This window comes from Papaver somniferum, chromosome 10, assembly GCF_003573695.1.
Source record: "Papaver somniferum cultivar HN1 chromosome 10, ASM357369v1, whole genome shotgun sequence".
Lineage (NCBI taxonomy): Eukaryota > Viridiplantae > Streptophyta > Magnoliopsida > Ranunculales > Papaveraceae > Papaver > Papaver somniferum.
Genome location: NC_039367.1, coordinates 82,726,190 through 82,798,278, shown reverse-complemented (window position 1 = coordinate 82,798,278; position 72,089 = coordinate 82,726,190). Strand labels below are relative to the sequence as shown.

Genomic DNA, 72,089 nt, shown 5'->3' with positions numbered 1-72,089 from the left:
CATCCTATCTTCCATCAATATTTGCATAATGACACAATAGGCTTCAAACTTTTGTAATGTCAAAAGTTCATTCATTTTTTTATCAATACATACATATCGACATACGAAAGACTTAAATTTTGACAAGGTATGGGACAATCATAGTTCACGGACGCAAACACACATATCCCATAACAAATTGCAATATATAAAACCATAAAGATTAATACTTCAAAAATCATCTTCCAAACATTTTTTTTAGAATTTAAACAAATAATCCTAAAAACATGAAGATGAAAACGTTAGCATAGCTATGTGTAATCACAATAATGGCTATTCCAAACTCTAGTTATTCTTCTAAACAAACAGAAAATAAAGTTCTCAATAGAAGATTTACTAGGCAAATAAAATCAACAAGCTAAAGAACAAAAACTGACTCCTATGCAAAGTAGTCGAAATCGTTCCTCGGTCCTACTCGGTTTGTGAGCTTGGAGCGAGGAGCAATAAGTTTGGACTTGGAAATCGTTAAAAATCGGTCTAATAATCGGAATCTATTTATTAAAGAATTATATTTTGTTGCTCATAGGTCATGATTTGCACCCAATTAAAATTAAAATCTTAACACTATCGTGTAATTAAGTGTGTAATATTGTTATAATGAACGCATTTATATGTATTTAGAGGTTTTTTTATTTTATAACTCCTATTTGAGGGGTCACAAAAAATTTCTTTTCTGATTTTAGTGCATGCAAGGCCAATTAGGAAAAATCGTTAGCTCGTTTTACTCAAAAATCAATTTAAATTCGCAAGATCTTTCGCCTTAATCGCTAAAAATCGAAAATGGCTTGGAATCGGAAATCGCCTCGGTCATATATCCTGTAGCAATTACTCGGTGAGTAATCGGCCTTGGAGAGCGAATTTAACTACACTGATCCTATGCTAAAGTCGAACACGAACTGACGTCAAATAGACAATTCGGGATCCTCACGAGCCTTGAGGTATTTGAGCTTGTGACTGACAACATCTACTGCTTCTTCAGAGAATATATCCTCATTGAGAAGATCTTTAACATGTGTGTTTATGAGACCAAGGTCAGAAGTAACCTTTTTCAACTCAGTTCTTAACACATCAAGACTCTTCAAAGTATCAACGAGCTGCAGTTTTGCTTCCTCAAAATATTTAAGAAAATCATGAACCACTTTAGCAGAAACCATATCCTCATTCTCAACATTCTGATGTGTATAGGCATAGTAACATGAGGCATTAGGATGATCATCTTCTACTAGGGTTCTTTTCTTCCTTCCCTTGGATTCGAAACCAAAACCTTTGTCAGGTTGCAAAACCGCCAGAGTTGGAAGAAGACATTCTTGACAGACCAAAAAAAATCCCAGAGTATGCGTACGAGACTCAAGGGTTTTGGTATTTAAAAGGTTTTCTAGGGAAGAAATATTTTAGGGTTTTTAAACAGTTGACTCGTATCAGAACATGGGTATCCATGTGAACTCGACCCAAAAAAAAGTTTTTAAGACTATAAAATTTTGCTACATGAAAATTCATAAATGGCTCAATAAATTACATAACTTCAGAGAAGCAATTTAGAGCACAAGAGTAGCAGACAACATAGTTGCAAAGAAAACTTCTTTAATAAAAAGAGAACAACAAGGAACGTCATTAGACATAAACAATACTTAAGCAAACTTGTCTGCGAACAATAGTTTAGCTATGGACGATAAGAAAATAACTCAACTAAACAGAAGCAATTTTGCCAACAGTATACCTGATTATTGACACATCTTACTCAACAGGATTTTTATGAGTAAGTTCTTTAACCCTTATGATTAATTAGCACAAGTATGAGCTCTGAGCTCATTAAAAGAATTGTGTTTACGATCGAGTCTCTTTTTCCTTTCAAATCTAGGAAGGAATCCTTTTTGATGTGAGAAATTATCATAAAACTTACTGTCATCAAAATACGAGACATAGTTTGAGTCCTTACCAGAAGATTTTTGTCTTGAGAGGATAGACAACCTGTTGATGGTTTCTTTATAACCTTTAATCATTTCCTTCAGGTTATCATTAACATCATCACTTTTGCTCTTTTCTCCTGGAATTTTGTTCTCACCTAAGGTAACGTTATCTTCTCTGTTAACATAAGACAAGACTTGATCTTTCCTTAGACGATTTTTGTTAAGACGACTGTTCTGTTTTTGAGTGTTCGAGGAACTCATTGAACTGACCTTCTTGGTATCATACACATGACGAGTACGAAAACCAATTGGTTTAGACATACGAATGTCAGTTACACCTTTGAAAATTAAATCTAAGGTGTGTTGAAGTTGAACGAAGGAATTTTTATTCAACCTAGAGTTTCCTTTTTTTTAACAAAACCTTTTGCCTCACAAAAGAGACATACTTTCTGATCACAAGGGTGATTAGATAGTACAGTCTTAACAGTCTCGTTAGGAGATTTCTTCCTTCAATGTGATGTGGAACTTCCTTGATTAGAGAAGACGGCTAACACATTTTTCTGATTGGAAGGGATCCTGATCTTACTTCTGGAGCTGGAACTTCTTCAGTCATAGCAGAAGTACTTGGTATATTAGACTTCTTAGAGCATCCTTGAATTGAGAGTTTACTCAAGAGATGTTCAATTTCCAAAGCATCCTTTTTAAGGCTTGCCTCGAGAAGCATACGTGAAGAGTGATCTTCAGTATTTTCTTTGAAATTACAGTCTCTTACTGCACCAAGGAGAACATTGACATGGTTTTTCAACCGATTAAATCTACCAGCTTGGATTCTAACAAGATTTAGAATCAACTCACTCTCTTCAGCTGTTTCCCTTTATTTAATAGAGATAGACTCTTTTGAAGGGTAATCGGGATAACGCATGTCAGCGTCTGTCTGTCTTGTTTGAACACAAGGTTCGTTTATATTTGAGATTGAAGAATCTTTCTCTTTAATAGAAATAGTCGAGATAAAACTTTTGTTTCTGGTGACACGTTTATCAGAGATAGTACTCTTGTCCATAGAGTCATATCGCTACAACCACAGACTTGTAAGGTCTTTAAATGTGTTTGCCTGCTCTGATACCAATTGAAAAAGCGGGGGTACAACAACCACCCCCAATATTTCGATTATCAATCTGTATGGAATAACTCCAATATACTTTCAAGAGAATCAACTAGAATCAATCTTAATAAAGTATATCAAAGAGTTGTGTCTCTGTTTCTCGATTCAATTCTTACTCAAGCAAATAGAAATCTGCGAGTCTAATTGAATACAAGAGAAATCACTTGAAACGTACCAAAGACCAATGTTCAAGGATCAATCAATTTCGATCAACAACCAAAGGTATGATTTCCAAATTGATTGATTCAAACGCACAACCTGTGATAATTTCAATTATAAAGATAAACAATATGATGCGAAAAAGAAATAACACATACACCAGAAGTTTGTTAACGAGGAAACCGCAAATGCAGAAAAACCCCAGACCTAGTCCAGATTGAACACACACTGTATTAAGCCGCTACAGACACTATCCTACTACAAACTAACTTCAGTCTGGACTGTAGTTGAACCCCAATCAATCTCACACTGATCCAAGGTACAGTTGCGCTCCTTACGTCTCTGATCCCAACAGGATACTACGCACTTGATTCCCTTAGTTGATCTCACCCACAACTAAGAGTTCCTACGACCCAAAGTCGGAGACTTTAATAAACAAATCTGTATCACACAGAAAAAGTCTACGGTAATAGATAAATCTGTCTCCCACATAAATACCTACGAGTTTTGTTCCGTCTTTTGATAAATCAAGGTGAACATGAACCAATTGATAACCCAGACTTATATTCCCGAAGAACAACCTAGTATTATCAATCACCTCACAATAATCTTAATCGACGCAACGAAACAAGATATTGTGGAATCACAAACATTGAGAAGAAGATGTTTGTGATTACTTTTATATCTTGCCTATCGGAGATATCAATCTCAAGCCAATCGTTACGATTATACTCAATATGATAGAAATAGCAAGATCAGATCACACAACTACAAGAAAGTAGTATCGGTCTTGCTTCACAATCCCAATGAAGTCTTCAAGTCGTTAACCTACAGGGTATCAATAGAAACCTAAGGTTAAAGGAGAATCGACTCTAGCTTATACAACTAGTATCACACAGGAGGTGTGGGGATTAGGTTTCCCAGTTGGTAGAGTTCTCCCTTATATAGTCTTTCAAATCAGGGTTTGCAATCAATGTTAGCTTAGTAACAAAGCATTCAATATTCACCGCTAGATGAAAACCTGATTAGATTCAAGCTAATATCTTTCAACCGTTAGACCGAAAACTTAGCTTGTTACACACAAATGAAATGCACGTTTTAGGTTTGTGTAACCGTACCCAGACATGTACATCCGTTGGTTCAACATTAGTTAACCAAAAGGTTAGCCATATGATCACTTTCATATTAACCATATTCTTCTTTACCATAACTAGTTCAAATGACTCAAATGAACTAGTTAGAGAGTTCTTCAATTGCTTAGATCTTATAGAAGTATACAAGACACAATCGAAGCAAAAACGATTTGATTCACTCGAATCGATTCATGAACTTTATAGCCACGGTTTGTAAACTTGCATTCCTTAGTTAATATAAGTATAAGTTCACGAATAATCATTTTCAGAAAATAACCAACCTAAGTACGCGGACTAGGTACGCGGACTTAAGTACCCGGAATAAGTTTGTAAATAGTTCACAAACTCCAGGAGATTTTCTCGGGAAGAGAACCTCCAACAGTAGGCGGACTGGGTTCGCGGACTCTGTTCCGGTTTTCCTGAGCAGTAAAGTACGCATACTTTGGTTCAAGGAAGAAGGACTTATACATGTATGTGTTTCCACACAATGCTTATATCCAACAACGTTTATATAATCTAAACTCTCATTTAAATCATTGAAACATTCTTAGAGGACGTTATATAGTTGTTATTCACAAACCATTTTTCGTCAAAGCCGTTTTCAAGTAATTGAAACATAACATGACTTTCGTCACTAGGTAAAGATGAACTTGGCCAAAGCGAAAGCTTAACAACACATATTTCGAGAAATAGATAAGCGAGATAAACTCGGCTCGAAATAGCAAATGTGTATAATCAAAGTCTATATAGAAAAACGACTTTTGTATCAAGATAGGAGATAGAGTAGATAGACTTTTGAGTGATAGATACGTTCAAGTTTCCACATACCTTTTAGTTGATGAAGTTCCACCAGTTCCTTGAGTATTTCTTCGTCTTATATGATGATCGCCATGGAGTTCTTGATATCAACTACACTTTCTATCTTAGTCCGAGATTTAGCTATAGTAGACTAGAAATCAAGACTTATAGTTTTGATCACTAACATTGACAAACATGCTTGAGATAGCAACGCATGCGAGTTCGACCGAGCAGTGCTCTAATATCTGGGTCAAGTTTCGACGTTGCTCGAAGTCGATCCACATCCTTCCTGTTCGGTAAGAGACCCTTTTGGGGTAAAGGTTGTTAGGAACCTGGTAGATTCCTTCTATAAAGGCCATTTAAGAGAACTACGGTCGGGTTTGATTCCTATTGAGGATATGTAGGCAGCCAATGATGGTTCAATCGACATTGGAAGATGGAGGTGATTTTGTCTATTGATCGTCTCATGGATGAATGTATGATCCTAGGTGGAGAATTGTTGGTAGGTTGGTCAAGGAGATTAGATTAGGAAATCTAATTGTTTTAGGAAACCCTATACTTGTAGGAAAAGTAATCCTTGTTAAGGAATGTGTCTAGTCCTATTGATATATATATAAATAGCCATAGAGAGAACCTAGTAAAAATGCACTAGAAATTCTCTTCTTCTCTTCAAAAGCTTTGTATATTGCTCCTCCTATACGGTTATATATAAAATTGCTTATCCCTTCCCAAGGATTCAACCTCGTTAAATACTTGTTCTTCTTATATGTGTGTGATTGTGTTCTTGGCAATATTGGAGTATCATTGTAGATGTGCAGACTTGACGCTTCCGCAGGTTTTGACACAACAAAAGTCTTATCACACTTAAAAACTCCTGTAATTTTTCAAATTTAGTGCTCACGCCCACATGATGTATAAATGAAATTTAGTTCTATACTCATGTATAATCATTTGGTTGATTTCCGAATATTCAGAATCTACGATTAAGTTTTGATTTTGAATCACTCTTCTAACTAAATACTCAATTATAATTTTGTGTACTTCCAATATTTCAAGTTAGATTTAAATTTTTAGACTTCAATCCATATCTGTTTGATTTGTATTTTTATCATAGTTGTTGTATGATAGTCAAGGTTGAATTAATTTGGTTTTTCACGTGAAACTGTAATCTCTATATAATTTTGTTTTCTTTTCTTTTCATTCACTATTAATGTGATCTTTTATGTGTAGAGTTACTATTATAGGAATGACAGCCAAGTCAAGTTTTAGTCAAATGTACTAGTCAAGCAACCAAGTCAATTATATAATGTTTTTGTATTAATATGGTCTAAAACAGTTTGGTCTGTAATTTTTGGAATTATCTTTTGGAATACAACTCTATTTATTTTCCTCTATACTCTGATTTTTCTCATGGTATCAGATAGGTTAAGATCCAAAACCCTAGAAATTTATAACACACGATTTTTCAATCAAGGATAAAATCTTTTGTTAATAACCTTTTTTGGTTGATTTCAACATCAATTCAAACATCTTTTCATCAATCTTATCGAATTTTTTTCAAGATCATTCAACTTCTTGGTTTTCAGAGATTAGTTCGTCGATCTGGTTATATTAGTCTACGTTCGAAGAAATAAAAACATCAACAAAAATAATAACAACAATCACATAGATTCAACAATGTCTTCCGCTGCCGAACCTACAGATAATAGTAATTCAAAAAAAAAAAATCTCCCTTTCACCAATATTACCAATTTTATCTCATTGAAGTTAGATAATACTACAAATTTTCTTCTATTGGGTGATCAATTTGAATCGATTTCATTCACAACTGATTTATATGGTCATGTTACTGGTGAAACACAAGAACAGAGGAAAGAATTATGATTAATAGTGTTCTTAGTATGAATCCCAGATGGGTTTATTGGAGAAAGATGGATAGGTTTGTAGTTAGTTGTCTAAAAGCTACTTTTACTACAACTATATTTGGTAATTTCTTGAATCTAGTTTTAGAACTCAATATCTAGCTCGCGGGAATATGTTAAGAGCACAATTATTTAGTATGAGGAAAGGAATTTGAGTGTCTTAGTGTATCTGCAGAAGATTAAAACTATTGCAGATTCATTAGCTGTTATTGGTGAAAAAGTTAGTTCACCTGATCTACTAATGCATGTTTTGAATGGATTAGGAAGGGAGTATGACAATTTTTCAATTTCATCACAGAATAGGGAAATGAAAAAGCGGGGGTATAACAACCACACCCAATAATTCGTTCGGAAATCTGTATGGACTAACTCCAATATAATTCTGATGCACCAGCTTATAAAGCGATCTCAACCAAGAAATATATCAAAGAGTTGTATCTCAATTTACCAAAGACCAATGCCCAAGTGCCAATCAATTCCTATCCAACAATCAAGGTCGGATTTACCAATTGATTGAACTACGCATAACCTGTGATATTTCAATTATATAAACAAATATAATGCGGAAAAGAAATAACACAGACACCAGAAGTTTTATTAATGAGGAAACCGTAAATGCAGAAAACCCCCGGGACCTAATCCATATTTGAACACCACACTGTATTAAGATGCTACAAATACTAGCCTACTACAAGTTAACTTTGGACTGGAATGTAGTTGAGCCCTAACCAAGTCTCACACCGATTAAGGTACAGTCGCGTTCCTTACGCCTCTTGAATCCCAGCAGGACCCATGCGCACTTGATTCCCTTAGATGATCTCATCCACAACTAAGAGTTTCTACGACCCAAAGTCGGGGACTTATAAACAAATCTGTCTTCCACAAATAAGTCTATTCTGATAGATAAATATGTCTCCCACAGAAGTACCTACAAAGTTTTTGTTCCGTATTTTGATAAATCAAGGTGAACAGGAACCAATTGATAATCCGGTCTTATACTCCCGAAGAGCAACCTAGAAATATGAAGCACCCCACAATAACTTAACTATATGGTAGTTGAAGAAATTATTGCGGAATCATAAAGAATGAGATGAAGAGATTTGTGATTACTTTTTATATCTTACCTATCAGAGATAAATCTCGAAAAAAATCTTAGAGAAGATAGTACTCAATACGATAGAACAAGTACGATCAGAATACGCAACTACAGAGAAAATAGTTGGATCTGGCTTCACGAATCCCAAATGAAGTCTTCAAGTCGTTAACCTATAATGGTTTTGAAAAAACCTAGGTTAAAGGAGAATCGACTCTAGTCGCAACTAGGACACAGAATAGTGTCGGGATTAGGTTTTCCAGTTGCTATAGTTCTCCCTTATATAGTCTTTCAAATCAGGGTTCGCTTTCAATCAAAAATAATATAGCTTAGTAACAAAGCATTCAATATTCGTCGTTATATGAAAACCTGATTTAAGATTCAAGCTAAGTCTGCTTAAAATCAAAGCAATATCTCTCCACCGTTAGATGGTCTTAGCTTGTTACAGACAAATGAAATATACCTTCATTTAGATATGGGTAACAGTACCTAAACGTGTATATTGAGTTGGCTCAATAACAGTTAATCGAAGTTACCATATGAACACTTTTGTCTTAACCAAATTCGTCTAACACATCTAGATAAACTATGATGATCAATCAATCATGAAAGATAATCAAATGAATCTAATTGTGTTTCACATAGAGTTGTTTTATTGTTCACTATCTCATAGAAATATATATGAACCAAGTTGAAACAAAATCGGATTGATTCGTAATCATACAAAGTACTTATATAAGAATCAATTCATGAACATTAAGCCACGGTTTACAAAGATTGCATTCCTTAATTCATAGATGTATTTGTTCATGAGTATGAAAAACATACTTAACCGATTTTAGAACTTTAACCACTAAGTTTGCAAACTGGTACGCAAACTATAGGTTTCGAACTTTGGTCTTGTCCAGCCTTTTGCATATGTGTATGCAAACAACATTCCCGGACCTAACTCAGGTAGAACCGTTCGCATACCGATATGCAAACAAGGTTCCCGGACTTAACAGTTAAAAGCGTTCGCATACTAATTATACAAACAAGGTTCCCGAACCTAAATCATACCAAAACAGTTTGCATACTAGGTACGCATAGTGTGGTTTATCCAGACAAAGGTTTTTGTTCTAAACTCCCATTTCAATCATTGAAACATCCTTAGAAGACGAAAATAACTGTCTCACACAAACTATTAGCTTATAAGTAATTTTCAAGTGATTGAATGATCAACACGAAACTTTCCGAATCGACATCAAATGATTGTCTCACACAAATCATGTAAGATGTTTTAAGGCAATTTTCACATGATCATATTTTGACATATTATTTAGTTTCCAACAAATAAATTATTTCCAACTAAACTCATCAAGAATATGATGAACGCAGCTAAAGCAAAAAGCTTCCAACACATATTTAGAGAAATAGATAACCGAGTTAAACTCAGCTCAAAATATCAAATGTGTATAATATAAAAGTCTATATAGATATACGACTTAGTCTCATTAGGAGATATAATACAATATACTTCTGAGTGATAGATAAGTTTTAGTCTCCACATACCTTTTGTTGATGAAGTTCCTCCAAGCTCTCCTCAGTAGATCTTAGTCTTCAATCGACGAACGCCGTGAAGTCTAAATCTCAACTACACATTCTATCCTAATTCGAGACATAGCTATAAGTAGACTAGAAATCAAGGATTATAGTTTTGATCAACCAAACTTGACAAACAAGCTTGAGATAGCAACGCTTGCGAGTTCAACCGAGCAATTCTCTAACAGGAAACCCCATTTACTTTTGGTGAGTTGAAGGCAAGGTTACTAACACATGATTAATGGTTATCTGATAAAGAACAAGATAGTGTTACAAATTTTGATACTCAACATCCTTCTGGTTTTTATGCAAGAAATGGGAATTCAGGTGATGGAAGCGGCTATACAAATAAAAGGGTCAAATTTTACAAATTTTGATACTCATCTCTCACAGTGTATGTCTCCATTGTTTTTGAATTTTGTCTTGTTTTTCAAGACTTGTTATTATGATGGGACATTGTATCGGTATGGGTCCAAGGCCGTTAAGGATCTATAAATCCTACTGTACGCGCACCCTTCCTTCTCCTTCTTCATATCGTCCGTGAACGTGAGGATTTGTTTTATGGGTTTCCTTACCAGCACCATGGAAGCTTAAATTTGATCCAAGGAAGAGCAAAGTGGGTAATCATCTACAAGGGAGTCAGTCAAGTAAGATTATAATCTTGTTTCTTCTTCTCTCAAGATACTATTTTAAGTTATTATAGGAAGATCTAATGGAGATAATGAGAGGAAAAGATTTTCTAAGGGTGTTTTGCATCCACTCTCATAAGTAAGATTATACCAAGTGACCAAGACTCTATTAGAATTGTATTTGTCAATGATTCTAGTAGTAAGACTTTTGAAAAGATTTCTTCTAGTCAATTCATCATAGAAAAGAAATTGGTAAAGGAAAGTGGTCATAAAAAAGATTTAGCTTGTTTTGAAAAGTATAATCTTGGTAACATCTTCAATAGTCTTAGTGAAGGATTGATACTCTTACAAGGATCTTTTATGCTAACATCCATGATGTTAATCTTGATAAACTGGTATCCAAAACTATGATAAACTGGAAAAAGATTATTGTTGATAGAGAGTTAATCTCAAAGATTACTTTTGTCTTCCTAGACCAAAGGGAGAAAAACCATCTTGTGAAACCATTTTTTATGGTCTTAGTCGCAAGAATTTTGATTGGATATAAGGGAAATTTCCTACCCAAGATCTTAGTATTTCTTTGAGGATCTTCAGAAAACTTGGCATTTCTAATCTTTGTCCCTCCACGATCGAGAACTCTCGGTGGAGTCGTGATTTTGCGGAGTTGGTCTATTTCCTTGAATAGGTGCTTAAGGTCGTGATATTTTTTGGATTTATTATTCTTCAAATGGTCTCAATGACGTCATCCATCAAGAAGTTAGGCTTTCCATGCTTGATTGGGCAAATATGTCACGTACATTTCGTTGCTCCATTGGCAACTATATTGGAACTCCCAAACCGGTTCTTCCAAGTATTATCAAACATATGAAGATGAATTTCTACAAAATACAAAGATGTGATACTCTTGACGGTTCTTGTGATCATACCACCTTGGGTCTTCTTCAACATCTTCACAAGGGTGTGTGTAATGTCAATTCCAAGGTAAAATGTGTGCAAGAACAATTATGTATGATTGCTACAAAATTTCCCGAAATCATGTAAGAAATGGATAAAATCCAAGCCTCTTGGATGGATTCCGATGATGATGAAGATGATGCTTAGGTCATTTGTCTCATATAATCTTAATGTCTAGGAAACTTCTTATGAGAATTTATTCTTATGTTTAAGAAGGATAACTAGGGTTTGGTATAACAAATATTGTGATTACACATAGCTATTTCCAACGATTTTCATCTTGCAATGTTTTTAGATTTATCTATTTAAATTCTAAGTTATTTGTAAGATGATCATGCAGTATTTAATCTTATTGATTTTATATATTGCAAATGTCTTATGAGATATACATGCGTTTCCGTTCGTGAACTATGCTATTGTCTCATATATGCTCAAAAGTTAATTTTATTATGACTTTATGCAAATATTGATAAAAGATAGAATGAACTTTTTGAGAAAATTCCGCAGTATTGATCTTTCCCTGATCCACTATTATGTGAAAGTACTGTATTTACTCCATAAGTTTTCTTATGTTGAGTGATTTCCGACTAAATTAATCAATAAATTCTTCTTGTGGTTAATTTACTCGAGCTTACTGGATACAAATCCATGTGATTTGTTAACGTCCAAAGAAATCCTTCTGTTCGCGTAAAAGTAAGGCCGCTCATGTTGTTTATTTGGAAATGACGTCAAATGGGGTAGAGTTCTTAAATGAACTTGTGCTTAATTGCCATATCTTTGTGGGGAGAGCAGTTGTGGAATTTGAAGGAGTTAACTTGTATCTTAATAAACTCCTTGATGAATACACTAAGTTTCGACTATGTGAAATCATCGAAACAAAGTTGATATGTTTTCCTTTTAGTCATGAATTATCTTTTGAGAATTCATTATGATCCCATAGTTCTCGTACCTTTTTCAATTTATATTGACAAAAAGGGGGAGAATTATTTGGTAGTTCACACTACATACATATGGTTTACAGATCATTATGTAAGGGGGAGTGGTTTTCATTATAAGATGGAAGTATTGACTAAGGGGGAGTGATACATATCACCATAATATTATTTCAAAGTTGTGATGCAATTGACTTTGATTCTATATAATAATACTATGACACTGAATAACAATGATTGAGAACCTTCGTTTTTATATTGTTATTGCTACGGATCTTCAACAACAATAATGCTAAGTTGAACACATTCAGAATCGATGGAGAATTTGAAGTAACGAAGAATTCAAGGAAGTTGAATAGCCAAGGAAATCAAGCATGATGGATTAGAAGCTACAAAGTTTATTTATTTTGTAATCCATATGTATTGATAGTTTTTTCATTAAAATTGACAAAGGGGGAGATTGTTAGAGCACTGCTCGGTCGAACTCGCAAGCGTTGTTATGTCAAGCTTGTTTGTCAAGTTTAGTTAATCAAAACTATATACTTGATTTCTAGTCTACTTATAGCTATGTCTCGGATTAGGATAGAAATGTGTAGTTGAGCTTTAGACTTCACGGCGTTCACCAGTTGAAGAAGAAGATCTATTGAAGAGCTTGGAGGAACTTCATCAACAAAAGGTATGTGGAGACTAAAACCTATTTATCACTCAGAAGTCTATTCTATTCTACCTTCTGAAGAGACTAACTCGTATAGATATATAGACTTTTACATTATACACAATTGAAATTTTGAGCCGAGTTTATCTCGTTTATATATTTCTCGAAATACGTGTTGGAAGCTTTTAACTTTAGCTTAAACTTTGTCATCTACTTGACGAGATTAGTTGGAGACAATTTATTTGTTGGAAACTAAATATTAAGTCAAGATGATCATGTGAAAATTACCTTGAAAATCTTACATGATTTGTGTGAGACAGTCATTTGATGTTAACTTGGGAAGTTTCGTATTGATCGATTAATCACTTGAAAAATTACTTGAAGCTACTGGTATGTGTAAGATTACCATTGTTGTTCTCTAAGGATGTTCCAATGACTACTACTAATGTCTGAATATAACACAGGTTGTATACTTTTTATGCTAACTGTGATGCTCTAGTTCAGGTCCGTAACTCTTGTTTGCGAACTATGTTTGCGAACGGATTTACCTGTGAAAGGTACGGAACTGTAGTTCGCATACTCTGTTTTCGAACGGCTAGAGTAGACAAGGCTAAGTTAGGAAATATGGTTCGCGTACTCTGTTTTCGAACGACACGACAAGGCCAAAGTCTGGAACTGTGGTTCGCGTACCCTGTTTGTGATCATAGTGGTAATTAAGGTTCTAAAATAGGTAAGTATGCTTTTCATACTCATGAACTCAGGTTCGTTTGCGAACTAAATACCCTGGAACAATAATGAAATAAGGTATGTGGACTTGTTTTGTAAACCATGGCATTATGTTCATGAATTGCTTCTTGTATAGTACTTTGTACAATTACAAACCAAACAGATTTTGTTTCAAATGGTGTATATATATATATATTTATGAGATGATGAACATTTGAACAACTCTCTTGAAACACATTTAGATTCATTTGATTATCTATCATGATTGATTGATCATCATATTTGATCTAGAAGTGTTAGATGAATATGGCTAGGTTATCAGTGTTAATATGGCTAACTTTGGTTAACTGTTATTGAGCCAACAAGGTATACACGTTTGGGTACGGTTCATCCATATCTAAATATAGGTATATTTCATTTGTGTGTATCAAGGTAATACCATCCTATGGTGTAGATTGATTGCTTAGTTTCTAAGCAGACTTAGCATGAATCTTAAATCAGGAGTTCATCTAACGGTGAATATCAATTTCTTTGTTACTAAGCTATTTTATCTTTGATTGTAAGCAAACCTGATTTGAAAGACTATATAAGGGAGAACTCTAGCATCTGAGAAACCTAATCCCGACACTCTCTTGTGTCCTAGTTGCAAACTAGAGTTGATTCTCCTTTAACCTAGGTTTTCCAAAACTATTATTAGGTTAAAGACTTGAAGACTTCATTTGGAATTTGTGAAGCTAGATCCAACTATTTTCTCTGTAGTTGCGTATTCTGATCTTACTTTTTCTATCGTATCGAGTTTTATCTTCTCTAAGATTTACTCGAGATTTATCTCCGATAGGTAAGATATAAAAAGTAATCACAACAGTTTTTCGTTTCAGACTCTTGCGATTCCGCAGTAACTTCTTCTGTTAATCAATTAGGTTATTGTGAGGTGACTAATATTTCTAGGCTGCTCTTCGGGAGTATAAGACCGAATTATTAGTTGAGTTTCCTATTCACCTTGATTTATCTAAAGACAGAAACAAAACCAGAATAGAATTATCTGAGGGAAACAAATTTGTTTATAAGTCTTCGACATTGGGTCGTAGCAACTCTTAATTGTGGTGAGATCAGCTAAGGGAATCACGTGCGCAGAGTCCTGTTGGGATTCAAGAGGCGTAAGGAACACGACTATACGTTAATCGGTGTGAGACATGGTTAGGGCTCAACTACATTCCATTCCGAAGTTAACTTGTAGTAGGCTAGAGTCTTTAGCGACTTAATACAGTGTGGTGTTCAAATATGGAATAAGTCTCAGGGTTTTTCTGCATTTGCGGTTTCCTCGTTAACAAAACTACTGGTGTTTGTGTTATTTCTTTTCCGCATTATATTTGTTTATATAATTGAAATATCACAGGTTGTGTGTAGATCAATTACAATTGATAAATCCAACCTTGTTTGTTGGACAAAACTTGATTGACACTCGGTCATTGATCTTTGGTACCATCCGAGTTATTCTCATATGAATCAGTCTCACGGATTTCTATCTAGTTGATTTAATGATTGTATTGAGAAAGAGATAAAGCTCTTTGATATCTTTATTGATTGAGTCTCACTTTTAAGTTGGTGCTCTCGGAATTATATAGGAGTTTAGTCCATATAGATTGTCGAACGAAATATTGGTTGTGGTTGTTATATCCCGCGTTTTCACAGTCGCAGGCGAAAATATACTTATCGGAGTAGTTGCGTAGTAATCAATCATAACCAAGACAGGATTATCACGTTTACCTCTTGCCTGCACCAATTTTGGTAGATTATCTTATGGTATAGCTCGCATTCAAAACTTATGATGCTCATCCTAAATTTTATATATTGCAACTTTTCTACCTGATTTGGAACATTTTACTAATGAAGAGAAAGCTTGAAGTAAGAGTACTGGCAATTGCTAAATGATCGAAAACCGTGGTAAAAAATTGGGCTCGAAAAAAATATGGGAAATTACGTTTCCGCCGCCAAGCATTTGACAACTACGTAGAATACACTTGGATTTGGTGCACCGATACAATGTTGAACTTCAACTAAATGGAAAAGCTAAGTGTTTGAAGTTACATTGCCAAAATTAAGAGCTTGAAATGAATCACCGATACTAGTATTTAACCACAGAGAAATACTTCGTTATAATAATGTGAAGTACTGTTGTTCAAGAAAAACAAGACATTATTTGAGAACATTCAGCATAATGAAACTCAATTCAAAAGTAGAATATTGAACCTGGTATATGAAGGAAGTTATAGGATGAACGGTACAAAGTGGAATCAAAATTATGATTCTACTATTCTGCAATTTTTCAACATTAGAAACAGATGCACCAAATTTAACTCAATTGTAGAGTGTCAGTGGAATGCACCAGATGAAGGTTATGTTATGTTTTGTTGTGATGGTGCAGCTATTGGTAATCCTGGTAATGCAGGTTTTGGGATCATAGCAAGAGACCAATTTTTTCAGGTACTAGGAACAATTTCAGGAGGTATTGGTATAGCCACTAACTACATTGCAGAGGTGCTTGCAGTTGTATGTGCAATAGAGTGGGCAGTAAGATTATGTTGTTATAAAATTGTCATCTGCTCAGATTCCAAGTCAGTGGTGGAAGACTTTAAGAGAGGAAAAATTCCATGGTTCATTCATGCAAGATGGGTGAAAGCTTGTCAATCCTTAACTGAAATCACATATATCCATTGCTATAGGGAAATAAACTTTTCTGCGGATGCTCCGGCCAAGAAAGGGGCAAGACTGAACTTGGGAGAAGTAATACATGATGAAGGAAGGCCTGCCTTTCTAGTACAAATAGAAATTCCAGATAGGAAATATTACAGATTCTGCTAATTTTGATTTTTAGGAGGCTTGTTTTTTCTTTTTTCTATTTCAGTTGATCCAATTTAGTGATGCTTAAAATCCTTGTAATAACTTTTGTTATTCTCATTAATAAAAATTGTGACTTAGCAAAAAAAAAGAAGTACTCTTGTTCCTTGGTCATCTCCTGGTGACTACATTGATAACGTGAAAAAGTTTGTGTTGTCTTAATCAACTCAAATACATCGTGTTTTAATTTTCCGGCTGTTAGAGCACTGCTCGGTCAAACTCGCAAGCGTTGCTATCTCAAGCTTGTTTGCCAAGTTTAGGTGATCAAAACTATAAGTCTTGATTTCCAGTCTACTTATAACTATGTCTCGGATTAGGATAAAATGTGTAGTTGAGCTTTAGACTTCACGACGTTCATCGATTGGAGATGAAGATCTACTGAGGAGAGATTAGAGGAACTTCATCAACAAAAGGTATATGGAGACTAAAACTTATCTATCACTCAGAAGTCTATTATATTCTACCTCATAACGAGACTAAGTCGTATAGCTATATAGACTTTTACATTATACACATTTGATATTTGGAGTTGAGTTTAACTCGGTTATCTATTACTCAAAATATGTATTGGAAGCTTTTTGTTTTAGCTACGTTCATCATAATTCCTGACGAGTTTAGTTGGAAAAAATTTATTTGTTGGAAACTAAATAATAAGTCAAAAGATGATCATGTGAAAATTTCCTTGAAACATCTTACATGATTTGTGTTAGACAATCATTTTATGTCGACTCGGAAAGGTTTAGTATTGATCATTCGATCACTTGAAAATTAATTATAAGCTAATAGTTTGTGTGAGAAAGTTGTTGTCGTCTTCTAAGGATGTTTCAATGATTGAAATGGGAGTTTTGAACAATTAACCTTTGTCTGGATATAACACAGTATGCAAACTGTCGTGGTATGATTCAGTTCCATAAACCAAGTTTGCATACCAGTATGCGAACGTTTTCAACTGTTAAAGTCCGGGAACCAAGTTTGCATACCAGTATGTGAACGTAACTACCTGAATTGTGGTCCAGGACAGCAGTATGCGTACCCGTTCGCAAACAGCTCGACAAGACCAAAGTCCGGAACTTAAGTTTGCGTACCCGTTTGGAAACTTAGTGTTTAAAGATCTAAAATCGGTTAAGTATGATTTCATACTCATGAACAAATAAATTAATAAATTAAGGAATGCAATCTTTGCAAACCATGGCTTAATTTTCATAAGTTGATTTCGGTATAAGTACTTTGTACGATTACGAATCAATTCGATTTTATTTCAATTGTATCTTGTATACTTCTATGAGATATAAACAATTGAACAACTCTATGAGTAACACAATTAGATTAATTTGATTATCTTTCATGATTGATTGATCATAATATTTGATCTAGAAGTGTTAGATGAATGTGGTTAATACAAAAGTGTTCATATGACTAACTTCAATTAACTATTGTTGAGCCAACTCAATATACACGTTTAGGTACGGTTACCCATACCTAAGTGAAGGTATATTTCATTTGTGTGTAACAAGCTAAGACCATCTAAAGGTGGAGATATATTGCTTTGGTTTTAAGAAAACTCAAATATTGATTGCTTTGTTTCATCTAACGGTGAACATTGATTGATTTGTTTCTAAGCTATCAAACCCTGATTTGAAGACTATATAAGGGAGAACTCTAGCAACTGGAAAACCTAATCCCCACACTTCTGTGTGATACTAGTTGCGACTAGAGTCGATTCTCCTTTAACCAAGGTTTTTCCTAAAACCATTATAGGTTAACGACTTGAAGACTTCATTGGAATTCTGAATCCAGACCCAACTACTTTCTCTGTATTTGCGTGTTCTGATCTTACTTGTTCTATCGTATTGAGTACTATATTCTCTATATTTGCTCGAGATTTATCTCCAATAGGTAAGATGTAAAAAGTAATCACAAAGCTCTTCGTCTCAATCTTTGTGATTCCACAATAACTTCATCTACTACCATATAGTTAAGTTATTGTGAGGTGATTGATATTTCTAGGCTGTTCTTCGGGAATATAAGACCGAATTATCATTTGGTTCATGTTCACCTTGATTTATCAAAAGACGGAACAAAAATTCATAGGTACTTTTGTGGGAGACGGATTTATCTATCAGAATAAACTTATATGTGGGAGACAGATTTGTTTATAAAGTCTTCGACTTTGGGTCGTAGAAACTCTTAGTTGTGGGTGAGATCATATAGGGGAATCAAGTGCGTAAAGTCCTACTAGGATTCAGAGACGTAAGGAACGCGATTGTACCTTAATCGGTGTGAGACTTGGTTAAGGCTCAACTATATTCCAGTTTGAAGTTAACTTGTAGTAGGATAGTGTCTGTAGCGGCTTAATACAATGTGGTGTTCAAAACTGGACTAGGTCCCGGGGTTTTTCTGCATTTGCGGTTTCCTCGTTAACAAAACTTATGGTGTCTGTGTTATTTCTTTTCCGTATTATATTTGTTTATATAATTAAAATATCACAGGTTGTGCGTAGTTCAATCAATTGGTTGGTTGTTGATGTAAATTGGTTGACACTTGAACATTGGTATTTGGTACCGTTCAAGTTATTCTTATACCAATCAATTCACAAATTCCATCCTGTTGATTTGATGATTGATTTGAGAAAGAGATACAACTCTTGGACATATTTTCTTGGTTGAGTCTGACTGTCTAGTTCATTCTCTTGGCATTATATTGGAGTTAGTCCATACAGATTACCGAACGAAATATTGGGTGTGGCTGTTAGACCATCGCTTTTTCACCAGCCTATACTACTTTGTATCCGTTAGATCATAGCTCGGCTGAACTCACCAAGCGTTGGTATGTCAAGTTGGTTGTCATATTTTAGTATCAAAACTCATCTAGAGTCGCTTGATTAAATACTAGAGTAAACTTCGTTTAGGTTAGACTAGAAAGTCTAGGAATGTTGAGACATACAAGTATTACTCCGAAGACCTGAAGAATGAGAAGAAGTAACGACTACAACGACGACATCATCCTCCCACTTGAGGTTAGTAATAGTGACTTGATCTTGTTTCCATTCCTAACGTATATTTCAAGTCGTGCTATATTGAAAACATAACATGCAAAGTTGTATATATTGTATATAATACTCTAGTGATGTGACTTGGTCATAATAGTATGATCAAAGTGTCAAGGAAAACATATTACGAAGTATGAACGCTTATCTTTTGGAACTTCGTAAGTACGATATCGACATAACTATTGTATATAGTTATTTAATTATGTGTGCATTATATATGAACGATTTCACCCTAGGAAACAATGTTTTATAGAATTCGTTTTAAGGAAGTACATTTATGAACTTGTTTCGTAATCGAAAAGGAAATCATGATTGGTCTTGCTATTCTTTGAATATCTTTTGGATGACTTTGGTAGAACCTATCTTAACTTGTTGATATTTATGGTATAACCGGTCATAGCCTATATAATACAGTTTGTTGCAATCGGTCATAAACTTCATTGTAAATCTAGTTATAACCGATCACGAACTATATTGGAATGCAAGTTGTAACCGGTCATTAGTTACTTTGGGAACCAAGGTATAACCGGTCACAAGATGAATTGGGAACTTAGTTGTAATCGATCACAAGATACCTTTGGGAAGCAAGGTGTAACCAATCACAAGCAAACTCAGAAAGTAAGGTATAATCGATCACAAGCTACCTCTGGGAAGCAAGGTGTAACAGGTCACTACCTGGTTTGGGAAATATGGTATAACCGATCACAACTTACATTGTGAGGTTGGTACAACCGATTCCAAGAAGCAAAACCGAGTTTCCAATACTCACATATCGCTGTAAGTTTTGTGTGGAGCTTTGAATTAGGGTTTGCTAAGAAACTTCTAGATGTCGACATATTTGAACATGTACATAACTCTTATCATTTATTGTTCAAAGATATTCCTTGGTACTCAAGGTGATCCCTGGTCCGAAAAATTGAAAAACACTTAATTATGATTTTCATCATATATGCTTTAATTACCAGCAATTATAGCATATCCTCAGGAAAATATTATTAGTTAATGTGCTAGACTAATAACAGAAGTTTTCAATGAGAGTTTACGGAAATATAGGTTTGGCATTTAAGTGGAAATAGGAAAACCAAAATTAGGTACTTTAATGCATATCTTGAGAATATTTTCGGTTTTGGAATTTCATTGTTGTCCAAACAACCTTGGCGTATAAATACTTGAGTTTGCATTTCTTGCAAACTATCCCAAGAGCCAGGCAAACTTCATTTCTTGTTGTTTCTGGTAGAGCCGTCTATTCAGATAGGAAAGTATCCTAATTAGGTGAAATCTCTTACGACCGCTCTTTTAAAGACTTCTGTAGGATCAAGAAGCTCCACGAATATCGTTGGTGGGAAACCAGATAATTGCAGTATTATTAGTTTTTGATTATTGATTTGATTGACTAATGGTTTTTGAAACTTTGATTGCACCTAGTTTGTTTATTCTTGAGAATCTTCTCTTCTGATATAAGATTCACTCAGACTAGATCAAAGTATTGACGAGATCTTTAGAACCATCTTCGGATATAAAGAAATCTTATGATAATTCATTGGTAACAGACTCTGTTCTGTGCGTGATTGATCACAAGAGGATTCAAGTGTTCTTGTGCAGGTATTTGAAGGCAATAGAAGATTTGAAGACGAAGAAGAATTCTTATTAGTTTCCATATCTTGTGGATTTAGTGCACAAACCTTGATCGACTGGGATCCAACTAGAATCGGTTTATCTTTGATAAACTTGATTGATTAGTTGCGTGAGATCAACAACTCTCTATAGTTTTTCTTTGAGATCTATATCGATTGAGTGCGAATCTAGAAATTGATTATTTCGGTAATCAACATTTAGATTGATCTAACCAGACAAAGGAGTTTATTAGATTAAACATAAGAGCCTTTGTCAACGACTCATCAAATATCTTTAGCAAGATTGATTAGAGTAGTTACCAAACAGATTCTTCCTTTGTTGTTTGGAATACGATCCAAAAGATTTGTTATTCACGTGCGTGACTCTAGAAGTCGAAGGCGCAGAGATACTGAGGGAACTAAGTAGTTAGGGGTAGTCTGCTTGTTCTCAACTATACAAAGTTGGTATTAGATTTTGTATAACGGCTTAATTCTTAGAGTATTCAAAACTGGACTAGGTCCCGGAGTTTTTCTGTATTTGCGGTTTCCTCGTTAACAAAATCTTGATATGCCATTTTCTTTACATTTCCACATTATAATTGTTTTATTATAATTAAAGTAAATTTCACTTGTACGTTAATTCCGTAACACTTGATATTGATCTTATAGAGTTTCGGTTATTACCGACCCTGTTATCAAGTGCACACTTTGTTGTCGTATCTTGTCGATCTTGTATCCATAGTCAATCACACAAGTAACCCTGTTATTGTATGATCTCGAATCCATAGATGATCACACGAAGTATGAACCGAATTTGTTATATTTTCTCGACTCAGTCCATAGACGCTCACATTCGGTAAATGACTTATAGGGGGATAAATTAAAAGATTGTGGTGTATTTGGGTACCCTTGTCTTTTCAGTATCTCAACAATTTAAATTTTTTGGGCTGACCTCCGTTTAAGCTAGATCTTAAGTTTGATTTCATATTAATGAAAATTAGCATACCAGAGATTCACCAAACTTTACACCTTCACCAGCATGTATGTCAAATATCTATATCATCTAGAGTATCCACTACGCCGGACATGCAAGAGCGCATCCAAATCCTAAAATCCCTTGCACCGAAGGCGCAAGTGAGGTTGAGACCAGGCCGAACACTTGGTGATACCCTAGTTTATATTATAAGGGACACTGGTATTTTTCTATGTAGAAACTCAAATAGTCATAAAAATAATATAAATGGTCCTGTTGACCTGGTCAAATGTCTGTTTGGTCCCTTTTTATGTTTTTATTACTATTTGGTCCAAATATTACTGTTTGGTCATAGGGTGGACATTACTCACTAAATTCAATGCCTATAATACCCTTATGTATCCGTATATATAGAAAAATCAGTAGCGAATAAATCATTTTCAAATTTACTTTCTCTCTCATGTCTACTTTCTTTCCGCTCTCGATTACTGAAGATGATGAAAACGACGAAGATTTGTAACGGAGATTTATGAGGTTTCTTCTCTGTTGCTGCTGTTGAGGATTGCGTCGAAGATTGATCCACTGATGTCGAAGATGAACTCATGTTGCTGTAGAAGATTGATCTGCTGTCGAAGATGCTGAAGACTTAGTTAGGTTTTGTGTCGATGATTGATTTGCTGCTTTCAAAGATAACTCATGTTGCTGTCGGAAATTCATCTGCTGCTGTCGAAGATTGATATGCTACTGTTGAAGATTTAATTAGGTTTTTCTTTTTCTCTGTTGCTCTTTTTCTTTGTCGATGTTGAATCTCGATTTGAATTAGGTTTTTTTTATTGTGTGTTCATGTTGAAGAATTTTTTATTGCGTGTTCATGTTGAATAATGAACTCAGTTACCAGATTTCGATTAATTTTAATTAGATGTTCATTTGAAAGATCAACTATGATTTTTTTGTTCTTAACAATGAAGATTTAATTAGGTTTTGTGTGTTCATTTTAAAGAATGAACTCGGTTTTTTTTGTCATAATAATGAACTCTAATTAGGTTTTGTCGTATGTTCATTTGAAAGAATGAACTCTGTTTTTGTTCATAATAATGAAGTTTTGTTGTATGTTCATTTTAAAGAATAAACTCTATTCTAGTTTTGTTTGATTAGGTGTTCAATTGAAAGAATGAACTCTGTTTTTGTTCATGATAATGAACTTTGATTAGGTTTTGTTGTGTGTTCATTTGAAAGAATAAACTATTTTTTGTTCAGAATAAATTTTTTATTATGTGTTCATATTTAAGAATGAATTCCTCTTTTGCTATGCACTTTTTAAAGTTATTTTTGAAGTTCAAAGTTTCATCAAACTGGATGAACTCAAATCTACAAAAGTATTACCAACACGTGATAGTTCATCAAACATAATGAACTCCCACAAGAAGCTCAGAGTTCATCAAAGAGCGTGAACTCAAATCTACATAATCATCACCAACGCCTGATAGTTCATCAAATAGAATGAACTCATGTATGAAAATAAGCAGGAAGCTCATAGTTCATTAGAGAGCATGAACTCAAATAATTATGGGAATAGAAGAGTTACGAAAATTAACGCTAGAACATTACTGAAGGGTATTTTGGTCTATTTAATATTTTTAAATAATTATAGACCAAACAGAAAATATTTTTTTGTCGTTGGACCAAACTGTTGAGGTCCCGGATATTAATGGACCAAACGATAATCTATATGGATATCTACGCTTTGGACACATAAACAACAGTTATGATTGAGACATATGCTTTTTACTCAATGGAAGTTGCTCTACATTTTAAAAACATAAATAACGGTCGTGGTTGAGGTACGAAATCGGCTAAAACAATGTTTTTATCTTTTAACGCGTCTGCGCTTCACCTACCAAGCAGTAACTCGAACAAGCCCTAAAAATACATGTAACATATGTGACCGAAAATCCCCTTTTCTTCAACCATTTATTGCGCGACAGTGAATATAAGGAACACTGAAGTAGCCAACTGAAATAGAGATGATTCCCCGTGAGATGTCGAGAGACTGAGATGAAAGTGGCTGCAATTGAAGGATTTCTACGTTTTCTTTAGGCTATACAAATCCGATTTTTGGTTGATTCGCTATTCTATTCTTCAAAAACCGATTGCTTTTCTTATTTTCTCTAGCACGAAGATCCCGTACGATTCCATTTTCTTATTTCAATATCATAGAGATATTAAAGGTTTTCACCTTCTTCTTTTTTTTGATTGTGTTTGATGGAATTCCTGAATTAGTTTCCTTTAAGATTATTAATTTTTAATTTTTATGAAACTCTTATTTATTTAATTCTTCATGTTTTTGCAGTTGATGATTCAATGTATGTAATTGAGTGCTTTGGTTGAATTCTTCTTTGGAAATAACTACATCTAGATAGTTATTTGATTCCGTATGTAGTTATAACCTTTGTTTGGTCATTCAGGTATACCGAAGGAATCATAATTTTGAGGTGTTGTTTTAGGTTTGAATGTTGTACCGGGTAATCATATGCTTGATCTTTATTATGTCCCAGGTTATTTGCTCACATAGTAAGGATATGTCATACATAGCTACTTACATATTATTTGTAATACGATGATATTCGTTGGTATAGTATTTCCCAAGGTAGATAATTCACAACATGAGCGTTTGCAAATTTTGGCCGCTATATTTCCGTTAACACCGAGCTCTGCAATGGGAAGGATTCTCTGATGCCATGATTCAACAATGGCATCTAAACTCCTATATAGCTCTATACAATGTCCCTTTGTTTTTTTTTAGATAAGAGAAGATTTTATTTCAGAACGAACAAATTACATAGATAAGTCTTTTCCTAAATCTCCCTTAAGGAAATTTGGAGGAACTAAGTATCAAAGGTCATTACCATTGGCTCTCTCATGTTTTGCCAAGGTATCTGCTACTGAGTTTGCCTCTTTTTTTTATTTTTAGATAAGAGAAAATTTTATTTCAGAACGAACAAATTACATAGATAAGTCTTTTCCTAAATCTCCCTTAAGGAAATTTGGAGGAGCTAAGTACCAAAGATCATTACCATTGGCTCTCTCATGTTTTGCCAAGGTATCTGCTACTGAGTTTGCCTCTCTTTTAACAAAAGAACAAGGCCAATTCTCAAAGATTTTTAACAGAAAAATACATTCCTGAACTACACTATTTGTGGCCCTAGCTACATTTTTATTATCAGCCTCTAAAATTAAATTCTTTATTCCTTGCTCCATAGCTTCACCATGTTCTCCACTGACTACTTGGATCATTTCTCCTTAGGCCCCTTCAAATTTCCCTGCACAATTCATCAATATTAGACGACCTCCACTTGGTATATTTTCATCTATAAAGTACACATCAAAATTTATTTTGACAAAATTATTGCAAGGAGGATTCCATATGATCACTCCAGAGAGTCTGTTTATATCAATTGTTTGTTGCTGAGTTGGTGTAATTAAAGACTCGCAGTCATTTATGTTGATTTAAAATAAATTCACCATGTCTAAATTGTTTATTATGAAGACATTGGAACATCTAAGTTTCCATGTATACCAGATGATGTAGGAAATTAACAAACCTGATTCTTCTTTGCATATTTTCATCATAGAAATTAGGGGACATGAACACTTGATGAAGCCAGTCTAACAGATTAACATTACTCATAGACACATGAAAGTTTGATCATTGAATTTAGACTTCTCATACATCCTATGTGAGACTAATAATCTCAACACAAAAGGATGGAAAATAGCAAAAATGGGGATGGAAAACAGGAAATTCCTAATTTAATTACAGTGCAATAGAGTTTTGAGTCTAGCGGAACAACACCTAGCTCGAGGAATATTGTTGGCAAAAGAGAAAATTTACGATAGCACCCTATACATTTCCAACATCCCACAACTATTTCATGTTTCAGTTTCGAGATTCTTAATTATAAAGAGATCTACTAAAGAAAATTGATTGTGATTAAATGTCTCAACATTACTTGGTAATTTATTTTATATATTTTTTTGTCTTGGCAAAACCGTGATCGTGAAAACCAATTTGGCAATGTCGACTCGAAACCTGGTATGGCTAATAGCAACTCCGATGATCCAGATTTTCACTGTATGCATCGGCTTTGTGAAATTGTGCTCAAGTATCCAAATATATTATCCTTCCGTCTATTTATTACTATTATTATTCATGCATATCAGACCTAATATTGAATCCTTGTAACCTCATCACAGTTCACAAGCATAAGCACTTAATAGGAAAACGCAATTAATCGCAATTAATAGATGTGACTAGTTCGCATTGCTCCATCAAACTGTGGTCCATTAGTTTATTGTATTAAGGCTCTTGATTAAAGAGAGTAGTGGTCCAACAACAATATAAAATATCTCATATCATAAACTTTGATGATCATCAATTGGGAACATAAACTTTTTTCTTCGTTCGATTAGAAAATTGTTACAAATAAAGATTTGACTAATAAGCTCTAATTAAAGGCTACAGCTAGCTAACAACATCAGCAACACTACTACTATTACTAGTCTAGTAGTACTAGTCTACTACTAAGCTAAGATCAACAAGGCAAGTTGATTTTGATACCGAAGTTAAAAGTTAGGGACAAAACCTAAAGATAAACAGAATCAAACTAAAGTTAATTAAAGAACCTAATTTTAATTATTATTCATATTTAACCCTGAAAATAGAGATGAGACAATCTAACGGCCGTTAACAAGAGGGTTAGCGCCGAGTTCCTTGAATGGACTTGGTGGTAAACTATTTCTCCCGTTGACTAGAGGGCTAACTGAGATTTGTTTGCACGGACTTGGGGGCAAGCTACTTCTTCCTGATGCAACAAGCCGTTGAACAAACTTGTCTATTCTTTGCCCGTTGGTCTCTGTCAGTAACCGTTTCCCTCCAAATGGCAATGATTCGACTCCTCTTTCTCTCAATAAATCTTCCGTTACTGTCTCCATTTTCTCGGTCATAATACCGTGTGCCTGAGTAACAGTAAAAAAAAACTTAGTAAACCAGTCGAAACCTTACTACTGTATACTGAGAACAAGACAGTGCTTGCGCAGTGGCTGAGTTTTTTTTTTTTTTTTTTAATAACATTGAGATTTGAGATAAACGTAATAAAGAGTAACTCAACCAAACCACCAAAATTAAATAACTCTAGTGAATGGATATATTTAATGACTGATCTAAATCTGAAATAAAAATTCATAAAGAAATTAAGAAAATATTTACCTGGATACGGACGTAATCTGATTGATTCCAACAAAATGCATTTCCAAGCATTTGATCAACAGTTTCAGAAACCCCATCAAGAACAATATCAACGAGTGCAGGTACTGAACATTCTCCGTTACTACCAACTTTCTCTTTTAACGGATTACTCAACGGGCCATTACCTAACGATAAAACATACAAGTCTTCAACTCCATTAACAGACGGGAAATCCCGTTTATTGTGTAAAACATGAGTAACAGCAGCAGAAGTTGGATTATTCATAACTAATCCACCATCAATAGCTAAACAACAAGTTTTTTCATCCACAGACATTAACTCATACGGCTTAAACATTTTCGGCGTTGCTGATGTTGCTCGACATACTTTCCATAACTCAAAATCAAAACTATCTGATTCTATGGCATCAGCTCTTGAGAAAACAAAAGGACCTGAACTTTTCAAATCATAGCAAGGAATCAACAATGGCTTACACGTATCCTTGAGTGTTAAAACCTTACCATCATCTTTAGTCAGTGTTTGTTTTAACACTTTATCAATGTTTTTACACGAATATCTCCGGTGACGGCGAAAAACACCAACGTTCTTTACTTTAAACATTTTAGATTGTTTTTCAGTAACTAATTTAACAGCTGATTTAGCTGTAAACAACGGACGACCTTCACCATCATCAGCAACTAACATTGCAGCATATAATGCGCCAATGCCAGTACCAGCAACAATGTCGAAGAAATCGGAAATGCGTGAATTAGGATCACCAGTTCTCTCTTGGATCTGATCTTCAAGATGTATCAGGCTTGATCCAGAAATAAAACCCTTTGTTCCTCCTCCATCTATACTTAAAATTCTTGTTTTCTTCTCTTCACAATTTGATAGTAACCATTTTTGTTCTAGTTTTGTAAAAATATCTAATGTTAGTTTACTTATATCCATCACAAAATATTTCTTCAGCTGAGTTGCTACTAACCTCGCTCACAATAACAAGGAAAGAACAAGACCTGTTATTAATAAACAGATCGATCGTGAAGTACTGAGTAAAAGAAAAGAGAGATCACGTTTCTTAGCTGAGAAACATTAATGGGAGGATATATTTAGAGGTTTTTTTTTCTTTTCTTTTTCTCGAACTGAGAGAAGTAGTCAGTGATGAAAAATGGAAGTGTGAGTGAGAGAAACGGTTGAGTCCAATTTATATATAACAAGTAAGATTCTCTTTCACCTGGCTTTTCTCATCACTTTCGTTTCCTCTCGCTTTCATTTCATTCATTCATTTTGACATTTTCTTCTTCTGATCTTTTACACTCAGTTACACCTAATTAATTGTTTCTTTCTTACTACAACTAGTAGTATAATTTTATGGGTAATTTTATTGAGCTGACTATGCGGCACGTGTAAGGTTCTTACTGTCGAATGCACGTGTTTAACTGCGCCGTGTAAATAGCTGACAGAAATTGTCGGCTTTTGAATCGGCTACCGTATGTGTGGCTTTGGCTAGACTATGTTTTCTGCAGTGACATTACAGACGTGGCTACTGTAGTACTAGTACCAAGAGATTTGAGACTTGAGTGAAACAGGGGAGCTATGTCTTCGTGATACTTTTTCTCTCTTTGGGAAGTCTTATGAAAGTGGTTGTATCTGTCTTTTTAAGGTATATATCCTTGTCTTCGTTATACAGGATCGGAAAATATCAACAATGTTTACTAACTAGTCGAACAGATATTCCTAGAGAATAGAGTACCAGCCTAACAAGCATTACATGTATTATGCTGATCAATCTGCTTTTTTCTATCCGTACATCGTTATAAGCGTGATTTGTACTTAAGTCTGTGACTGATCATGGTCTCAAGAACTTTACTCTGCTTCGAAAAAGAAAAAAGAAAAAGAAAAAAATTAATAGGGGGAATATTGTTTTTATGCTTTTTAATTGAAGTTGATGGATACTGAGGAATATGTATGGCGTACATTGCAGTTTGCACAGACGGGGAAAAAAGAGGTCAAAAATTTGACAACAACTTCAGCTATTCTTTGATTCTTTGTGGTGGTGAATAGGTCTCAGAGTTTTATCCCAATTAATCCTGTGTTGTCTGTCTAAATTTGCTGTAGGAATGGGGTAGTTGCTAGTTTCAGTTCATGTTACACATATTCTGATTAAACATTTTATGATAAACTTTAAAGGTTCTGTTGAGTATCTGTAGTGAAGATATCATCACTGACAACATATATGCAAGTAAGTTACTGGAGGATTGAAAAGGAGATATGCATGAATCTATGGATCCTGCTCCTTTCTAAATCCTTCCCCATACATTTTTTGTCCATGGTAATAGAAATAGCGAAATACAATACAATTTGAAATAGACGGAACCAATTTTTTTTACAGATTGTCCTTAGCGAAATATTGTTCAGTCATTCCTCAAAAGAACGATGATAACGGGTACATCCATCTCGAATAAGAACTCACTCATTAGATAAATTTTCATGATAATAAGTATGCCTAGAAATTTTTGGAAATTTTATAGACGTTGGTTAAGAGACCCATCCCATTCACAACTCATCTCTAACTCTTTGATGTCTCCTTCGGATGGACACTCAGATCAAAGCATTGATCACAAGCTTACTTACACTAGGAAAAACTTATCCAACTGGAGAAGAGGGAGTTTTCGTCAGATTGAGCAACAAACTAGTCGGTTGAAGATTTAGTAAGGGCGTTCCTTTATATACCCCTCCGAAATGTTAGTGGTACCCCTTTCGTTAGTTATGTTAGTTATAATCCGGTTAACTCAAAAATCTAGAACTTTTTTGGAAATATTGATACAGATACCCCCAACTTCCGTAGCTAAAAAAAATCCTAAACGATGGGAGGATCCAACATAGAAACTTTTTGCATAAGTTCTAACTTCTAATGGAGAATCTGCATTCTAACTAAACAATAATCACTGACAAGCAGTTGATTAGCAACAATAACTTCGATATCTTAGCCTCCTCGTTGGTTGAGTCCCTTTCTTCTTCTGATTCATTACCGTCCCTATCTTCAGGGACGGAGCTACTAACAGTCTAATGGGGACAGTTGTCCCCCCTAGATTTTGTTATGCTTCCTATATAGGTTCGGTAATTTTAGTACATAGGGGGACAAGTTTATAAGAGATAGTTGGAAAATCGGTAAGGGAAACTAGAATTTGGTATTCTTCCCTTAATTACTAATTGTTTTCCAAGAATAAACAGTGTATATGAAAGTTTTCCTGGAATAAGCAAATTTAAGAATCCAATAAGCAATATGCTAATCTGAAGATGGTAAATTGATTCAAAATGGTTAGATACCCTTAAAACTGTCAACCACACCCATCCCAGCATGTTTATTATACACGAATTCATATATTATAATTTAACAAATATTTCAATGGGTTGGCGACCCAAAAATACATTAAGAAGACGAGAGAAAAAATTCGCGCCCTTCGGCCGCCTAACGAGTTTTAGAACATGATTTTCATCTGTCCCCCCTGAACAAAAGTTCTAGCACCGTCCCTGCCTATCTTTATCGCTGGTATTGTTGTTGATTGTTATGGAGTTTCATGGCAACGAATCTAATTTCTTCATAATACCTACGTCTTCACCAGGGTATTGCTTTCTATGTCTTTTTCTTTGTTGTAATTGTTGTTGCAGTGGTGGAAATGGTGGTGAAGATGATTAATTGTCATCAGTGGACAGTGGAAGAGCAACAGGAGACGAACCCATCTCTGTTTTTCTTAAAGGGAATGTATGTCCTTTTCCATTCCGATCCATAGCGGAGACAAATTAACCGACGATAGATCTAACAGATTTGTATTCTATCCCATCAACCTTTTTAGCGTAAAACAAGTTTCCAGTATCAAATCTATCAAACCCTACTTCAAATCTCAATAAGTACAATCAGAACAAAAAGATCCCCAAAGTTTCTAGGGTGATTTTTTTATTTTTACAGTATTTTTTTTTTATTATCTAGGGTGATCGGTATTATTTCTTTCATTATTTAGTCTTCCTCCCAAATTAAAGTAATGATCTATCTACTCAATCCAATACGAGTTACAGAAAAATGAAGACATAGCATTAGAGTTATATCGATGGTCTTCTGTTTGTATCTCGGTCAGGGGTATACAGAGTTAACAAGTATGATGGGGTAGGAAGACGCGTTTTCAGGGTACATAGATAAAGGGGTACTATTATTGTTTTCTAGGGGTATATAAAGGAACACCCTATAGTAATCAGACTAGCCTTCAAATCTAAGACACCATAGACAATCCGCATCATTGGAAAAAAATGGAGGCTGAATTTTGGCAGCAAAAATCAAGAGACCAGTGGATTAAGGAGATTTCGTCTTTTTCGTAAGTTTCAGATTTGGTGTATTCAAACGAATACAAGCAACCAAATCGTCCAGGGTAATTTAAATATATTTCAACTATTTTTCTAACATAATCACCTTCTAAGCAATGTGGGCTAAGGTCCCAATTATAGGTGTATTGGAACGAATACAAGCAACCAACTCGTCCAGGGTAGTTTGAATCGTCTTCATCTCCTTTTCTAACATAACCACCTTCAAAGCAATGTGGACTAAGGTCCCAATTACAAAATGGCAGTATTTAATGACTTTCTGGGTCTGATACTGATAGTTGTAAGCAATGAAGTTGCGCACCACAGAGTCCAACAGCTCTTAAGAGCTGAGTTGCTAATGATTTTTCCGCTACACGTTAAGAGCGGGAAGAGTTTAGTTGCTCTTCCAAGCTTCACTCCTGTGTCACCATGCGGCACTAATTAGGAATAAAACTCCTCCACACGATAAGACTTGCTCTTCTAGAATACCCTCAAGTTCAGCAACAATGAGTAGTAGAACATTGGTACCAAAACTAAGTTTTAAAGAGAAATTCAGTTCTTATCTCAAGTCCACGCCTTTGAAAATTCCTTCAGCGCTAAATACATCAAATTCAGAAAAAATTCCCTTTTCTAAACATTAGCCATCTGCAGACTTAAATGAAGTTCTGAAAATTTCTTACATTCAAAACCTGAAATGTTTATACAGAAGATTGTACGCTAGACATAAACACATGAAAGGTCTGTTGTGATCAAAGACTTCAGACAAACTGTTGGCAAAATATTGATTTCAAATGACAGCATGTGCTAAAATTTTGAACTATTCCATACAATTGAACAATATCAAATCAACGACAGTTTCAATGTACTCACATTCAAAGTTTATATTCTCATATGTAATGTTCAACATCCAATACATAAAATCAGAACTACAGACTTAACTTGCCTTAAAATCTTTTTTATCTTGCAAAATTTGGCAAGGTTCCCTCAAAATTAACAGCGATGGCAGAGAGATTATCTGCAAGACATGTTGAAGAGTAGACTCAGCCCATTAACATTGGGTAACGAAGAGTGCTTTAGACTTTCAGCATCTCCTGAGAAACCAAACACAAATGAGATCAGCTCTAAAAAACAAGTTATGAAAGTTAAGGGACTTTGATAAAAATTCGTAAACGCTCGAGACTTTGTGGATTTTGATTTCTATTGTTCAACTTGAAAGTCGGAGTTACGTTCAAAGTGATGTTGTGCAAAAATAGGAGATATCCAGCCTAGAAACTGATAAAAGTGAAAATGTTTAAGAATATCTTATCACATAAAAGACGCATGTACCAAATATCGCATTGTAAACGTAAAATGCATCAAAAGTACATTAACTTGCCAACTGTAGTCCGAACTCCAAACATGGCTGATAAGGTTTTAGTTATGTTTCCTTTTCGGTTATGAATTTGAGTTGATGCCCCACTAACAGCTGAAGTATGTCTTGGGCCAAGGAATTTATGAGGTGGACCCATCAAATATTAGGTCTTAACATCTAGCAAGTGGTCCAAGAGTATAGAACCTTAATTGGAGACAACGGGAGTTCTGCTTTCCATTTTTAATTTGTTTTGAGAAATTCTCTCCTTCACAAACTTTAGTTATCAATTTAAGGAAGAACTACCATACCTTCTCTTTCAGCTTGAAAAGGGCTTCAATCTTCTTCATATAATCATCCGTTACTTTCTGTATAGAGACGGAGAAAGGTTATGATATAGAAGGTTGGAACTCAGAACCAAAAAAGATAGTGCAATTTACTGGCGGGTTCAATTTTAAAAACAGAAATGAAGTGAAACCTTTGAAAGGTTCACAGTGAATACCGCCAGATCCTTACCTGCAAATCACCTGACAAGTCTTTAACAATGTCTTCAGAAAGCTTTTTCTCCTGCAAAGAAAAATGAAGCAAAAACATCAGCACGAAGCTAACCAGTTCAATAGCAGCGCCATCGATTACAAAAAGGAAGATGTTGGATAGGAATATATAACCTTCTCAAGTTTCTCGTAGGATTTTATGGCATCCCTTCGTATATTTCTAATAGCTACCTATAAAGGTTAGAATATCAGTAAACAGCAAAAAAGGTAAATAATAGGAGCAGGAAAAGAACAGTCATGAACTTCCAAAAATACATTGTCTGATGAGAATATAGCAGACGAGTCCTCTATATCAATCACCAGGTTAAATACTAATCTCCGAGAAATACCTACTTATGCCTATTAACATATCATCACTGATGACTGGCGCAATATTCAAGGTCACCTACCTAGTTTTGATCTGCATGTTGTTCTAAGTAGCTAGAAAAAGCCCACAAACACAAAATGGTGAACTAAAGATTTCAATATAATTAATGGACCTCCTAGTTTATAACAAGGAAATAAAGCATCTTCTTCTTGTCCTTCTAGCATACCCATAGACAAGTTAAGTCATTAACATATCATTAACAAATATGATACGAGGTATTGCTTAACAGTGATCTATTTCAGAAAGTTCATACAAAAATATATAAATTCATTTACCTTCCCTTCTTCGGCTTGTTTAGCTGCCAATTTTGCCAACTCCTGCACTTGACAAACATTAAAAAAAAATTACAGATCAGTCTTCTACAGGAATGTGCCTCCTATTTCCTATTTATAAGTAGCGATATGCTGTAATCAACATTTAGGCTCCAAAAAGACCAAAACATTATGGTCATCTGCATAGTACTGTAAATTTATACAGTTTGAGTGTTTTACATATAAAACTTATAGGTTTGCCTAATCCCAGACGTTCAAGATGAATTTAGGCTATGGGAGGAAAGACAGAGATGGGTCAGCACTTGGCAAAATTGTAATGGAGGAATGTTAAACATACCTTCCTTCTGTCAGATGTCAATTGTGGAACAGTCAGCCTAATCACCTCACCATCGTTACTAGGATTTAAATCAAGATTGGAATTGACTATTGCCTTCTCGATAATTTTTAAGCTGAAAAACAGTGAATTCATCAAGAAAAGATGTAATGATTGTCAAACATAAACGAACACATAACAGTTGGGTATCTTTGAGAATACGATATGTTCTGTCTGCTTTATATTTACCAAAAGTTCAGCGCGTATAGAGGCCCTGATAAACAAATTAAGTAACAGAAGTTTGTTACACCAAACATCTCATTTGTATAGTCCTGAAACTGGAACTGTGGAAAGACAACAATATTCAAGTCCCTAGAAATGTTTATCCTCCCCTAATTTCTTTGCTTCCGACTCTCTAAGTCCCATTCAGATGGTAGGTCCCTTTCCCCCAAATTTTCTCATAAGAACTACATAAAGTCAGGGAGGAATACGAAAATCGTCGTCTGATAAGCAAGCAACACACCCTAGGGTAACATAAAATGATTTTCCAGAAGCTTACCAAGATTTGTCATATGGTTGAATGAGAAGAGAGCTTCCATCTGGAGTCGTAATTTGAGCGATGCTTTTCAAGCTAACTGGACTTCCATAATACTCGACCTATAAAATTTTATGTATTTAAGTTACTCCAGAGGCCAATATAGAAGAACAGATGACAAAGTAGAATGCTCAAACGAATACCTCGAGCCGATCTAGCATGGTTGGACTCGCTCTTCCTGTCCGAAAACCATTAAAATTTTCTCGAACTGTTTCAAGAGTCTTCTCCATCCTGTTTTTCTGACACAAGAACAACGATAAAGACACACTTATTATATCTTTCAAATTCTCAAAATTCCATCTCAAAAATATAACTATGGAATTACTTAAGAACCAGGACTTACAGCATCTGATTTGATTGCAGACTTTTCAGCTTCGATTTCTTCGATTGTTGCACACTTCCAAACCCCTGTTCTGAACATGAAGCAACGAAATGTAGAACGCATCAGAAGAAAGAACAAAACAAAAATCATATACGAGAAAATGAATAAAAACCAATCAGAAGGAACTTATAATACTTGCCTCTTTTTTCCAGATTCTCCGGCGACAAGAGCAGCTTTGCAACAAAATTTAATAGAACCATCTAGAAATTTTACATAATTTGAAGATGCACCCAATGAAGATGCCTTGGCAGTAAGAGGAGGAATGCATTTTCCAGTTGCTCTATTATAAGAAGAATCTGCAATACAACATATTAATGAATTAAACCCTAAATTCAAATCCATAACAAAAACCCTAACTGAGAGAAAATTTACCTCGAACTGAAAGGAGCGACCGTATAGATGTTGTAGATGAAAATGAAATCGCCATTGAGTTGAGCGCTCGGCTTTTTTCTTTGTCTGTTTTTTAGGGCAAGAAAATGGCGAAGAGGGGTAATAGAGAGTGAGAAGATGTGGATAAGGAGACGATGATGATGATGATGATGGCGCGGGTGTTTCTGAGAGGGAAGGAGCTTATCTGTAATACGCTCGAATAAGTATTTTAACGGACAAAAAATATTACTGTAGATTATTTATATACGGAAACCATTTACTCTAGACCATCTTCTTTCTGTAGTAAGAAAATCCCACGGTATTTAAATTTTTAACTATATATTTGGATAAATAGTAGTATTATATTACGGTCGCGGATCGTCTGTTACCAAAATCCCATGTTCCTCTATTCCACCAAATCTCTAATAGACACGTGTCTCCTTTTATATCCACTACGACACCAGATCCTCCGCGACCAACTTTCCCATGTCCTCTGTCCCGTCCAATAACAAAGCACCACGTGTAATTATGTTAAATTACTACAGTATTAGATAAATAACGTGTTTACTAATTTAGTCAATTCAATATTCTTTCCAAATCCAAGGAAGAACTTGTTTGTTTGCAGCTGACTCGGCGTATGAATCTGAGTCAACCCCTGATTCGGACCGAGTCAACAGTCAGACCGTTTGTTTTCCATTTTGAGTCAGATCTGACTCGACCTCTGACTCAGACATAACCCCTGACTCGGACTCATTTGAGTCAGGTAACAAAATATCCCTGACTCATGAGACCAAACCACTGACTCACTTATTTCCGAGTCAGATGAGTCAGATCTAACTCAAAACAAACATATCGACTCAGATCCAGATGAGTCAGGTGATTTCACTCAGATCCAGATGATTCAGATCCAGACGACTCAGATGAGTCAGGAGTAAACAAACATGGTGGAAGTTCGATATTCTATAAGAACTCCTTCCGTATACAGTGTTCCCCAAATCAATTAGGGTATTTTTAGTTCATCATCTATTTTGGATAATCACACTTCTGCATCTTAAATCGCACTATGGAATGTTGGCAGGTATAAATTGCCTTTACTTTTTGCTTTTTATCGTCTTATTAGATAAAGTTTGTATCGATTTGTTTAGTTTTTATCAATTCTTTTGTAGGCTTCAAACTCTGAGAATGGTCGGGTGGGAGATGGGGTTCAAACTTGTCGCAGATTAAATTTTGATAATGGTACAAATTTTAATAATTCTTTAGATGACGAATGCAATGATCATAATATTGATACAACAAATGCTAGTAAACGAGTCGATTTGGTTCACTCAAAATTACAAAAAGAACAAATTACAGTAATTGGAATGGAGTTTGAAACCGAAGAAGATGCGTATAGTTTGACAATTCATATGCATACGATTTTGGCTTTAGTGTTCGAAAGAGTAAAGCACATTTTTTCAGTAAAGGAAGATTGAAAGACAGACTTTATGTTTGTTCAGTTGAGGGTAAGCATGGTGTAGACAAACATGATGTTAATGTCAAGGTTCATCGCGCAGAGACAAGATTTGATTGCTTAGCGAGGATGAAAATTAGGTGTACAACAACCAATAAGTATTGTATCGTTGATTTTTCCGCTCATCATACACACGTCACTACAACCCCTAATAAGACCCATTTCTTTAGATCTCACAGAAATATGAGTGTTGTGCATACAACACAGGCTGATATGGCTGATGCTTCAGGGATCGCTTCTAGAGAAACTGTTGAATTTATGAGTAGACAAGCCGGTAGTCGCCAAAATCTCGGGTTTATACCTGTAGACTATAGAAACTATTTGCGTTCCAAGCGAATGATACAAATGAAATTAGGAGATAGGGTGGTGTATTAGAATATCTACAGAATATGCAATTAAATGATCCAAATTTTGTTTATGTTATACAAGTAGATGGGGATGATTTGATAACTAACATATTTTGGGCTGATGCAAGGATGATGGTGGACTATGAATACTTTGGCGATGTGGTATCTTTCGACACGACCCACGGGAAAAACAAAGATGGAAGACCTTTTGCTATGTTTTTTGGAGTAAACCATCATAAGCAAACAGTTATATTTGGTGCGGCATTATTGTATGATGAGACTGGAGAACCTTTATGTGGTTGTTTGATACTTTCGCTAAAACTATGTCAGGTAAGAAGCCAAAAAGTATTTTCACTGATCAAGATGCAGCAATGGTTAAAGCATTAGCTTCACAGTGGCCATAATCATGTCATCTGTTATATATTTGGCACATATATCAAAATGCTGCAAAGCATCTTAGCCATGTATTTCAGGAGTTTAAGGACTTTACAGATGATTTTACTAATTGTGTATACGATTATGAGGATGAAGAAGAATTTGTAAATGCATGGAAGAAGATGCTCGAAAAATATGGTCTTCATGACAACAACTGGTTGAAAGAGTTATTTGGAATAAGAGAAAAATGGGCATTGGTTTATGGGCGAGATACTTTTTGTGCAGAAATTATTACCACTCAGTGCAGTGAAAGTTTGAATAGTGCTTTAAAACGGTACATTAGTTACAAGTATGATTTACTGCGGTTTTCAAACGTTTTGAAAGAGTGTTAGAAAATCGCCGTTACCAAGAATTGAACATGGACTTTAAAGCTAGTCAAAGTTACCCTGCGATGTCGTTTCTAGTGAAAATTCTGAGACATGCCGCTATGATTTACACGCCGGCAATATTCACACTGTTTCAGAAAGATCTATGTAGAGCTCATGATTGTGCTTGACTGTTATTAGCGAGAACGAGACAGTGAGTACTTATGGAGTTATTCCTCATGGGAAAAATTATCATCGTACGGTAATCTTTGACTCAATGGATAATAGTATTTAATGCAGTTGCTGGAAATTTGAATTTGCCGGTTATCTATGTTTACATGCATTGAAAGTTCTATCTTTGAAAAATATCAAGAGTATTCCTGAGCCATATATACTGAGGAGGTGGAGAAAAGCCATCAAATCTGGGAGTGTAAAATCAAGTTCAAATTCTGAAGACAGAATTGACTCAAAAGAGAAGATACTAAGACGTTACAAAGAGTTAGGCAGATTGCAAGTTCAATTGGTAACAAGGGCAGCGGAGTTTGAAGAATCATATCAGATTGCTTTATCAGGTCTCAATAACATGTTAAAAGAAGTTAATGCAAGCTTTCAGGGAGTTCAAATTCAAGAAAATACAAAAAATGATGACATCTTGCCGACAGTACTTAATGATGTATCCAACACTAAAGAGTACGTCATGGATGATAATTGTAAGGTAAAAGGAATTAAAATCAAAGAAAAAACAGTTGATTTAAGTTATGTTAGACCTAAGAATGCTCTGGAGAAAATTGTAAGGAAAAAACGACCTCTTAAAGTCTTGGATCGTACCAGCAATCCCGAGAACTCTGTTGTTCCTAATTCCCAAAGCAATCTCTCAAGGACGCCTCAACTGGTGCAGCAACTGTTTATTATTTGAGCTTGCATAAGCATGTAGAAGCATCTGAAAACCATCTTTAATTGTTCATCATTTTAAATTCTAGGAACCTACTACTCTTTTTGGAACCATGTGTAAAAACAATAATAAAGTAGTACCAACACGTTACCACTACGTATTACAAACAAAAAACGACCTCGCAAAACATTGGATCCTAAAAGCAATTCTGAGACGGTTGTCCATAATTCCCAAAGCAAGCTCTCAATGACGTCTTAAGTGGTGCAGGTACTGTTTATTATTTGAGCTTACATAGAGTATCTAGAAGCATCTGCAAACCATTATTAATTGTTCATTTTATCTCTAGGAACCTACTGCGTTTTTTAGAACCATGTGTGCGAACAATAATGTAGTATCGATACGAACACCGTTACCACTACATACTATGTCGGTATTATAATTCTTCTGAACCATCTCTTTGCATATGCTATTTGATAATCGTTGTGGAATGTAAAAAAGTAACATTTATATGTTAATGTGTGTACCAGTAATACTATACTGGAGGCTATATCCCTTTTGATCCTTATCGACAACAGCCTAACATCATGGTTGGACTCTTGCAGGTACTTAATTAACTTGATTATATTGTCAAGGTTCAATAGCTTTTGATTTGAACAAATAACAATATTGGTTTGTGTTGTGCATGTGTACGCGGTTGAAGGAGCAATTGCGAAGAGGACAAAATTCGCATAATCCATGCGCGCAAAAATACCCGTGCGAACAAGAATATAGATGAAACAGAAAAAATAAGAACATAACCATTGTCGTCAAAATACTTATCTACTATCCAAGACTTGATTATTGTTATATGGATTTTAAAACGAACCTTGTCAATGCACCAGTTTGTTTTATCTTTTGATATTAAGTTTTTATTGTTGATTCATCGCGCGTAATGCCAATTGATTCATAGTACATTAGTTCTGGATTTAGAATATGTGATGTACTAAAAGAAGAGAACTACAAGAACAAGTCTACTTTGGACATGTTCTTACTGTGGAGGCTCAACTTTTAGTTTTCTTCTTTCAACTGTTCTTTGGTGCTCATGCTTGTACGTGGATATATGAGTAAATTGTAACATGAGTAAGCAAGGGATTTTTATAAGTTATGGATGTAGCTAGTTGAAGTGTTTGATCTTTGAATTGTTTTATAGGAACTTTGTTTTACATTTTCTTTTAACATGTCGACGGAAAGATAATACAGGTAATAAGCAATAACAAAATGTAAAGCAAAATGAGTTTAGGGAAGATGAACTAAAAAACCATTGTAGTCCCAAATTCATCGTAAAATATCACAACTACTCATTCATTAATAGCTTTATAAGTGATGTTCTTCAATGTTTCTTCAAGTGATGCTTCATTATACCCATTAAGGGAAGCACGAGTTAAATATGAAACTTATTCCTTTGAGATCTTTGTATTATATAGCTGACTTTTTTTATATCGCCTCGCTCTTTTTCTCCATCCCCAACAAAGCCTCTTCATTCAAACATTTTTTTTCCTCTTTCTCTCCAGCTCCAACAAAGCTTCTTTATGAATATTTTTTATTTCGACTCCATCAAAGCTTCTTCGCCAATTTATTTGATTTTTTTTTTGTTTTTTTTCTTTTTGCTCCCGCTCCAATTAAGCTTCCTTTCGTAAATGTATATATTTTTTTTAGCAAAGTTTCTTTATGCATATTATTTTTTCATTTTTTTTTAAGATGTTACCAGGCGATTTTCACATGATCATCTTTTGACTTTCGTCAAGAATAATAGATAAACTTGGTTAAAGCGAAAGCTTACCAACACATATTTCGAGAAATATGTAAGCTAGTTAAACTCAACTCGAAATATCAAATGTGTATAATGTAAAGTATATATAGCTATACGACTTTTGTCTCAATAGGAGATAGAATAGAAATAGCCTTCTGAGTGATAGATGAGTTCAAGTCTCCACGTACCTTTTGTTGATGAAGTTCCACAAGCTCCCCTTAGTAGTTCTTCGTCTTCAATCGATGAACGCCGTGAAGTATAAAGCTCAACTACACATTGTATCCTAATCCGAGACATAGCTATAAGTAGACTAGAAATCGAGATTTATAGTTTTGACAACTAAACTTGACAAACAAGCTTGAGATAACAACGCTTGCGAGTTCGACCGAGCAATGCTCTAACAATCTCCCCCTTTGTCAATTTTACTGACAAAACTATCAATACATATGGATTACAAAGTAAATAAACTTTGTAGCTTCTCATCCAAATGCTTGATTTCCTTGGTTTTTCAACATTACTCGAAATCTTCATCACTTCCAAGTACTCCAGTGATTCTGAACGTGTTCAACTCAGCATCATAGTTGTTGAAGATCCGTAGCCATAACAATATATAAAAACAAGATGTTTTCGTATTGTTATACAATTTCATAGTATTATTACACAGCATCAAAGTTCAATTGTATTACAACTTTGACAATAATACTACGTGTATCACTCTCCTTAGTCAATACTTCATCTCACAATGAAAACCACTCCCCCTTACATAATGATCCGTAAACCATATGTATTTGTAGTGTGAACTACACAATAATTCTCCCCCTTTTTGTCAATATAAATTGACAAAGGTACTAAAACTAGTGGGATCATAATGAAATTCTCATAGAGATACTTCATGACTAAAAGAGAACATATCAACTTTGTTTCGATGATTTCACATAGTCGAAACTTAATGTATTCATCAAGGAGTTTATAAAGATACAAGAAAACTCCTACAATATTCCACAGCCGCACTCCCCCACAAAGATTTGGCAATTAAGCACAAGTTCAATTAAGAACTCCCCCCATAAAATGTCATTCCCGGAAGAACAACAAGAGCGACCTTACTTTTACAAGAAAAGAAGGATTTCTTTGGACATTAACAAATCACATGAAACATGAATTTGTATCCTGAAAACTCAATAAAATTAACCATAAAGGAACCTCAATGATTAATTTAATCGGAAATGCTCAACATAAGAAAACTTACGGAGCCGTACAGTACTTTTACATAGAAGTGGATCAGGGAAAGATCAATACTGCGGAATATTCAAAGATTCATTATATTTTTCATCAATATTTTCATAATGATATCACAGACTTAATATTTGCAATTCAAAAGTTCATTCTATTTTCCATCAATATTTGCATAATGGCACAATAGACTTAACTTTTGACATATATGGGACAATCAAAGTTCACGGACGTAAACACATATCCCATAACATTATTTGCAATATATAAAACCAATAAAGATTAATACTGCAAAATCATCTTCCAAATAAACTTTAGAATTTAAATAAATAAATCTAAAAACATTGCAAGATGAAAATCGTTGGCAATAGCTATGTGTAATCACAATATACGCTATTCCAAACCCTAGCTATCCTTCTTAAACCACAAGAATAAATTCTTATAAGAAGTTTCCTAGACATTAAGATAAGAGAAGAGAAACTAACCATCATCTTCGTCATCGGAGTTCATCCAAGATGCTTGAACTTTTTCCATTTCTTCCTTGATTTTGGGAAACTTTGTAGCAATCACAAGATTGTTCTTGCACTCATTTTACCTAGGAATTGATCTTACGCACACCCTTGCGAATTTGATGAAGAAGACTCAAGATGGTAGGATTAAAAAAGTGGGGGTACAACAACCACACCCAATATTTCGCTTAGCAATCTGTTTGGAAAAACTCCAATATACTTTCTAGAAAATCAACTAGACAGTCAGACTCAATCTAGATAAAAAGTATATCTAAGAGTTTATATCTCAATCTCTCGATTTGATATATACTCAAGAAAATAGAAATCTGCGAGTCTTTATCAAATACTAGAGAGATAACTTGGATGGTACCAAAGACCAATATCCAAGTATCAATCAATTTAAATCAACAACCAAAAGGTCGTATATTCTAATTGATTGAACACCGCACAACCTGTGATATTTCAATTATATAACAAAATATAATGCGGAAAAGAAATAACACAGACACCAGAATTTTGTTAACGAGGAAACCGCAAATGCAGAAAAACCCCGGGACTTAGTCCATATTGAACACACACTGTATTAAGCCGCTACAGACACTAGCCTACTCCAAATTAACTTCGGTCTGGACTGTAGTTGAACCCCAATCAATCTCACACTGATCCAAGGTACAATTATGCTCCTACGTCTCTGATCCCAGCAGGATGCTACGTACTTGATTTCCTTAGCTGATCTCACCCACAACTAATAGATAAATTTGTATCACACAGAAAAGTATACGGTAATAGATAAATCCGTCTCCCACGAATATACCTACGAGTTTTGTTCCGTCTTTTGATAAATCAAGGTGAACAAGAACCAATTGATAAACCAGACTTATATTTCCGAAGAACAACCTAGTATTATCAATCACCTCACAATAATCTTAATCGACGCAGCGTAAAAAGATATTGCGGAATCACAAACGATGAGACGAAGTTTTTGTAATTTCTTTTATATCTTGCCTATTGGAGATATCAATCTCAAGCTAATTATTACAATTGTACTCGTACGATAGAAACAACAAGATCAGATCAGACAACTACAAGAAAGTAGTATCGGTCTGGCTTCACAATCCCAATGAAGTCTTTAAGTCATTAACCTGGTTTAGAATAAGAAACCAAAGGTTAAAGGAGAATCGACTCTAGCTTAGCACAACTAGTATCACACAGAAGGTGTGGGGATTAGGTTTCCCAGTTGCTAGAGTTCTCCGGTATATAGTCTTTCAAATCAGGGTTTGCAATCAATTTTAGCTTGGTAACAAAGCATTCAATATTCATCGTTATATGAAAACCTGATTAGATTCAAGCTAATATCTTTCAACCGTTAGATCGAAAACTAGCTTGTTATACACAAATGCAATGCACGTTTCTAGGCTTGTGTATCAGTACCCAAACTTGTACATTTGTTGGTTCAACAAGAGTTAACCAAATGGTTATCCATATGATCACTTTCATATCAACCATATTCTTCTTCACCATAGTTCAGGTGGCTCAAATGAACTAGTTAGAGAGTTGTTCAATTTCAAGGAAATCTTATGTAACAACACAAGACACAATTGAAGCAAAAACGATTTGATTCACTCGAATCGGTTCATGAACTATATAGCCACTGTTTGCAATTTGAATTCCTTAGTTTATATAAGAATAAGTTCACAAACATCGTTTTTAGATATAACCTACTCAAGTTCGCGGACTTAAGTTCCCGGACGGAGTTCACAAACTCCAGCAGAATTTCTCGGGACGAGAACTTCCACAAGTTCGCGGACTGAGTTCGCGGACTTGTCTCACGCCACCATTCCGGTTCTCTTGATCAACAAAGTTCGCAAACTTCGGTTCAAGGAATAATGACTTATACATATATGTGTTTCCACAACAATGCTTATATCCTCCAACGGTTATATAATCTAAACTCTCATTTCAATCATTGAAACATTCTTAGAGGACGTTGATATTCTATAGTTGTTATTCACAAACTATTTTTCGTCAAAGTAAGCAATTTTCAAAGTGATTGAAACTTGTCATGACTTTCGTCACTAGGTAAAGATGAACTTGGTTAAAGCGAAAGTTTACCGACACATATTTCGAGAAATAGATAGGCGAGATAAACTCGGCTCGAAATAGGAAATGTTTATTATGTAAGTCTATATACCAAAACCACTTTTGTCTCAAGATAGGAGATAAATAGACTTTCGAGTGATAGATAAGTTCAAGTCTCCACATACCTTTTAGTCGATGAAGATCCACCAATTCCTTGAGTAGTCCTTCGTCTTGTATGATGATTTCCATGGAGTTCTTGAGCTCAACTACACTTTCTATCCTAGTCCGAGACCTTAGCTATAGTAGAGTAGAAATAAAGACTTGTAGTTTTGATCACTAACATTGACAAACATGCTTGAGATAGCAACGCATGCGAGTTCGACCGAGTAATGCTCTAACAATCTCCCCATTTGTCAATTTTAGTGACAAAACTATCAATACATATGGAATACAAAAAATAAGTAAATTAACTTTTGTAGATCCTATTCCACATGTCTAATCTTCAACATTACTCGAAATCTTCGTCACTTCCAAGTACTCCAATGATCCCAAAGGTTGTAAGTTCAGCATCATCGTTGTTGAAAATCCATAGCTATAACAACGAGAAAACAAGAGTTCTCAATCATTGTTATACAATGTCATAGTATCATTACACATTGTAAAAGTTCAATTGTATCACAACTTCAACAACAATACTATGGTGATATGTATCACTCCCCCTTAGTCAATACTCCATCTCACATGGAAACCACTCCCCTTTACATAATGAACCGAAAACCATATGTATTTGTAGTGTGAACTACATATTAATTCTCCCCCTTTTTGTCAATAAAATTGGCAAAGGTACAAGAACGAGATCCTAATGAAATTTCCGAAAGAGAAATTTCATGACCAAAAGAAAGAAACACATATCATCTTATTTAGATGCAATCATATAGCCGAAGCTAAATGCATTCATCAAGGAGTTTATAAAGATACAAGATAACCCCTATAATATTCCACAGCCGCACTCCCCACAAAGATTTGGCAATTAAGCACAAGTTCAATTAAGAACTCCCCCCCATAAAATGTCATTCCCGAAAGAACAACAAGAGCGACCTTAATTTCGAAAGAAAAGAAGGATTTCTTTGGACGCAACACATAAGGAATTCTGACAGAAAATCCAATCTTACGGAAACAAATACATAATTGAAGTAAACACTACTGGAATTTCATACTCAATTTCCCAAAAGATCGAGATAAGCACAGGGGCAAGAGTCATAGAAACAATTAATGAACCAAAACAACACCAATAGACTGCCATAAGTGTTGAAAAGTAGCAGTGTCTAATGGTTTAGTGAGAATATCAGCCAATTATTGTTCGGAAGGCACAAATTCCATACTTATGATACCATTTTCATAGAGATCTCGAATAAAATGGTACCTTATATCAATGTGCTTTGTTATTGAGTGCTCAACAGGATTCTCAGTGATTCGAATCGCACTAGAGTTATCACAAAAGATCTTCATTATTCCAGTATCAATTCCATAATCAGCTAGCATTTGTTTCATCCATAGAAGTTGAGTGCAACATGACCCATCAACAATATATTCTGCTTCACATGTAGACAGGGATTGTGAATTCTGCTTCTTGCTATGCTAAGCCACAAGATTCAGCCCTACGTAGTAGAAACCCCCTGATGTACTTTATCTGTCTTCTACACATCCTGCCCAGTCAACATCTGAATAAGCAGAAAGGTCAGTGTTAGTATCAAAAGTATAAGATAGACCATACCCGACAGTGTGATTGACATATCGTATGATCCTTTTTGCAGCTGCAAGATGAGATTCCTTTGGATTAGCCTGAAATCTAGCACAACAACCAACACTAAAAGAAATATCAGGTCTAGTAGTTGTAAGATATAAAAGGCGACCAATAATAGATCGATACAATTTTTGATCTACCTTAACTCTTTTCTCATCTCTGTGCAGTTTACCAGTTGTGGGCATAGGTGTCAGTTTTGGAGATGACTTATCCAGACCAAATTTTGACACAAGATCCCTTGCATACTTTTCCTGGGATAAGTAAATTTCATCCTTATGTTGTTGAATTTGTAATCCTAAGAAGATTTTTAATTCAACATTGCTCATTTCAAATTCTTTAGCAAGAGAGACTTGGAAATCCTTTGCAAATCTCTCAGAAGTTGAACCATAGATGATATCATCTACATAGACTTGAGAAATGACAACATCTTTCCCACTCCATTTGGTAAACAAAGTTTTATCAGCTCCACCTCTTGAAAAACCTTTTCTAATGAGAGAAGTGGTAAGTTTTTCAAACCAGGCTCTAGGTGCTTGTTTTAACCCATATAATGCCTTTTTGAGCTTAAGAACATGATCTGGGAAATCAAGGTTTTTAAATCCTTTAGGTTGAGCAACATATACTTCCTCCTTTAGAATTCCCTTTAGGAATGCGGATTTTATATCCATTTGGAAAAGCTTAACCTTGAGAAAACAAGCATGAGCTAATAAAAGTCTAATGGACTCAAGTCGTGCCACAGGAGAAAAGGTTTCGTCAAAGTCGATACCTTCAATTTGTGAGTATCCTTGAGCGACAAGTCTGGCTTTATTTCTGATAATTGTGCCAAATTCATCAGTCTTGTTCTTGAATATCCATTTTGTTCCAACAATATTAACATTGGAGGGACAAGGTACGAGTTCTCATACGTCTTTTCTTTGAAATTGATTTAACTCTTCATGAATTGCATTCACCCAAAAGGGATCGTTCAGAGCTTCATCAATATTTCTTGGTTCTACTTGTGACGGATAACAACCAAAATTGCACATGTTTTGAAGTTTCCCTCTAGTCTTAGCTGTAGAATCTCTTCTCCCCTATAATACTGTTGGAATCATGATTCCTTTGAACCCAGAGGTGTCGTGGAGGGACACGTTCTCGTTCGTCAGGAGTAGCCTGATCAGTGCTCTTCTCCTCGTCACTAGAAATATCAGGATCAGCAACAGTTGGGATAACTTCAACTGATTCTGGTATTTCTTTGACTTTCTCAATTGTCTCGGTTGGAGGCAATTCAGAAGGAGGATCATCATGATGAAAATCACTAATATCATCAATGATAACATTAGCAGATTCCTTCATGACCTGGGTTCTGAGATTAAATACTCGAAAACCACGTCTATCAGAAGCATAGACAAGAAAGATACCTTCATCACTTTTGGTATCGAATTTCCCTTTATGTTCTCGATCTTTTAGGATATAGCACTTACTTCCGAACACTCTAAGATAGTGTAGGTTGAGTTTTCTTCCATACCACAACTCATAAGGAGTGTTTAGGGTTTTAGACCGTAAGTAAACACAGTTGATCAAATAACATGCTGTAAAGACAGCTTCTCCCCAAAACCTTAGAGGTAAGTTTTTGTTATGGAGCATTACCCTGGCCATTTCCTGAATGTTCCTATTCTTTATTTCTGCAACTCTATTAGCTTGAGAAGTAATGGGTGGTGAGTATTGTTGAATAATTCCAAGTTCGTCACAAAATTCAAACACCTTAGTGTCCTTGAATTCAGTTTCACGGTCGCTCCTAATTTTCTTTAGTTTGCGACCTTGTTCGTTCTGGATTCTTTTAACAATAATCTTGAATTCATCAAGGGTTTCATTCTTATGAGACAGAAATGCAACCCAAGTGAATCTGGTGTAGTCATCTACCATAATTAAAGCATACTTCTTACCATCAACTGTGGGTTGTTGAATAGGTCTGAAGAGATCCATATGAATTAAATCAAGTGGAGCTTTAGTGAGAATATCTCAAGATGATTTATGGTGAATTTTCGTTTGTTTACCCTTTTGACAGGCACCACATACACCTTCAATCTTTGCATTGATTTTGGCAACGCCTCTAACAAGTTCTTTTGTTAATGATCTTAGTTAGAAGACGGTAGTTGATGTGACCAAAACGCTCATGCCAAAGATGTGTAGATTCCACCTTAGTCAAATTGCAACAGTTGCTGAACTGAGTATCAAGAAGATAACAGTTGTTTTTACCACGAGTTCCTTGAAAAATTACTTTCCCAGTTTTGTCTATAATGTCACATTGATAGACGCATTTATGTGTCTATTTTGTTCTCAATGTTCTGTATTGTTAGACTCGATTAAATACTTATTGTGTTATTTTATGTTTTTGTAGATGTTTTTGGAAAAATAAGCTCTTGCTGAGAAATTGGCTCGAAAAGTGGTGTTTTACACCCTATGATAGAGTACTAAAGACACCCCAGAAATACACCGGAGGAACCCAGAAAAATTACTAAAGGCACCCCAAGGGACATGTGTTATTCGGACTCCAGCAACGGATAAGGGGGAGACCACTGGATAAGGGTGACCTTCTTCGCAAATTCGAAAAATAGAAAATATTTTCTCTTCACTGGCAGATTTTCTCGATTGCATTTGGACGTGATTTTGTGCGATACAATCGCTGAAACTTTGTGGAAACATGTAATATATCATAACAGAGCTGGTATGGGTGATTGTTTCGACTGAATTTGGCTGGATAATCACGTGGAAGAAATCAGAGTCCATGTTAATGTTATTGAGTTTTTATTTGTCAAAGAATATATAAATGAACCTTGTGTAGTGAATTCAGCCAAATCCTTAGTCCCAGTACCTCTCACCCATTGTTAATATATTTGTATATATATTTTTATTAAATCTAAAAATTCCATTTCCTTCACAAGTCTGAAACGAATCCTATTTACTACAACCCCATCAAAAATCAAAATCATTTTGGCGCCGCCGACGCGGATTTGTGCTTAGGTAGAATTTTTAGGGGTTTTTTTTTATTTCATTTGTTCTTTTTACGTTTCTTTGGGTGTATCTTTGTATTACAGGTTTGAAGTTGGATACTAAAGACTTGGAATCAAAGCTTAAAGCTAAAAGAGAAGGAAAAAAAAAAAAAAAAAAAAAAAAAAAAAAAAAAAAAAAAAAAAAAAAAAAAAAAAAGAGAGAGAGAATTTATTTATTTATCATTTTTTTTAGAGACCTTCCATTTTTTGTAATTATTATTATTATTATTATTTTTTTTGTATTTCTTCTCTTTTGCAATTTATTTGGACTTTGGACTTGGACAATTATTTTAATTTTTTTAAACCTTAAGGAAGGGTACATTAAATATAAAACTGTTTGCAGAGAAGGACGACGATTACAATATCGTCTCGGCCCCTCGGGTTCGCACATGACATAGGAGTCGTGGCCCGAGTCGACTTCAGCGGTTCTGCGCCCGTCTGGTACGGGAGGTAAGCTTTCGAAACACCCGCGAATCCCCTGTCAGCGGGTTTATTGTATGCCTTAAGGTGAATATATGCCGAGGATTTAAATACGGTTGTTTTAATTTCCTAGTAAAGGGAAAGGCCTGGCCAAATTAAGATAAGGACTCGGATTTCATCACCGTTTCCTTCTTGCCCGCTTTAGGAAAACGAAACCAAACGCGAACCTAAGCTTAAAATTTTGACTAGAACGAGACCTATAGGGTAACGAGCTTAGTAGGAAAGTCGTTCGAAAAATATTGGTTACTCTTTTAGCATACTTCGAAGTTCATGATGGTTTCTGTGAGTTGAATGCGTGACTGCGCCGCCTTGTGATAGCGGTGAGGCCTTGGGTATCAAAGCTCCACTGAGCTTCCCTCGCCTCAATTCAACTTACTTTGACTCGGATTGATTCCATAGGGGTTTGCTTAAATTGTAACGAATTCCCTTTCGAAGGATTAGAAGCTGGTCTAGAAACAATCTAAGTGGATCCATCATGCTTGTTGTTTGCTAGATTTTATAGGTTTGATTTGGTCGAGTCAGCCTTGTTTGTGATTGTGTAGAATTCCCTTGCAATTAAGAATGTCGAACTGGTATGATAGAAGCCAATACAATGATTATCGACCTAAATTTGAATATGGACATCATCCTTTTTATGACCATGTTGGGAATAGTGGTTGGGAACGCCATCCTTTGGAAGGATATGGGTCATACCCTGGTGAGCCCAATTACTATCCACACATGCATCAGTCTTACGAGCAAGAATATTATAGTACTAGTTCTTCGTCTCTAGAGGATACAATCAAACTATTGAAAAGTAGTCCTTTTTATGATCCCTCTGTTCCTATTCCTCCTTTAGAAGAGTCCCCCAGGGAGTTAGCTGAGTCGACGCGTAAGTTAGATGAGATGAATAGTGTAATTATAGACGAAAGAACTACAATAATGAGTGAACTTTCTATAGAGGAATCCCTCAAGCTGATGGCTGAGACGAACGAAAGACTTGCTCGAAATAATCTTACTTTCCAATATAGTGTTTCCAATAATACCCTTAAAAATGAGGATAGTTATTTTCATAATCAAGATGAATAGGTTAAAATTGGTAACACTACTTGTTTCGATGAGGTTCGATATTTTTCATGTTATTATGATAAGGATAGTGTTGATGAAGAATCATACTTATGTAGGAATAGTGATCAGGAAATGGTTACTCCAATTGAGCTTTACAATGATAATATTATTTCTAGTTCAAATCCAAATAATTTTAATAATTATTCACCTATTCAAAAGGACGAGGATTTGACTAGAGATACCCTCGTTTTAGACGATGTAGTATTTCATGTTTACAAAGCCGATAATGATTTAGAGGAACGAGTTTATTCTGAGAATTTTTAAAGTCTAGCGATTTAGAAACAATAATCTTAGACGAAGAAGATGAACTCGTAGAGATGAGTGAGGATGAACCTGACTTAGAAGAATCAATTGACCATTTCCAGGAATCTGATGACCTAGAAATTAGGGAAGTTGTGACTAGTCTTTCTAGAGACTTTGGGGGTGATTATCATTCTCCATGTGCTTTAACTCATAGAAAGTTCCCTCGTGTAGGACTTGACATTTATGCCTCAACCATATTACAAGATTATCTTCATACATGTTTTCCCGAACCTAATGATGTCCATAGAGAAGCTTAGTTGTTAGAAACCCATCCTATGGTTGATGTGGTTAACCCAGGCTATGATACCAAGATTGACTTTGTTTTCCCACCAAAAACTTTTCTTCCAATTGAGGGAACATATGATTTTCAGATGTGTCGGATATTAAGTTTTGAGAGTAAACCTAATAACTTTAGGATATTAGGGTCGACACATTTTCTTAAGAATGACCATTATTATGGTCAACTTTGTGAGTCAAATCTAATTGACTTAGAGGATCCCCAATTATTCAGGTTGTTGTTATGTGCTTCTAAGTTCTTAGTTGAGTTTTTCTAGACTCTAATACCTGAACCGGATCTTAGCTTTGAGGAAATCCAACCGATGAAAACTTTTTATTTAGACCCTTTTATAGAGCCTGAACCTGAACCACAACTAGATGTAGTTGTCTTAAGCAAGGGTATGTTCGGTATCTTTTTGGTCTATTGCAGTTTCCTCTTCTTGTGGGTAACACGTTTTGATCCAGATGACCCACAATTATTCCGGCTACTACCATATGATTCTACGTGGTGACTAATCCTTGCTTAGTCTGGCTGAAGACTTTAAACTTAGCACTTCTTGGGAGGTAACCCAATATTCATGCGACACGGTAATATCTTTCCTTATCTCTTTTGCTTCATTGGTAACAGTTTCTCCTTGTTCATGATTTTAATTTCATCTTTAGAACATTGAGGACAATGTTAGATTTAATTTTGGGGGTATGGGAGAAAGTTCTTAGTTGCAATAAATAAGCTCCAGAGACTAGAAATTTATGCTTATTAAGGTTGGCACTAACTAATCTAAGTGGATGGAAGCATTTTGGTTGTAGGATTTGAGGAACCAATCTGATTAGATGGAAACATCTGAAGAGTCTATTCATAAAAGCACAAAGCTCAGGTGTTAGAAAAAGAAAACATGGTAGTTTCGCCATATCCTCGTGATGGAAACATTGAAAGAATCCTGATCACTTCTTTTTTTTTTTTCTTTTTACCATTACTAGGGTGAAATAGAGTGACTGAGATGAAAAAAAAAAATTGAGACCAGACCACCAGACCAACCGGAATAAATATAATAAAGTCGACCACTGGTACCCTTGTATATGCCAGCTGAGTTGACCTAGAGTTAGGATTATCGACCACTGGTTCCCTTGTATTTGCCAGTGTGTCGATATTAGTCCAGACCAGTATCTCAGTCCATTAGGATAGGTTCACCTTAGTCAACATCATCCACATTTTTCTCTACATCCATCTTCTTAATCGATCCATGTGATTGGTTGACTCCGGTTTATGATGTCCAGAAACTATCTGAGTAGAGCTCTGTCACTTTATATGAATTTTAGTATGCTTGAGTGCAAACTCGTGTACAACAATTGAAATTTCACATCAGGGTACTTCCTCCTGTAGTCAATAAGTATGCCAACCAAGGAGATTCTTTAGTGCCTTCCAAGGTTCTGCATAGATAGCTAGGGTCTGGAGTAATGGTTTTGTGGGCACACCTCTGGTAAACCCTCCCGAGATTAACTCGGTTTTATTTATTTTTTATTAGTTTTTCTCGAGGACTAGCAAAAAATAAGTTTGGGGGTATTTGATAGATGCATTTATGTGTCTATTTTGTTCTCAATGTTCTGTATTGTTCGACTCGATTAAATACTTATTGTGTTATTTTATGTTTTTGTAGATGTTTTTGGAAAAATAAGCTCTTGCGGCGAAATTGGCTCGAAAAGTGGTGTTTTACACCCTAGGATAGAGTACTAAAGACACCCCAGAAATGCACCGGAGGAACCCAGAAAAATTACTAAAGGCACCCCAAGGGACATGTGTTATTCGGACTCCAGCAACAGATAAGGGGGCGACCACTGGATAAGGGGTGACCTTCTTCTCAAATTCAAAAAAATATTTTGGCGGGAAAATATTTGCTCTTCACTGGCAGATTTTCTCGATTGCATTTGGATGTGATTTTGTGCGATTCAATCGCTGAAACTTTGTGGAAACATGTAATATATCATAACAGAGCTGGTATGGGTGATTGTTTCAACTGAATTTGGCTGGATAATCACGTGGAAGAAATCAGGGCAACAAGGGTTTGAAAGTGATATTCACGGATTTTCAGCAAGTTTGATGTGTGCTGCTCGTGTTTGGATGACACTTAGTCATTGAAGATGCGTGTAGAAGCTAAATAAGGGAGTATCAGAAGCTGTTTACGCGTGGAGAATCATTTCAGGGAAGAAAATATTCGGAAAATATTTTCTTTTAACACCGAGTAATGGAGGATCATGGAGAGTTAATGAGCGTGATTTCTTGTCGTTGTTGGGTATAAATAGTTTCCCTGGGTGTCCTAGAAGGGTGTCGAGAGTTTGGGGTCGAGAGGAGGTCCAGAGAAGCATAAATCAAGAGTTGATGAAACTCTGTTTCTGCTGCTGCTGCTGATGAAGAACACCAAGAACACGAAGAACAGACTCGCAAGGACAGTCGTTTATCAACAGTATCTAAGACGCGCAGCCGTGGGTCGCAGTGCAGTCTAAACAGCAGCAGCACTTGTGTTTTATCGTTCATTCTGTGACGCTTTTTGTGCGTCGCAGATTACAGTTTTACACCATTTTCTCCTTTTCTCTCCATTGTAAACACCATTTGAGCTATAAAAATATATTTTGAGCGTGTTTTCATCATGAGGAGCTAAAACCCAACACTGGGACGACGGAGGAGGCTGAATTTCATCCTTGGGGTAACTTATTTTATTCTTTTTTATGACTTTTGCATTAAAATAAAATTCAAATATGATTTGAATTAATTGGTTGTTATTTAATTTGATGATGTATGCTTAGCTTAGTTGTTTTGATACATCATGCTCAGGACTTACAATCAATGTTTTAAGAATCTATCTTGGCAAAATCAGAGTTTATGTTAATTTTATTGAGTTTTAATTGTCAAAGAATATATGAATGAACCTTGTGTAGTGAATTCAGCCAAATCCTTAGTCCCAGTACCTCTCACCCATTGTTAATATATTTGTATATATATTTTTATTAAATCTAAAAATTCCATTTCCTTCACAAGTCTGAAATGAATCCTATTTACTACAACCCCATCAAAAATCAAAATCACACATCCATTTGCATTGAAGACAACTCGATGGCCTTTGTCACAAATTTGACTAACAGAAAGAAGATTTGCAGTCATACCTTTTACGTAGACTACATCATGGATTTCAGGTACACAGGATAATTTGATCGTCCCCTTCTTGCTTATGTAGCAACAACTCCCATCTCCGAATGTTACAGGCCCGCCTTCATAGTCGTCTGATGAGATGAACCAAGTGAGACCACCTATCATATGTCTGCTACATCCACTGTCAAGAAACCATTGAAAGGGTGATGTTGATTTTAAAGCAAAAGCTCTCATACTATTAGTACTATTCTATTTAGGGTTTCCTGATAGTTTGTATGTCTTTTTAGAGAAGCAAAAAGTTGTTTAGTTCTCTTTTGAAGATTATTTGCAACTTTTAGACTCTTTTGAAAAGACACACAATCATGTTGAAAGTGATTGGAGGAATCAGAAAACAAACATGGGCCAGCACCTTTTAGTTTAGCAGATCAGTTCTGAGTCAGATCAGTTTTCACAACATCAAATAGTTGTTTATCACCTGATCTACGCCACTTCTTCAGAGAGGAACAACTGGAGTTACTCAAATCCATCAAAGGACTTATAATGGGTTTCAAATCCTTAAGTATCGCAATTTCAGCAACAAGATCAGAATTGATCCGGATTTGTTCATCCAACCTTTTCTGGAGAATAACCAGTTTATCAGAACTTTTCCTACGATTGGTTTTTAAACCTGGTGAAGCGTTACAAGAGACTTTATCGTCCATAGAGTCAAATCGCTACAAACACAAACTTGTAAGGTCTTGAACGTGTTTGCCTGCTCTGATACCAATTGAAAAAGTGGGGGTACAAAAATCACACCCAATATTTCGCTTAGCAATCTGTATGGACAAACTCCAATATACTTTCTAGAGAATCCACTAGACAGTCAGACTCAATCTAGATAAAAAGTATATCAAAGAGTTTATATCTCAATCTTTCGATTTGATATATACTCAAGCAAATACAAATCTGCGAGTCTTTATCAAATACTAGAGAGATAACTTGGATGGTACCAAAGACCAATATCCAAGTATCAATCAATTTAAATCAACAACCAAAAGGTCGGATATTCTAATTGATTGAACAACACGCAACCTGTGATATTTCAATTATATAACAAAATATAATGCGGAAAAGAAATAACACATACACAAGAATTTTGTTAACGAGAAAAACGCAAATGCATAAAAACCCCAGGACCTAGTCCAGATTGAACACACACTGTATTAAGCCGCTACAGACACTAGCCTACTCCAAATTAACTTCGGTCTGGACTGTAGTTGAACCCCAATCAATCTCACACTGATCCAAGGTACACTTATGCTCATACGTCTCTGATCCCAGCAGGATGCTACGTACTTGATTCCCTTAGCTGATCTTACCCACAACTAAGAGTTGCTACAACCCAAAGTCGAAGATTTTAATAAACAAATTTGTGTCACACAGAAAAGTCTACGGTAATAGATAAATCTGTCTCCCACGAATATACCTACGAGTTTTGTTCCGTTTTTTGATAAATCAAGGTGAACAGGAACCAATTGATAAAGCAGACTTATATCCCCGAAGAACAACCTAGTATTATCAATCACCTCACAATAATCTTAATCGACGCAGCGAAAAAAGATATTGCGGAATCACAAACGATGAGACGAAGTATTTGTGATTTCTTTTATATCTTGCCTATCGGAGATATCAATCTCAAGCCAATTATTACAATTGTACTTGTACGATAGAAACATCAAGATCAGATCACACAACTACAAGAAAGTAGTATCGGTCTGGCTTCACAATCCCAATAAAGTCTTTAAGTCGTTAACCTGGTTTAGAAGAAGAAACCAAAGGTTAAAGGAGAATCGACTCTAGATTAGCACAACTAGTATCACACAGAAGGTGTGGGGATTTGGTTTCCTAGTTGCTAGAGTTCTCCCTTATATAGTCTTTCAAATCAGGGTTTGCAATCAATGTTAGCTTGGTAACAAAGCATTCAATATTCACCGTTAGATGAAAACCTGATTAGATTCAAGCTAATATCTTTCAACCGTTAGATCGAAAACTAGCTTGTTACACACAAATGCAATGCACGTTTCTAGGCTTGTGTAACAGTACCCAAACTTGTACATTTGTTGGTTCAACAACAGTCAACCAAATGGTTAGCCATATGATCACTTTCATATCAACCATATTCTTCTTCACCATAACTAGTTCAAGTGACTCAAATGAACTAGTTAGAGAGTTGTTCAATTTCAAGGAAATCTTATGTAACAACACAAGACACAATTGAAGCAAAAACGATTTGATTCACTCAAATCGGTTCATGAACTATATAGCCACAGTTTGCAATTTGCATTCCTTAGTTTATATAAGAATAAGTTCACAAACATCGTTTTTAGATATAACCTACTCAAGTTCGCGGACTGATATAACCTACTCAACTCAAGGAAATAAACCAACTCCGTAAACTCACGACTCCACCGAGAATTCTCAATTATGGAGGGACAAAGATTAGGAATACCAATTTTTCCGAAATACATCAAATCAAGACTAAGATAATTAGTAGGAAATTTCCCTTCAATCCAATCAACACTCTTGCCGCAAAGACCATTAGAAATGGTTTCATATGATGGTCTTTCTTTCCTTGGTCCCAATGGAATTTTGGTAATCTTTGAAATCAACTCTCTATCAACAAGGATCCTTTCTCTATTTATCATGGTCTTGAATTCCATGTCATCAAGATCAACATCATGGATGTTAGCATTGAAGATTCTTGTAAGAGTGTCAAAACCTTCACCAAGACCATTAAAGATGTTTCTAAGATCATATCTTTCAGAACACATCAAACCTTATTTATGACCACTAACCAAATCCAATTTCTTTTATAGAATGGAACCATTAGAAGAAATCCTTTCGAAGGTCTTACCACTAGAATCATTGATAAATCTAATTCTAATGGAGTCTTGGTCCTTAGGTATGTTCATACTCCTAAGAGAGAAAGAAACATGGTTTTTTAATATCTTTATAGAAACCTTATCATCATTATTGATTTTCCTCATGAACCCTAAAATTGAGAGTAAAAAGAAAAGAGAAAATCTTACTTGATATGCTCCTTGAGAATGATGATAAGCCTTTGCTCCTTATTGACCTCCACAAGGAATTTAAAGGAGTAAATTCGTGAACCCTAGAAACGCCCTTGCTCACGAACCCGAACAAAGAGATGAAGAAGAAGGGTATGCGTACGGGAACCCTTAACATAACCTGGTAGTGGGCCTGGACCCTGTTGATGGTGGTTTTTAGCTTAGGGTTAAAATTGTAAAGCCTTACATCTGATGTGACGTCACTCTGTAAGGAAAAGGAGCCATGAGTGTCCACCTCTTCACTGGCATATTTATTGAGCAACTCAATATTTTCTTATGAAATTTATCCATAATGGTGCATGTGGCAACAATCCCAAGTATTCTGTAAATTTTGGTACCTTGCCTACATTCGATTAATATAAGTTTCTTTGAATGCTTCCTGTACTATGTTCCCCGGCTGAATCTTAATGTTGATATGGCATGACAATTTTTATTCACTCGCAGCAGAGTAACACGAATTTCCAAGTATCAAGGATGAGGTCTTTGCATAAGGTATTCAATCATAAAGCATGCTGCTCTCTGGCAATGAACTTAAAAGAACTCTGTGTCAACACGTAGAATTCAATCAATTATCCTGACTAATTTGCAAAAGTTAGGGTTTTTGCGCCTTGCGCAGTATATCAGACCTTGCTTGTCGAAATTAAGCCTAGACAAACTAGATAATTAATCCGCCATGGATTAGCAGGTGAAAAATCTTGCCCAGAATCAGAAAACAAGGAGCCGCAGGATAGGAACAACAACAAAGGGAGGTGTGGCCATGCCTTAGGCCAACCAGCGCCATTGGCCACGCCCCATCCTAAACCGGCCCCATCTCCCTCGACCAATCAGGTTGTTCTAAAGCCGCCACACTCACACCAGAAGTGTAGCCACTCCTATGCTTGGCCCCCTCTCCTTCCTACCGACCAAATCAGGTCACTTTAAAATACGCCACGAGCACTAGAGGTGTGGCCGCGCTTTATGTTTGGCCGACCCCTTTTCTTGACCAGTTAGTCACTCTAAACTCGCCACCATACATTAAAGGCCAAACGACCCTGCAGCGCCACCATACTAACTGGAGGGCCAAAGGCGCCTTGCCACAACAACATATTAATCGGCATGCCAACACGCCACTCTGCCTTAGTAACATGCCAATGTGCCACAAATGATGCCACAATGCTCTAATCCACTTTCTGTTCGTGGCCAATGTCATAACGGACTCCAATTAGGATTTCATGATCGAAACAAGACTTTTGCTTCAGTAGCGTTAGACGAAACCTTAATTTTTGGTCATGGTCCACAACATGCCACGAGCCACTTTAGCCTTGGCCATGCCGCCAAGCCCTAACTTTGGCCATGACGCCAAATCCTAGCTTTGGACATGCCGCCAAGCCCTAACTTTGGCCACGACGCCAAATCCTAGCCTTGCCATGCCGTCAAGCCCTAACTTTGGCCATGGCGCCAAATCCTAGCCTTGGCCATGCCGTCAAGCCCTAACTTTGTCCACGGCGCCAAATCCTAACCTTGACCATGCCACAACGCCAAACAGGCATGCCAAGTGTACGTGCCAAACATTCCACTTACCGCGTCAACATGCTAACGACATGCCAAACCTTCCAAACGCGCCATAAATAGCGCCATACATGCTAACCTACCTCATGTTCGGGGCCAACGCCATGATAAGCTCAAATTAGGGTTTTTCTAGTCATAAGCACGACCCTACATTAACCAAATCCCTAATTTTCGCAAAAAAAATTATGCCACTTCGGACCCACAACATGCCACGAGCCGTGTGGGGCCCAGGAAGCCCTAGGAATGGCGCCATATCATATCCATCGACGGCAATCCTTGCTCATGTGGTCGTTTCCACATTACGGCCTTGCCATAGTTCCTTTGGCATAGCTATGGCACCGTTTACACAAAAGTGTCACCATGTCGCGGCCGCATGCCACACGCACCAATTAGGGTTTCAACATGCCAAACCCTAATTTAGGTAAAGTTGTTACGCCAACCAAGCCAAGTAACGTTTCCCAGAGCATTGGGATTGATGTGGAAACATGGCCAATGTTGCCACACCATATTTGGGTCTAACACCGATGTGCCAAAGCAGCTGCCACGGCTACGCCACTGGCATGCCGCTATGCCATGGCTCCGTCAGGCGCCACTATGCCAATGGCGCCACTTCTCTATACAACAAGATGCGGCCATAATCAATGGCCATCCTTCCTCATGAGATGCAATCTCAGCCATCCAAGTTCGCCACAGAACTGACAGACTTGTGGCAAGTTTCATACGACCAGCTGCCTAAATCTAGTGGCCAGGCGCCACTTGCATCATCGTGCCACTGACATACACGAGCCATGCCGGCCATGCCACATTGCCACTGGCGTACACCAAAACACCACCGCGTCATTATCAGGCGCCAACGCAAGGTAGCCATAATCAACGGCTACCCTCCTTCATGAGATGCGATCTCAGCCATCGAAGTTCACCACCGAACTGATAAACCTGTGGCAATTTTTAGGCGACCAGCCAAAACGAGCATAATAGCATTACATGCTATTTTCCTGTGGTAAGTCCCTTGACTTTGACTTGCCACACGTAGCAAAGTGCTACATGTTTTCCACGAAAACACTCGAGACATCAAACATGTCACAGACTGGGGGATGCTCATCAGGGTATTGGTCTGGCGGTTTACAGCGTGCGGCGTGCAATGCGCCCGTTACAAGAAAGTGTCATGAAGCAGGACAATTAGTGGTGGTAAAAAGTAACGGTGTAAACGAATTCAGTTCCTTCATCATGGAAGCATAATGACTGACGGTTACACGTTACTCTATTCTTCCACCACTCAATCATTTCCACTTCCTACGAGACCAGGGTCCGTTTCAATATGACTTGTATAAATAGGCTTCACCTATTTTCACCAAACAACAAGTTTTTGGTCGGCAACAACACAGTATCTAGAAATCACCTGGTAGCTTTCCATTCTGCTAGCCAGTTCTACTTTCAGATACGAGTCATAAGCAACCACACCTTCAGAATCAACTATTCTGGTCTCAACACTCTCTTCGCTTCCTTCCCTAAGACCAACCCTTCTTCTTCACTTTGTGACCGAAGCAAGCCTGGAACGGCCATTTCTTGGTTTAGGCCCGGATTGTACAGATTGATCTCTCGAATCAAAAGTACTCACGTGCAGCTTATTGTTTAGGGTTTAGATTCGTTTCTCATCCACACACCCAAATTTACCAAAATCAGCAGAAACGGTTTTCACCCACAAACAGACCCATACTGGTTCGGTAACCCATAAAGGGAAATAAGATTCCAATTTTAAACTAAAACCAAGAGGTTTGCACATGGAGAGAAACCAATGTGATGACGAACAAAGTGTATAACCGCACAATATCAATTAACCTCAGGCGGGTAGGAGGAATCCATTAAGAGAGTTTTTCCTCAAAAAAGAAAAAAAATAATTTCAAAAAAAACTAACCCTTAATACAAAACAAATCAGGCTATTACTTGCCCCACTTCAAATTATATACAAATGGGGTGGAGCCAATCTTGTTACCAAGAGGCAAGATGAACAGAGGAAACCTCTTGCACCTTTTCCGGTCGATATTTGTGAAATGTACCAGAAGTATAATCATAGTAATGATGATTCTCGGGGTTATTTGAAATTTTTGACTCCCTCTTCTTATGATTAAAGGAAGTTTTTTTTCCAATTACTGGAACTTGCAACACCACAAGTAAAAATCTTTTTATCGATTTTGACTGAGTTGTTGCCAAAATTCGAAGGTATGTCAAGGATGACAAACTCAGAATTTTTTCCAGTACAAGCCTTTTCCTTAATCAAGACCAGTTGTTCCAGAGATTTTAAAACGTTTTTAAAAGCCAAAAATAGATCTTTGTCAATTGATCCATCACGATAGTATTCCTCAAAAAGATTAATAAGAAGTCTAGTGAGGTTCCATATCGTTGAGCTTTTATTCACACGTTTCCTGCAACGAACCTTTTTGAAGGAATCATTAGTTTTTCCTTTAGATTGTTTTCTATCATCTGGGATTTCTAACGTCTTAGATGATGAGAGATTATCTTGAGAGACCAGCAGTCTTGAGAAGAATAAACTCTGAACAATCTTTGAGGAATTCTGGTATGCGTTACAGACGCCCATAACAAGTTTTCCAAAGTGATTTCCCATAGGAACAAACTTTAGGATCAAACAAACACAAACTTATTAGGTTTATCATGTTTGCCTACTCTGATACCAATTGAAAATGCGGGGATCGAACAACCACACCCAATATTTCGTTTAGGAAATCTGTATGGACTAACTCCAATATAATTCCAAGAGAATCAACTAGACAATCAGACTCAATCAAGGAAAATATATCCAAGAGCTATATATCAATTTCTCAAATCAATCTGCAATCGAACGGATAGAAATCTGTGAGCCGGATTAATAAGAGAAATAACTTGGATGGTACCAAAGACCAATAGCCAAGCGTCAATCAATTTCAATCAACAACCAAATGTTGGATTCACAAATTGATTGAACTACACACAACCTATGATATTTCAATTATATAAAAATATAATACGGAAAAGAAATAACACAAACACCAGAAATTTTGTTAACGAGGAAACCGCAAATGCAGAAAACCCCCGAGACCTAGTCCAGATTTGAATACCACACTGTATTAAGCCGCTACAGACTCTAGCCTACTACAAGTTAACTTTGGACTGGAATGTAGTTGAGACCTAACCAATCTCCCACTGATTAAGGTACAGTCGCGTTCCTTACGCCTCTGAATCCCAGCAGGAGTCTACACACTTGATTCCCTTAGCTGATCTCACCCACAACTAAGAGTTGATGTTGTTAGAGCATAGCTCGGTTGAACCCACCAAGCGTTGGTATGTCAAGTTTGGTTGTCATATTTTAGTGAATCAAAACTCATTTAAAGAGTCACTTGATTATATACTAGAGTCAACTTCGTATAGGTTAGATTGAAAGTGTTAGGATATGGGACTTACAAGTATTACATGAAGACTTGAAGAATGTGAAGAAGTATGGAGCTACAACGACAACATCATCATTCCTATTGAGGTTAGTAATATTTGACTTGAACTGTTTCTTTCCCTAACGTATCATTCAAGTCGTGCATATTGAAAACATAACTGCGAAGCTGTCTATGAAACTCTAGTTGGACATAGTATTAAAATACGAGGTTTATTGCTTAACCATCAAACTTTGTATATAAGACATCGACATGATCATATGAATGCTATTGTGATTATGTATGGGTATGAGTGAAGATTTCATCCTAGGAAACAATGTTTTACATTCGTTTAAAGGAAGTAAGTTCATAAACTGGTTTTGTGAATCGAAAGGGAAATCGCTAGGCTTATTGGTATTGTTATTCATTGCAAATCTATTTTGAATTACCAATATGTGTGTTTAGTATAAACGCTCATAAACTTGTTTATGTATCTTGGTAAAACTATTCACGAGGCCTGACTTATGTATTGGTATAACTTTTATTAGTGAACCGATCTTAAGTAATCACTCAAGATGGTATGATCGATGCCTTGTAAATAACAACTTTTATCTAGTCATTGGGGAACCGATCCTAGTAAGAGGTGCAACAAATTTGCAAGAGGGAGTCGATCCTTATAAGAGGTGTAACACATTTTTAGTAGATGGGGGAACCGATCCTATGAACATGTGCAACAAGTTTGTAGTTTTGGAGGAATCGATCCTATGGACATGTGCAACCGAATACAGGTAGTTACGGTAAGTTGTGGGCAACCGATCCTAGTACCTAGTTAACCGAATTTTGGTAACTAGCGTGACTATGCACAGTACTCACATGGAGGTAGAACCGAACTTGTTTTGGTAGAACTGTGAAACCCGTAATTGGTGATTTGATAGGATAATCAATCACATAGTTCTTGGAATTCAGACAAACTAATTCCAAACTTGTTTGGAAGTGTGGAAAATCGTTTCCAAGATTGTAAGTATGAAAAAGTACTTGCAAAGTAAAGATGTCGACATACTTTGAACATGTGCAATAACTCTTATCATTAATTGTTCAAAGATATTCCTTAATAGCTAAAGGAGAATCCCAGGATCGAAATAAATTGAGAATCTTTTAATTAAGGTTTCTTAGTTTTTATATGCTATTTAATCTCCAGCAATTAAATGCATATCTTTAGAAAATAATGATTAGTAATGTGCATTTACTAATTAAAGATTTTTCTATTGGGATTTCAGTCAATATTCAGACAGTGCATTTCCAGGAATTATGAAAACCGATTTTGTGTTTATTGCATATCTTTGAGAATATTCGATTTTGGGAATTCCTTGGTGTCCAAACTTCCTTGTCTATAAATATTAAAGTTTCCATTTCTAGCAAACTAATCCTCGGAGCCAGCAAAACTACCTAGTTGTGTTTTTACTGATGGAGTCGCCTATTCGGAGAGGAAAGTAACCTAATTAGGCGAAATCTCTTACGGCCGCTCAGTTTAAAAACTTCTTTGGGATTGAGAAGCTCTATTAGTACTGTTGGTGGGAAACTAGATAATTGCAGTTTATAATTAGTTTTAAGTTGATTTGATTGACTAACGGTTGTTGAACTTTGATTGCACCTAGTTTGTTTATGCTTGAGAATCTTCTCTTCTGATATAAGATTCACTCAAACTAGATCGAAGTTTCGACGGGAATCTTTAGAATGTTTGTAGATCTAAAGACGTCTTGTGATAATCCAATTCGTTTTATGTGTGATTGATCACAAGAAATTCAAGTTGATTGTGTGCAGCTGCTGATTGAAGATTAAAGAAGATTTGAAGACAGGAAGACTTTTTGGGTTGATAATCTTTGGTGTGCACAATACTTGTTTCGGCTGGAAAGGGATCCAACTATAATCGGTTTATCTTTGTGATGGATTGGATTGATTAGTTGAGTAGATCGACATCAATACACTTCTTTTTGATTCACAGTATTGATTGCATAGTCTAGTAATTACTTCGGTAGTTGTTGAGAGATTGATCTAAGGACCCGACAAAGGTGTTTATTGGTTAAACGGAAGAGCCTTTGTCAAACTCATATCACGTTGTCTGAAAAGAGTTGTTACCGAACCAAAGGAATTGTTCCAAGTGCGTGGCTTATTACAAGTTGGAGGCGCAGGGATACTGAGGAAACTAGGTGAACTATAGGTTTAGTTGCTTGGTCTCAACTATACGAAGTTGGCTTGATTTTGTATAGCATCTTAATTCTGAGAGTATTCAATTCTGGACTAGGTCCCGGGGTTTTTCTGCATTTGTGGTTTCCTCGTTAACAAAATCTTGCTGTGTCATTTACTTTTATTTTCCGCAATTATAATTGTTGTTATTATATTTTAAAGTAAATTACACAAACGTTAATTCCTATTTTACTTGATAGACAATCCCTAGAGTTTGGTTAAGTCTGAACCTATTATCAAGTAAACATACTTCGTTTTTGTATTGTCTCGATCTTGTATCCATAGTCAATCACACAAGTTATCTTGTTGTCGTATTGTCTCGATCTCGTATCCATAGAAGATCACACGAAGTGTGAATCGATTAGTTTTATTGTTTCGACTCAGTCTATAGACAATCACTTTCAGAGAAATGACTTATAGGTGGAAAAGTTTTAGATTGAGGTATATTTGGGTACCCTCATCTTTTCAGAGCCACACATTTAAAAGTAAGAGGCGACTCTAAACTACTGGTCAATCAGATGAATGGAGTATACTCGCTCAAAGAGGAAACACTGGTCCCCTATAGATCTGAGGCGCAAAAGCTATTAAAATACTTTGTTGATGCAACTATAACTCATATCGTCCGCAATAACAACAAACACGCCGATTACTTAGCTACATTAGCCTCAAAACTGCAATTCGAACGCCTGGAAGAAACATTAACAGTGAGGAGGCGAACCATGGCGTCTACGTGGCTTTACAGTCCAAAGATGTTGAAGCTAGCGATTGGAGAACTCCTATTATTCAAGAACTTAATAGTTTTCTTTCCCAGGGAAAGGTTAGTCTCAAAATCCTACAAAACTTCTTCATGCTCCACGGAGTGCTATACCACTGAAACCCAGATGGATCCCTGTCAATATGTCTCGGAGACGAAGAAGCACAACTACAACTTAATCGTATTCACGGCGAGATCTGTGGACAAACACTAGTGGTGAACTTTTACCGACGTCTTCAACGCCTTAGCTACTACTGGCCATATATGGAGACCCAATCTCGATCACTCCAAGGTTCTTTCTCCAGTTGTCAAGCACCACCACATCAATTAGAAGTCTTTAACGTTGGCTATGCTGGGGACTGGTGAAAAGCGGGGGTCTAACAACACCACCCAATATTTCGCTTAGCAATCTGTATGGACTAACTCCGAAATACTTTGCTAGAGAATCAACTAGACAGTCAGACTCAATCTAGATAAAAGTATCTCAAGGAGTTAATATCTCTCTCTTGTTTTTGATATTACTCAATCTAATAGAAATCAGCGAGTCCTAATCAAACACAAGGAATACTTGGACGGTACCAAAGACCAATATCCAAGGATCAATCAATATCAATCAACAACCAAAGGTCGGATTTCCAATTGATGATCTTTAACGAACAACTCGTATTATTTCAATTATATAAAAAATATAATGCGGAAAAGAAATAACACAGACACCAGAAGTTTTGTTAACAAGGAAACCGCAAATGCAGAAAACCCCCGGGACCTAGTCCAGATTGAATCCACAATGTATTAAGCCGCTACAGACACTAGCCTACTCCAAGCTAACTTCGGACTGGACTATAGTTGAACCCCAATCAGTCTCCCACTAATTCAAGGTATAGTTGTACTCCTACGCCTCTGATCCCAGCAGGATACTGCGCACTTGATTCCCTTAGCTAATCTCACCCACAACCAAGAGTTGCTGTAACCCAAAATCGCAGACTTGATAATAAACAAATCTGTCTCACACAAAAAAGTCTATCAAAGGATAAATCTGTCTCCCATAGAAAAACCCTAGGTTTTTGTTTCGTCTTAAGATGTGAAATCAAGGTGAACATGAACCAATTGATAATCCGGTCTTATATTCCCGAAGAACAGCCTAGATTAATCAATCACCTCTCAACAGTCTTACTTGAATACACAAGAGGACGTCGAGGAATCACAAACAGTGAGACGAAGATGTTTGTGACTTCTTTATCTTGCCTATCGGAGAACTCTCACGATCCCAAGCCAATCAAAGATTGTACTCGTACGATAGAAGATGCAAGATCAGATCACACAACTACGATAAAAGTAGTATCGGCCTGGCTTCACAATCCCAATGAAGTCTTTATGTCGTTAACCTAATTTTAGAGAAGAAACCCAAAGGTTAGAGGAGAATTGACTCTAGCGAGTGCACTAGTATCACACAGACGTGTGGGGATTAGTTTTGCCCAATGCTAGATGTATCCTATATATAGTCTTCAAATCAGGGTTTTGCCTTAGTTGCAAAGCAATCAATATTCACCGTTAGATTAAAACCTGATTTAGATTCAAGCTAATATTTCTCAACCGTTAGATCGAAAACTTAGCTTGTCACACACACTTGAGATATACGTTTACTGGGTTTGTGAAAACCGTGCCCAAACGTGTACGTGTATGTTGGTTCAACATAGTAACCCAAAAGGTCAACCATATGAGCATTTCATATTAACCTTGTTATTCTTCACCATAACTAGTTCAATTGACTCAAATGAACTAGTTAGAGAGTTTTTCAATTGCTATGAGATCTTATGTAACTACACAAGACACAATTGAAACAAAGATGATTCGATTCGATTGAATCGGCTCATGAACTTTATAGCCACGGTTTGCATACTGCATTTCTTAGTAATTTAAGTTTCATGTTCAGAGCACATCTTTACATCATAACCCACTCAAGTACGCAAACAAGTTCGCGGACTTAAGACAACCTGCAGAGTTTTTCAAACTCAGCAGAAAATCTTGGCAAGGAGACTTCCGAGTTCGCAGACTAAATACGTAAACGAGTTTTTGGAAAATCCCAGCAGAAATTCTCGGAAAGAGAACTTCCGTCAGTTCGCGGACTGAGTTCGCGGACTTGGCAAAGCCAATTCCTCCGGTTTCTCTCAATCAACAAAGTTCGCAAACTTCGTATTAAGGAATAGATCTTATGCACATATGTGTTTCCACACAATGCTTATATCCATCATTGGTTATATAGACCTAAACTCTCATTCAAACCATTGAAACATTCTTAGAGGACGTTATATAGTTGTTACACTATTTCTCGTCAAAGCGATTTTCAAAGTGATTCAAGCATTATGACTTTCGTTATTAGGTGAAGATAAACCCGATCAAAGCAAAACGCTTTACCAACACATGATTTCGTGATATAGATAGGCGAGATATACTCGGCTCGAAATATCAAATGTGTATGATCCAGTCTATATAGCATACGACTTTTGTCTCATAAGAAGTAGGAGATAGAAGAGATAGACTTTTGAGTGATAGATAAGTTCAAGTCTCCACATACCTTTTTGTTGATGAAGTTCCATGGTTCCTTGATTAGATCTTCTTCATTGTATTATGAATCTCCATGAAGTCCTTGAGCTCAACTACACTTTTTTATCCTAGTCCGAGACTTATCTATGTAGACTAGAAATCAGGACTCATAGTTTTGATCACTAACAAGCATGCGAGGTCGACCGAGCTATGCTCTAACAACTGGCGAGAACCATACATCAACTATCTTCGTGATGGTGTGTTACCTTCCAACAAGAAGGATGCGTCCAAGATGAAGCAAAAGGACAAAAGATTCGTATTCCATGAAAGAATCCTGTACCGCAAGAGTTTTGGAGGCAATCTGTTGCGATGTTTGCAAAACCTGAAATAACGACTATGTTAAGAGAGACGCATGAAGGAGAACACCAAGGAAAGAAGAAGTTGTTCATCCAATTACACAAAAATTATTACTGGCCAACTATGTAGGATGGCGCAGCGGCGTTCGTTCAGAAATGCCATGAATGTCAGACCCACGAGAATCTCATTCACGCGCCTTGCACCCCGCTTCATTCAGTGAGTAGTCCATGGCCTTTCTACAGCTGGGGACTTGATTTTGTTGGGAAAGTCAATCCAGCATCATCAAAACAGCATGAGTATATCATAACAGCGACGGAGTACTTTACCAAATGGGTTGAAGCTATTCCTCTTCGGGGAAGAACTGGGGCGACGATTGCAGCATTTATTAAGGAATACATCATCTGTCGGTTTGGTGTTCCTAAACACATCATTACTAATAATGGGACTCCCTTTGCTAACAAGCAAGTACAAGAATTGCTCGGGGAATACGGAATTAAGCAAGTCTTCTCCACTCCTTATTACCCTCAAGGGAATGGGCAAGCCGAAAGCACCAATAAAATTCTGATTCAAATCCTCAGTCGAACAGTGCACGATAATACCAGGACGTGGCATGAACAACTTCCAATGGCGTTGTGGGCATATCGGGCGGTGCCTAGGATTTCTACTGGCGTTTCTCCTTATTCGTTTGTCTTTGGCGCAGACGCAATTCTCCCGGCAGAAATTAAAATCCCATCAGCTAGGATTGCATCAGCAAGCGGAGTCCAATGGAATGAGGTCGAAGCATCGAGTTCTAGGATTACGGAGTTAGATACTCTGGACTCCAGGAGAGTAAAGCGGAAGAACACGCTCAAGCGTACAGAAATAGGATCTCCAGAGCATACGATAAAGCTGTAAAACACATTCAGCAAGACATGTTCGCACCAAAGTTATCTCCAAAATGGGAAGGTCCCTACGTGATCACCAAGGCTTATAATAGTGGTTACTACAAGATCGTCAAAGAGGATGGAGGTAAATTGGAAGCAGTCATCACTGGAAAGTGGCTCAAAGCATACTACGCCTGACCATTATTCCACCCCTCGATGCCTCATGACACGGCAATCATGCATTTTTCGTTCTTCTCATATCTGAGTTATCAAGTTCTTCATTAGTTAAAACCTATTAATGTAAACTCCATTCGTTTACCAAAACCCAATGCAATCCATTTTCCAAAAACAATGTTCAAGACCTAAAACAAAAGAAGAACGATCAAACTTTCTCATGCCTACTTATTCAAAAAAAAAAACATAAATATGGCTCAGAAAAGGCCATCCAACAAGTTGTAGTTCCTTGAAAGCATAATTTTCAACCTATCCTGATACCTTTTTCAAATTTTGGATCGCCTGTTCCACCTTCTCAGATTCTGCAGCCAAGGCCTTTTCCTCTTCCAAGATAGCTTTCGCAGCAGGAACAACATTGGCAATGATACCAGCTCGATCAACTTTGATAATATCAATGCGCCGCTGCAACCATCTCACGTTGAACTCCATGGATTCACAGGTAGATACCATGTTCTACCACTTTTCAATAGTTGATTCAGCAACATCACGGATGGATGTACTTTCCATCTCCGCAACCATGGGCATAAGACAGTTCACCGTAGTGACCAAAGCCAACGAACAATGTCGCAATATATTCCTGGTAGCGATGTGGCTGTACTTCTTCCATATTTTTGTGTACAAGGGCACAAACTCCTTCCTTACCAGGAATTAACCAACATTCCGGTAACCAGAAGATAAAAACTTCATGTGAATATCAAACGGAAAACCTGCATTGGGTACTCGTAGGAGAAGACACCCAAGTCAGCGTCTTTCAGGTCTGCACTAGTAGGCGTGTTTGAACTCGAAGGAAGAGGAGTGGTCAGATCATCATCGTCAACCACTGTTACACATGTTCCAACCGGGTACCTCTATAAAAAAAATTATTACTTACGGGCCATGGCAAATGAATACCTGTTTACCAGTGAAAAAGTATACCGATATGATCTTCTTGACTCGGAGGATTCGGACAGGGGAATTGTCACGAGGCTCAGTGATTTGTCCACTCTAAAAAAAACGACGATGATTAGACGTCAAAAGAAAATGAAGAATTACCACTTCAAAATCAGGAGATATATAAAGTCATACTATGTATACAAGCCGCCTGAGTTTGGTAGAAAGATCTGACCGAGACGAAGAAGATGACCCACTTCTGTCTGACATGATGAAAAGGATGAGGATTCAACAAGAGAGTCTTATTCCAAATCGATAAGGATGGTCTAATTTCACCTGCATATGTATACACGCTGTAGGAACCCTAAGAAGAGGCGGACGCTGAACAATCTCAACAGGACTTATCCGATAGACAAGGATTCAACGCCAACCAAGTTGTGCTTCTTGTTGAAACCCTAGTTAAAGTCGGGAGAATACTGTTAGACTCGAAATCCTAATAGAACATGCTCTCTAGTGTGGCTGGACCGTAATCAACATACCCGAGAGGTACAATCGTGGTCTGGCGTCCTGAGTTACTGTTTCGAGACAACTGCCACTTCCCTGGTAACGTTTATTTACTTTGATTTGATCATTTATCTTCTGACTGTCACCATCTAGTGCTTACCCCGCAACAATGTCACTGTTACGTGCTAAGCAGGGTACTTAATGTTGATGGTGGTTTTTAGTTCAGGGATAAAATTATAAAACCTTGTATTTAATGCGTCGTTATTTTGCAAAGAGACTGGGCCATTCAAAAGTAATGGGTGTCCAGACCTCTTTACTTACATATGTATTGAGCAACTCAACATATTTATGAAATTTATCCAGAATGGTGCGTGAAGCAACAAT

The 72,089-nt window shown here is 36.2% G+C and overlaps 3 protein-coding genes and 1 long non-coding RNA gene across 4 annotated transcripts; 2 read left to right on the top strand and 2 right to left on the bottom strand.

Annotated features, from left to right (window-relative positions):
• The first annotated feature begins 15,964 nt into the window (after positions 1 to 15,964).
• LOC113315834 lies at positions 15,965 to 16,552 on the top strand. Its single transcript, XM_026564084.1, has one exon. It carries the CDS (start codon positions 15,965 to 15,967, stop codon positions 16,550 to 16,552), a length of 588 nt encoding a protein of 195 aa, XP_026419869.1.
• A 10,070-nt stretch (positions 16,553 to 26,622) lies between these two features.
• Positions 26,623 to 28,626, bottom strand: LOC113319159 (probable inactive patatin-like protein 9). Its single transcript, XM_026567440.1, has 2 exons — positions 27,490 to 28,626; positions 26,623 to 27,239 (listed from the first exon to the last, which is right to left on the bottom strand). The coding sequence occupies exons 1-2, from the start codon at positions 28,420 to 28,422 to the stop codon at positions 26,958 to 26,960; spliced, it is 1,215 nt and encodes a 404-aa protein (XP_026423225.1). The 5' UTR covers positions 28,423 to 28,626; the 3' UTR covers positions 26,623 to 26,957.
• Positions 28,627 to 32,621: 3,995 nt separating this feature from the next.
• On the bottom strand, positions 32,622 to 36,238 carry LOC113319056 (ribosome-recycling factor, chloroplastic-like). Its single transcript, XM_026567353.1, has 11 exons — positions 36,031 to 36,238; positions 35,798 to 35,954; positions 35,620 to 35,689; positions 35,420 to 35,515; positions 35,241 to 35,338; positions 34,706 to 34,817; positions 34,372 to 34,413; positions 33,844 to 33,900; positions 33,692 to 33,742; positions 33,487 to 33,543; positions 32,622 to 32,918 (listed from the first exon to the last, which is right to left on the bottom strand). Exons 1-11 carry the CDS (start codon positions 36,083 to 36,085, stop codon positions 32,901 to 32,903), a joined length of 813 nt encoding a protein of 270 aa, XP_026423138.1. The 5' UTR covers positions 36,086 to 36,238; the 3' UTR covers positions 32,622 to 32,900.
• A 3,629-nt stretch (positions 36,239 to 39,867) lies between these two features.
• Positions 39,868 to 40,302, top strand: LOC113314977. Its single transcript, XR_003342639.1, has 3 exons — positions 39,868 to 39,942; positions 40,044 to 40,118; positions 40,217 to 40,302. It is a non-coding gene; the product is annotated as an uncharacterized LOC113314977 (long non-coding RNA).
• The last annotated feature ends 31,787 nt before the right edge of the window (positions 40,303 to 72,089 follow it).

Excerpts from the sequence above, each read along its gene's own strand:
- LOC113315834 (XM_026564084.1), top strand. The coding sequence starts at position 15,965 with ATGAACGGTACAAAGTGGAATCAAAATTATGATTCTACTATTCTGCAA.
- LOC113319056 (XM_026567353.1), bottom strand. The coding sequence starts at position 36,085 with ATGGCGATTTCATTTTCATCTACAACATCTATACGGTCGCTCCTTTCA. Across the intron at positions 35,955-36,030 it reads GTCGCTCCTTTCAGTTCGAG|ATTCTTCTTATAATAGAGCA; the intron begins GTAAATTTTCTC and ends GTTGTATTGCAG. Across the intron at positions 33,901-34,371 it reads AACAAGCCGAAGAAGGGAAG|GTAGCTATTAGAAATATACG; the intron begins GTAAATGAATTT and ends TAACCTTTATAG.
- LOC113319159 (XM_026567440.1), bottom strand. The coding sequence starts at position 28,422 with ATGGATATAAGTAAACTAACATTAGATATTTTTACAAAACTAGAACAA. Across the intron at positions 27,240-27,489 it reads CAGATTACGTCCGTATCCAG|GCACACGGTATTATGACCGA; the intron begins GTAAATATTTTC and ends ACTGTTACTCAG.